The sequence below is a fragment of the Ochotona curzoniae genome, unplaced genomic scaffold (genome assembly GCF_017591425.1).
Source record: "Ochotona curzoniae isolate NIBS_2020 unplaced genomic scaffold, NIBS_Ocur_1.0 scaffold_4953, whole genome shotgun sequence".
Classification (NCBI taxonomy): domain Eukaryota; kingdom Metazoa; phylum Chordata; class Mammalia; order Lagomorpha; family Ochotonidae; genus Ochotona; species Ochotona curzoniae.
Genome location: NW_024467127.1, coordinates 4,364,368 through 4,417,238, shown reverse-complemented (window position 1 = coordinate 4,417,238; position 52,871 = coordinate 4,364,368). Strand labels below are relative to the sequence as shown.

The following is a 52,871-nucleotide window of genomic DNA, read 5'->3' as shown; positions in this document are numbered from 1 at the left end:
TGACTTCTCCCTTCAAAAGAAATTTAAAAGGTGCATTCACCCTTATATAATATATGTAAATGATTCAAAATTTAATGTACATGCTGAGATATAAAAGGGAAATTAAAACTGATTTCAAAATAAATTCCACATGAGAGACTTTTTATCTGATTTTTAACAAAAATTACATTACAATAAAAAGGTAAAACTCTTTCTTTAGAATAGCTTTCTGCTATTCTATCTCTTACATAGTTTGGGTTGTATTTCTGAAATCATGAGATATGTGAAGTGATAAGAAAATCAGATCTGGATAGCTTGGTTGGAAAACCAAGCTAGAAGCAGTCGCCTCGGCCCATGGCCGAGTTGTGTGCCAGGAATTTCATGTCAAGTCTGGGAATCATCAACTTGACATGAGACCCCCTGGTGTCAACCGAGTAGACATACCTGTCCACTCCTTAGAACTAGCGTAATTTTTTTTTTTTCATTTGCTTACTCAGTAATTGTGACTTGCTGTGTCAGATACTAAATTAATGTCCTTGAGGAGGCTCAGTGTAGGAGGAACAAGGGCTGAGAGTGTGTTTTATGGCATACCCTAACACTGGCCAGTCAGCAAAGTTTTCCAGTGTGAACAGTTAATTTTTAAGAAATAAGGGGAAAACAGTTGTGTGTTAACCAAAGGCTGTAATAAACTGAAACATCATGAACCGCAGGGATTCTGGGAGAAGTATCCTCCCATTGGAGGGACCTACCCACCCCCAGTTAGGTGGTCTGCCCCTCTGGACCTCCACGGACAGCCTCTACTCAGACAGTTCAATGATGGGGTATTCCATAACACAGGGCTGTTTGGTTTGGTTTTTCCCAGTTGTCTATTTTTAAATAAAAGCAGTCATTTGGTCTAAATTGGGAGAACATCCAGAACGTTTGATGGGAATTGAACGCCATCGAATGTTATTTAGTCACCATCAGGACAATTTATCGAGACCCTGTTATTTTCATCATTCAGTTTGTCCTTTGTAATAAACAAATGTAATGTTCATATTTATTTGAATTTTAAGATTGTTCACATGTTAATGAAAGTAATTTAATTGCTCATTTTAGTAGTGCCTTTTTCTCTGTATGCCTTATTTTGTATGACTAATTCAAGTTACCCACTGAAATGAAAAAATTTGTTTCCAAAATCAGCAGACTTCAAGAGTTCTTTTGGCCTTAGACTGTGTATTGGCCCTTACACATTTGTTAATGCCTGCCTCCTCCTCCTTCTACCTCCTTTTTATTGTTACTCTATTTAGGAGAGAAACATTAGTGTTTGTGTGTGTTAGGCACTGCATTTTCCACTAGGCATGGATTTCTAAACAAAGGTACAGTGTCATTCTAAAGAGATACATGAAGTGTCTTCTGGGTTGATTGCTTGATTTTCAATAACATTGACATCTCCATGTTCTTTATGTACCATGATTCAGTTACCATGTTCATAACAGAGCTAGAGTGGTGGTTTTGTCTCTTCCCCCTCCCCCCCAAGGAGATCATTTGATTGGTTTAGAACTAATACAGTATGAATTAGGGCAATGAGCAAGACATCCAGGGGTAATAATTTCCAATCCTTACATTATAACTAATATTTTGGCTAATATTCCAGTCGTTTTTGTGCGAGTGTGTGAGTGTGTGTGTTTGAAGTTGGGGCGAAGGTGGAAAGAAAGGGAAGAAAGCTAAGAGTGTTCAGTGAAATCACAATGAGTCTGTTCTTGGAAGAACAACCCCAAATATGTCGTGTTCCTGGAACAGCAGTATATTGCCCACTACCAGCTAGTGCAAGTAGCTGTTTAATAAAAGTATTCAGTGTAGATTGCCAAGCTCTTGGTTCCAAAAAGTATATTAAAATGTGTGTGTGTGTGTCTGTGTGTGTGAAATATGTAAACAGAATATAGCAGATCTTACATAGTTCATGAGATTCTTGGAGTAGAAGTTCTACAAGACCAGATTCCTTGGCTTACCAGTTACTCAAAAGCAACCTGTCTTATACCTCTTTTTGGTTGGCTGGGGAAGGCGTGCTGTGAAGTCACTGTTCCTACTTCCTAGTAATCTAACTTGACTTTGACTTCTGCCATGGTCTAGACAGAATGCCCTGACTGGCATGGGAAGTGCCAGGGCCACACAACTCTGTACTCACCTTCAGAGCTATAGGTGGTACTGAGCTCTCAAGCAGAGAGAGGAGTCGTAGCTATAACAAACATAAGAAAAAACAAACAAAAACAAATTTTCTCTTCCTGTAATTCTTACGTGTTTGTATCTTTCAAATTGTACATTTTTAATTGACGGTCATATGACATTTTTATGAATAGCAAAGGCGTCCAGTCAGCAAGTACTATTATCCCTTTGCCTGATGACTTCTTGTTTGTATCACAACCTGTACTATCAGAATCACTTTAAACCAAAGCTTTTATATTTCCTGCACACATAGCCAAAATGATGAGCACTGGTAGATGTGCCCATTTCTAAGCTGACATAGCAATGGTAAGGCAGGTACTAACAGAATTGTATCTGAATCTATCCTTCAAGGAAAGGACGGGTGCTCAGTATTTTCATGTAGACGTGCAGAATGCTTCTACTTAGAAACTACACAGACATCACAAGGTTAAGCTGTACACGTGCCAATGCATTAACGTCACCTAATCACAAGTGCGTTTAGATACACCTGGGCGGATGTTTGACGTCTCAGGTTGGTGGCGTGCTCTGTTCCTGGTGCTTGACTTGAGGGGCATTTCAGCAAAGCTGTGAAGGACGTAGGCTGTCGGCCAACATCTGCCTGTGCCACAGGTGTTTCAGAGCCTAGGGAAGTGTCTGCTCTCCAGCAGAGGTGCAGGATTGGTCTTCCAGTAAGGATTTCTGAATCCCTTAACGCTTGTTGAGAACAATTAAATTAATGATTATCCTGAAAGCACTTTTGTGTTCCTTTGTTTATATTTGTAAATGCATATAGGATTAGCGGTGATCCTAGGGGCAGCATTACTAAAGGGGAAGAAATCAAAAACAAGGTACGTGGTAAATTCTGTGAGGTACTTAGATTCCAAACTAGGCTTGATATTCTCATCTTCCAAAGGCTTTTCTTCCACCTGAAGTAAGAGAGCTGGAAAGGCTTATGGGCAAAAAGAAAGCCAAACCCTTGCAATATATATCCTTTTAAATGATAAGTGCAGTGTCTAAGAACAAGAATACTTCTTTAAAAACAAACAGTTGTTTTAATACAATCTTAATTAGTAAGTAAAAGGTTTACACTTTTTCTATTGCTGTTGGTTTTAAAGTTTGCTACCCTGCAAAGTTAATACCAAAAAATACTTTCTAATGTCTGCGACATCTCTTACATTTCACATTATTTTATTCATTGTAAATAAAAGCAAACTTGGATAAATTTGAAGATAAACTTTTAATTACTGCAACCATGTTTATCAATTTGTAAATTTACTCCTTGACTTTATGTACATTTTTAATGTAGCCATTAAATTCTCTATATTTAACCTATTGATTTCTCTGTATAAGTTTTTAATCTCAGTTGAACGCTGGGCAGTTTATAATTATGTACAAAGTTTTTTTTTTTTTTTTCTGTACTAAGGTTGACTTTTTGCACATTTTTGGAAACGTTTCATTTGTACACTGATTTCCTGTTCTGACCAATACTTGTTGCTGAGTGCATGAGCATCATGAATGCGTGCATTGAACTACTGTCTGTGTCTCTGTGTTTAACTTCTTTCAAGATGTAGCCATCAGTTATTGCACTGCTATTCCTGACTTACATGAACCTTCTTGTTTTTACAGAATATAATTATCTACAGTTCTGTATCTGTTGAAGAACTCAGGAGTTCAACATTTCTTTCTAATTTTATAATGTTTTCCAAATTCGGTACCAAGTTGAAAGTATGCTTTGTGTATCAGGGGATGCGTGTTTGTGTGGAGATGTTTTTTTTCTGTGAGTAGGCACATGTATATATCCCAGTAAGTTCTTACTTTCATTTTGTTTCTACATTTTTATGAACTTGTTTTATAAGGGTACTATTTAGTTAGGATAATTAAATATATATAAAAGCTTTCTGAGAGATTATTTACTATATGAATATATTTTCAGCTGGCTGATCCAAATATTTTTTTAGTTTTGTTTTTAGCCATTCAAAATGTATTTGTATTTCCAGAATTGGATGCATACTGTACTGAGATTCTAATTAAAATGCTTGCAAGGAGAAGCATTGGATTCTCCTGAGAATTCTGGAAAATGAAAACAAACCGGAAAAATAGATTTTGAGCAGTACAAAAACACACTGTCCATTAAAATGGCATTTGAATTTTCAGTGCTATCACAAATGTGAGAAACTAAATTGTCTTTTAAAAGATGTCAAGATTTGTATACCTCCAGTTGCTGTTGGCCTGTCCTGTTAGTTTGCGAATGTTCCTTTTATTCTGCTCCCGAAAAAGATTTCAGCTTTTAGTTTTCTCCCATGCTGGGCAAGGTCAAACTGGATTTATAAAACAACACAATGATATATTGTAATTCTCTGTAATTGACTATAAATTGGTTTAGAAATTCCAAACGTTGTTGTGTCTTTGTACTGTACTGTGTGTTTTAAGTTAACTGGCAGAAAACTAATTGGGAATTTTAATTTCCAGTTGATACTGTTATATTAAAAGAGAAAACACCTTGTTTTTTCATTTGCAGTGCCACATAAAGTTACTCGTGTTAGGAATAAAGTCCAATATTGAAGTTGAATGTCACTAAGCTTACTATGTCGAAAGGAACCAGTGTGATTAGAACCTACCAGAAGCCAGATATAGTGTGGTATGTGCCACATTTCATGCACATTTTAACTTTGTGTTCATTCAAAATTGTGCTTGTAAAAAATGTATAAAATTTCTGAGTTTTATAATTTCTGTGTATTTGTTTTTTTCTTTTTTCTTGCTGGTAAATAGCTTTTTAAGAAATCTAATATAAAAGAAACCATGTTTATATTTTGTTTAGTGATCAATGGCTTTGTTTATATGGAGATTTGTATATTGTTGGCACACATCTTTGTTTAGATTTTTTATGCATGAAGGCCTGCAATAATTAGCACAATGAAAATTGCTTTTTATTACATGTCAGTTTGTTTTTCTTTTTTTGAAAGATTGTGGTGCAAAGGCTTACTCTGAGTAACCTTCTGGACTATGGAATGAACATAAAAGAATGACACTTTGAGTGTTAATAAAACTGGTATTTATTCCACTGTGATTGGTTTGCCCAGATCTGTTGTTGGAGACTTTGTTCCCAAGTGTCCCCCTTGCTTGAGTTCATCCTATTCCAGACTAACCTAGAAACACTGAGTCTGGACTGAGCCACTCTTCAGGGGTTGGATATTCATAACACCATTTGCAGTTGATAGAAAATTGTCAGTTAAAAAATTAGCCTGCTGTAGATTCAGTGAATTTGGAGTCACACCTGTGGTTGCTTGGACAGGGCCAACAAATTATTTCACAGGGCCTTATGTTCCCCAGCCCTCTTCTATAATACCCTACACAGTTTGCTGGAGTACAACTGTATCTGGCGTCTTATGTATCCAAACAAGAATTTAGCAGTGACTGAAAACAAACTAGGTCTGCTCTCTTACCTAGCGAATGTTAAACAATGGTCTCTCTCTCACTGGTACTGGAAGTGAATACTTTCATATAAGGGGCAACTTAGTGTGTGTTAAGCTTCAGAAACTTGGTGTTGAATTCTCAGGCACAGCCCTGACTGTTGTGGTCATCTCTCCCACTCACTCTGTCTCTCCACCCCCACCCCTGCTTTTACCCCAACATCCTGCTGCTTCAGTACATTTGTTTTTACATTTTATTATTATTGCTATCATTTTATGATACAGTTCCATATTCCCTTATCCTCTCCCCAATTCCTCTCCCCACCACCTAGTTCCTTTATATCATTACTAACATTTAGTTCTTCATACTCAGTCATATGTCCATCATTGCGGGCATGGACAATGGCAGAGAGTCCAGAATCCTATTGTCAAGATATAGTAAAGTTTCACTGTTAAGTCCATCTTTGTCTGGAAACAGAGATGCCGACCACACTGCATCCTCACATCCGGATGTTAGTCTCCATTTCACAGTTATTGTACATCCCCTCAAATGAAAAGTCATGATACAAAATCAACAATAGAAAGAAAAATAGAAATTTACTTTTTTTTTTAAGATTTAATTATTTATTGGAAAGTCAGATATACAGAGAGGAAGATCTTCCGTCCAATGATTCACTCCCCAAGTGAGCGCAACGGCCGATGTTATGCCGATCCGAAGCCAGGAGCCAAGAACTTCTTCTGGGTATCCCACATGGGTGCAGGGTCCCAAAGCTTTGGGCCGTCCTAGACTGCTTTCCCAGGCCACAAGCAGGGAGCTGGATGGGAAGTGGAGCTGCCGGGATTAGAACCGGCGACCATATGGGATCCTGGTGCGTTCAAAGCAAGGACTTTAGCCACTAGGCCACGCCGTCAGGCCCGAAAAATAGAAATTTACAATGCCATGAAGTTAAATGACATGTTACTAGATATGACAGTCTCCATTACACAGCTACTATACATTCCCTTAAATGAAAAGCCACAAAACAAAATCAACATACAGGAGAAAAAAGAAATTAACAATACCAAGAAGTTAAACAACATGCTATTAAATGACTAGCGTGTAGCTGAAGAAGTGAAAATCAAGAACCTTCTTGAAGAAAATGATGCCACTGCATGATCTACGAGTCATTGAATGATTTAATCAGAAGAAAGTGTTTTGAAGAGGTGAAACTAACAGAAAACAACAAAATCCATGCAATATGGTTTCCGCTGATTTTTGTTGGTGCAGTGTGTCTCCTCCAGATAATAAACAGATGGGTTTTGTTTTTTTATCCAGTCTACTAACCTATGATGTTTGATTGAGCTTAAGCCATTTACATTCAGAGTTAAATACACATGGGTGGTACTTTGATCCTGTCATTTTAGGAATGGGTTGTTCGTTGGTTTAGTCTTCTGTTGTCATTTTACTGGGATGTTCTTCCCCTTTGCCTTTGGTTTTGGTAGTTGCTATTCCTCTTCTCTGTCAAGAGAACATCTTGAAGTATCCTTTGTAGGGCAGGTTTGAAAGAGGCAAATTCTTTTAACTTTTCTTTACTGCGGAAGAATTTCATTTCATTTTCAAAGACAAAGCTTTGCTGGGTATATTATCCTAGGCCGACAATTTTCTTTCTTCTGCTTGCTTCATTCTATTTTGGAGACTCTCCACTGTACTTTTAATTTGCTCTACTGTGTTCTTAATTTCTGATATACCAGTCTTGATTTGCTGCTTCCTTAAATTCTTTGAACTCTTGCATGAGCTTCTCATTTTTTATCAGAATCTTTAAAATGAGTCTTATGGATTCTGTGTCCCCCATTTTCTCGATGTCTTCCTCAGTTAACTCTGAGGTTGGCAAAGGGTTTTGCTCCTTTGCAGTGGAGTCTTCAGTAATATTCATTTTGCCTTTGTCTCTCCTTTTGCTCTTGATCATTGCCCTTCTGGTTAGCAGAGTCTTCTTCTTGGGGCAGGTTTCTAAGCTGTGTCACCCACAGGTCTACAATGCAATTTTACTTATTGCAGTTGGTACACAGTTCTTTGCTTGCAGCCACTTGTGCCACAACCTCCAGCGAGTTCCTGGTCTGGGTTCTTATGTCAGATTTCCACCGTGGTCTCCATAGCCCCAGCTCTTGGCTCACCACTCTCCACCTCCAATGATACTGTGCTGAGGCTGTACCGTTGTCTCTACAACCTTTCTCCCACTTCTGGTTGGAGCAGGTCCCAGGAATAGGGAGACACCAGGAGTCCTATATAGTTAAGTTGTTGGTGGCGCTGATCCTGTCGGAACCCTTTGGACGTTAGGTCTGGGTGCCACACAGACCTATTTTGACTGGTACGATGCCACAGTCAGTATTATTTTCCTGTGGGACTTCAGCGAGTTCTCGCGAGCTCAGCACATGTGCAGTTTACTTTTGTCCCCTGTAGTCCCAAAGCTATTGCCACAGTGCGCAAAATGGTGCCTGTTGTACCACCACTACCTGTAGAATGCTATGTTGTTGCAGTTCACTAAGTCAGAAATGAGCTCACTCCCAGTTCAGAGCCCGCTCCATCCTTTCGCTTGCCCTTTCCTCATGCAAAATGGCGCCCAATTCGGCTCTAGGGGGCTGACTGGGCTATGAAATCCATTCTGTTCTCGCACTGCCTGTCTGAGATTTGCTGCTCTGTCTCTGCTCCTGGTCAAATCAAACGGATTCGCAGGATGGACAGTTTGTCTGGATTCACCTCCCAAGCTCCCAGTGAAAGTCCCTTCCCATCTGGTTGCTGGTGGAGTTCTGGCTACTGGTGGAGTTCAGATCGCCATGCTGGAGTATCAGTCACTGCAACACCACACTGCTGTGCCCGCTGCTTTCCTGGGTCGGTCAGACTCCAGGTACCCCTCTGCTGTTGTTCTGTCCTTTCCTGTTTCCTGAAATATGTCCTCTCTGCTTCATCCTGATTGTTTCTCTGTCTGTTTAAACGTGTCCTTACCCTATTCTGCCATATTGATTCTCCTTGGGTACAATTTTTTTTTAATCAGGTTAAATTTTACCGTTGAATCATCAATTATAGGGGACCCTGTGATTCACGTTGGAGCAAAATTTCTTCTCAGCTGTAAGGCAAGCAAAGTTGTCTGCTTCCAACTTACAGTGACAGGAAAGGCAGAGGGTAGACATCCCAGGGGGTTAAGTGGGAATGAAAAAGGCATGGATGGATGTTCCCAAGGGAAACAAACATGGCAGGGCAAGGTACCTCTGAAGACTTCTGGCTCAGTCCCCCTGCAACCCACTGGAAGTGTTGTCCTACCCTTTCAGAACGGAAGGTGGAGGACAGCAAGGTGTTTCAAAAAGTTAATTCTCCAGGGCCCGGCGGGATAGCTTAGCGGTTAAAGTCCTCATCCTGCACAGGCCATAATCCCATATGGGCACTGGTTCTAATCCCGACAGCCCCACTTCCCATCCAGCTCCCTGCTTGTGGCCTGGGAGAGCAGTCAAGGACAGACAGCCCAAAGCCTTGGGACCCTGCCCCCGTGTGGGAGACCTGGAAGAGGCTCCAGGTTCCTAGTTTCAGATCGGCTCAGCTCCAGCTGTTGCGGCACTTGGGGAGTGAACAATCAGAAGGACAATCTTCTTCTATGTCTCTCCTCTCTGACTTTCCAAAGAAAAAAATAAATCTTAAAAAAAAAAAAGTTAATCCTCCACTTTCCATTGCTTGCATCCCAAAAGGGGGTGGGAGTGTGCTGTTCTAGCTGCTCCACTTCTTTTTTTTTTTTTTTTTAGATTTATTTATTTTTACTTGAAAATAAGCCAGGAGCCTAGAGCTTCTTCTGGGTCTCCCATGCAGGTGCGGGGTCCCAAGTCTTTGAGCCATCCTCGACTGCTTTCCCAGGCCACAAGCAGGGAGCTGGATGCGAAGTGGAGCTGCCAGGATTAGAACTGGCACCCATATGGGATCCTGGGCGCGTCAAGGCAAGGACTTTAGCTGCTAGGCGACTGCACTGGACCCGACTGCTCCACTTCTGATCGCATTTCCTGCTTATTGTCTGGGAAGGCAATAGGGGATGGCTCAAATCCTTGGGCAGCTGAATCCACTTGGGAGACCCAGAGGAAACTCCTGGCTCCTGGCTTTGGATCAGCACAGCTCTGGCCATTGCAGCCATTTGGGGAGTGAATCAATGGATGGAAGACTTCTCTGTCTCTGCTGTCTGTAAATCAGCCTTTCAAAATAATTATACACATACACACCACCTGGGCCTGGCATGGTAGCCTAGCAGCTAAAGTCCTCGTCTTAACACGTGCTGAGATCCCATATGGGTGCCAGTTCTAATCCCAGCGGCCCCACTTCCCATCCCTGTTATTTCCTGCTTGTAGCCTGAGAAAGCAGTGGGGTACGGTCCAAAACCTTGGGACTCTGCACCCATGTGGGAGACCCAGAAGAAGCTCCTGGCTTCCGATTGGCTCAGCTCTGGCCGTTGTAGCCACTTGGGCAGTGAATCAGCGGACGGACCTTTCCATCTCTCCTGCTCTCTGCATATCTGACTTTCCAATCAAAAAAATATAAATCTTAAAAAGAACAAAGCGGCTTCAAGAGGAAGTATGTCCATAGCCCAGGTCTGTCCCTCCAGCTTTTGAGGCGACTTCAGTTTTTCCCCTCCTTTCTTGAAGAATAAAAGGTGTTCACAACTTGTTCTCTCTCGCCCCTTCCTGCCTGCCTTCATCACCTCCCATCTTCACACCCTGCAGTGCGGACTTCTGAGGTTGATCAGATACTCGCTCTGATCAACCACACTCTCTCTCTTTTTTTTTTATTTAAGATTTTTTTTAAAGATTTATTTTTATTATTATTTTTTTTATTGGAAAGGCGGATATACAGAGAGGAGAGACAGAGAGGAAGATCTTCCGTCCGATGATTCACTCCCCAAGTGAGCGCAACGGCCAATGCTATGCCGATCCGAAGCCAGGAGCCTCTTCCGGGTCTCCCACGCGGGTGCAGGGTCCCAAAGCTTTGGGCCGACCTCGACTGCTTTCCCGGGCCACAGGCAGGGAGCTGGAAGGGAAGCGGGGCTGCTGGGATAGAACCGGCGCCCATATGGGATCCCGGGCGTGCAAGGCGAAGACCTTAACCACTGCGCCACCACGCCGGGCCCCACACTCTCTTGCAAATGGTTGTCCAGCCATCCTACACTTTCTAAATTTTTACAATATTGGTAGACTAAGAACTGTCCAGATCTTACATATCAGATTACTTCTAATGATTGTTCCTTAGGCAGTGAAGAGACCAAGCCACACTTTCAAGCTTTGCATGGAAACCAAGGAAATATCTAAATTTGGGGCCTGCAAGTATCCTCTCCTACTCAACAGCAACAGTTCTCTACTGCTTTATAACAAGGATTTCCTTTCCTCAGTTTGCAAGAACATAGTTCTCCTTTTCATCCGAGTCCTCAGTGGAATCGACTTTTATGTCCCAATTTCTACTAACAGACTCTTCCGGCGTTTCCCATCGTAAGCACCTCAACCCATGTCCACAGCCGGGTGTTTTTAACAGCAGCACCTGCTTTGCTTTCACCAAAACCTGCATCAGGGTTCTCCAGGGAAACAGGACCGAAAGGAGATGCTGCTTCCACTGAACCATGGTGTCAGGGAGAGTAAGTCATCTAAGCAACTGGCTCACATGGTTGTGGAGGCGAACAATTCAGGTCACAATTGATGTCAGTCTGGAGTTCAAAGGTCAGAAACTCAATTCCTGTGTGGAAATTGTACAAAGAAGTTGTATGTTGTTGCAATCTGAAGGCAGAATCCCCTTTTCCTTGGGAAATCAAGCTGGCATAATTGGATGAAGCTTGTGGGTTGTCTTTATTTAGGAATCAACTGATTAGGGCCAACATTGTAACACAGCAGGTTAAACCACCAGCTGACCTGTGATACCAACATCCCTTGTGAGCACTGGTTTGGTTCAGACTGCTCTGCTTCCGATCCAGCCCTCCGTAGGCTGCCCTTGTAGACCTGGATGTTGCTTCTGGATGGCCTGTTTCAGCCATTTGGGGAGTGAACCAGCTGACTGAAGATCTATCACTCTGCTTTTCAAATAAGCTACAATAAGAGACAACTAATTATAACTTTTGAACACATCTAAAAACCACCTTCAACAGCAACATATAAACTAATGTGTGACCAACTAGCCTAGGCTAGTTCAAACATAGAATTAATCACCACCAAGATTCATCAACTAGGGCCCAGCAGCGTGGCCTAGCGGCTAAAGTCCTCGCCTTGAACACCCTGGGATACCATATGGGTGCAGGTTCTAATCCCAGCAACTCCACTTCCCATCTTGCTCCCTGCTTGTGGCCTGGGAAAGCAGTCGAGGACGGCACAATGCCTTGGGACCCTGCACCCACGTGGGAAACCCAGAAGAAGTTCCTGGTTCCTGGCTTCGGACCAGCATAGCATCGGCCGTTGTGCTCACTTGGGGAGTGAATCATCGGATGGAAGATCTTCCTCTCTGTCTCTCCTCCTCTCTGTATATCTGACTTTCCAATAAATAAATAAATCTTAAAAAAAAAGAATACTTGGAAAAACTACTGCAAAAATGTATATTACTCCTGTGATTGTGATGAATAGATACTATTTTTGCTTATTTGTAATTTTTGTGTTTTTTTTCCCAAAGATTTATTTATTTTATTACAAAGTCAGATGTACAGAAAGGAGGAGAGACAGAGAGAAAGATCTTGTGTCTGATGATTCACTGATGATTCACTCCCCAAGTGACCGCAACAGCCGAAGCTGTGCTGATCCGAAGCCAGGAGCCAGGAACTTCCTCCAGGTCTTCCATGTGCGTACAGGGTCCCAAGGCTTTGGGCTGTCCTCGACTGCTTTCCCAGGCCACAAGCAGGGAGCTGGATGGAAAGTGGAGCTGCCGGGGTTAGAACATGTGCCCATATGGGATCCTGGCGCAATTAAGGCAAGGACTTTAGCCACTAGGCCACGGCGCTGGGCCCTATTTGTAATTTCTGAACTTGTGATTTGTGGGCGCTTTTACTTAGTCCAAAATCTTAATGGCAAAAATGTTAAATTATCGTTCTTCTTCATCACTCCTGCTAGTCAAGTTAATCAGGTTCGGCAACAAGAGCTTAAAAAGCACCTGCACTTAACCTGGTGTTTTTGCTTCTCAGAATTTGCCTTAAAATAATCCAGGATGCCGCTGAGTGATATTCATCATGGAACTACTTAAAACTGGATGCACTGGAACTATCCAATGTCCCCCATATTGGGGTTTGGCTCAGGCAGGTGTGATCTTGCCATATCATGGAATATAAATGCTTGTTACCCGCTTAGTGAAGAGTGAGCAGTGTAAGAACAACAGCCGCACGTTTTCCCGCAATTTTCAGTGGCATCCCTCTTGGGGCTAAGTCAGTCTCTGATGTGCTTCCCTGACAAGCAGCCTCGGACAGCTGGACCACATTCTCCACCCAGACGTGCTGGGAAATCAGGGCTTCCAGGACTGTAGGTTCCAGTCTCACAGACGGTTCCTCAGCCGCTGCTGCCCAGTTCTGTGTCTTCTAGCTTCTGCCCCGTGGCCCCTTTCTCTGCCTAGATCCATTCCCTGGATCATCTCAGATAGTTCTGTAACTCCAGGACTGCAGATGTTGACGATTCTCGAGTGTACACTTTTGGGTTCCTGAACTAAAACCACACCTGACACTCAACTGTCCGAAGAGCGCGCTGCTATGAATTGAACTGCATCCTCCCCTAATTTCCTTAGTGTCCACTTTTATTTGAAAGAGATTGTTTTTCAGATCCCACAACAGCTGTGGCTGGGCCAGGTGGAAGCCAGGAGCTTCTGGGTCCATCTGGGTCTCCCAAGTGGGTGGCCGAAACCAAGTACTCGAGCCACCAACTGCTACCTCCAACATGAAGCTGGGTTGGAAGCGAGGTGAGATTTTCCCGCAGGCTCTGGGGGTATTTGAAGACTGGGAGTGCCAGAGAGTAACCAAGAATAACACTGGTCACGAGGGTGGGAAGAGACGCAGTAACCCCCATTCTCTGCCATGAAAGGCTGCAGCAAGAAGGCAACGGTTGGCAAGCCACAAGTGGTCCTTGCCCAGGTGCATGAAACACAGGGCCCCCTCCATGTGAGGCACTTAGCTGTCAATGCAGGTTGTGATGTTTTGGGGCGTGGCCGGCTGAGCCGATCAATACCTCCACTCAACACCCCGTACCTTCAGCTCTAAAAAGCCTGGGGTTATCCTTTAACCCTGTCACACTCTGTCAGTAAACAGGGCTGAGCCAACAGCCACCTGCAGTGCGAGCGCTGCTTCAATTCCCACCCTGCTCCCTGTTCAGGGATCTGAGAACGCAGCAGAACATGGCCCGGCAACTTCGGCTCCTGCAACCTACGTGGCAGACCGAGTTCTTGAGATCAGACTGGACTTGCAGCCATCTGCAGAGTAAAACAGCGGAGGCACGATCTAACTCTAGGCTTTTCAACCAAATACGATATGTTTTAGAAGTTAGCAAGCAAATCCCCATCACGCCTTCTTTGAACTATATGCAGAATGGAGGCACTGGGCGGCTCCTGCTGCTCTCCCTCCCTGGGGAGCGGCGGCATCTCCTCCCAGGGCCGCGTGAAGGCTGCAGTCAGCACGGTGGCCCGGCCACAAGGCGAACCTCCACACTGACTGGGGCTCGTGCTTCTGCTTAGAACTTTCCAGCGGTTTCCCATCTCAGACTCCGGGGTTGTTGCCGTCACCTGCCCAGCCCCGCCGTAAGGGCTGTTCCGACCGTGGCCGGGCCCCACCTCCTCTGTCTCCATCTCAGTAAGGGCTGGGCTGGGGCGACGCTGTCTGCTTTGGGTTTTGCACCCAGCGTCCACCCAGCGCAGCCCCAGCAGCCGCAGCCACTCGGGCTCGGAGCGGCAGCCATTTCCCACGGCAGGGCGGAAGGCGCCTGCGCGGCGCCCGGGGGCGGGACTTCCCGTGCGCACTGGGGAGGAACCTCCGGCGAGAGCCGGAAGCACGGTCCTCCGTGGTCGGCGGAGGGCTCGGCTGATCCCCGGGTTCGTTTCCCGCGTTGCCATGGGCAAGAAGGACCGCGGAGACCGCGGTGAGACGGGGGGCGGCGTCGCCCGCCCGTGTGCCAGCTGACGGGGACGTCTCCGCGAACCCGCTGGGCAGGGCTGGGGGCGCTGGGCTGGCCCTCGGGGCGGGGGGACGCGGGCCGGGCGCCTTGCCGTGCTCACCCCCCCCCCGTGTGCATCCGCAGACAGGAAGAAATCCAAGAAGCGGCACTATGAGGAGGAAGAGGAGGAGGAAGATGACGGCCCTGGAAACGACCCTCAGGAGGCGGTGCCCTCCGCGGCCGGCAAGCAGGTGGACGAGTCGGGCACCAAAGTGGACGAGTATGGGGCCAAGGACTACCGGCTGCAGATGCCGCTCAAGGACGACCACGCTTCCCGGCCCCTGTGGGTGGTAAGCGGGCCTGGGACAGCGGTCCGGAGTGGAAGGACAGCATGCAGCCCCGCGCACCCACCCGGGCTTCCCCCCTGGCCGGACACCCGGTGCTAGGATGTGCAGGCAGCCGCAGGACAGACAGTGTCTGCTATTTAGCAGTCTGTGCACCTTCTTTCAGATGAGGGGAAACACTTGCTTAGCAGCCAGCTTGTGTGCCAAGTGAAAATAGTCAGATTTTTTTTTTTTTTTAATCTAGGGCAAGTGTTTCTTGTAGCTTGCTTGCATCTTTTTTTTTTTTTTTTTTAAGGTTTACATATTTTTGCTGAAAAGGCAGATTGACAGGGAGAAGGAGACAGAAAAAACCTCCCCAAATGGCCACAACGGCTGGACCTGAGCCAGTCCGAAGCCAGGAGCCAGCAGCTTCTTCCAGGTCTCCCATGTGGGTGCAGGGTCCCAAGGCTTTGTTTGGGCCGTCCTCGACTGCTTTCCCAGGCCACAAGCAGGGAGGTGGAAGGGAAGTGGAACAGCTAGGATGTAAACTGGTGCCCATCTGGGATTCCAGCACCTGCAGGCAGAGGATTGGCCAGTTGTGCTATCTCGCCACCGCAACAGTAGTCAGTGTTCTGCCTTGAGTTGAAATCTCATAGAGGATCTCCGAAGCTCGACAGCGACAGGGTCATTCCTTGGGCAGAATCTTCATTGTGGGAGGCAGCTGCTGACTGTGGCAATCTGCTTCGCTCCATTGCTGTGTATCTGCCCAGAGCCCCCTCCCCCCCGGCCCCACAGCTGTCAGCCTTTAACTCTGTGGGCTCAAGTCCAGCGGCTCCCGCAACTCACACGTGTCCTGTCTGCCGCTGTTTCTCAGGCTCCCGATGGCCACATCTTCCTGGAAGCCTTCTCACCGGTGTACAAATACGCGCAGGACTTCCTAGTGGCCATTGCAGAGCCAGTGTGCCGGCCCACCCACGTGCATGAGTACAAACTCACGGCCTACTCCCTGTATGCCGCCGTCAGCGTCGGGCTGCAGACCAGCGATATCACCGAGTACCTGCGCAAGCTCAGCAAGACCGGAGTCCCCGATGGGATTATTCAGTTTATTAAGGCAAGTCGGGGTCGCTGATGGTGGCCGTAGTGGGGGTCGGCGCCCCTGGCAGCCCGTCAGATCGGCAGTTGTGCTCGCCGCGGTTCTCCCACTGTCTGGCCCTAGCCCTGGGGACCTGCAGGGTGGGTCACGATTCAGGCTGTACTAGCAGAGACGCTGAGAGAGCTGCCCTGCTCAGTCATGTCACAAGTGCTGTCAGTGAGGAGGCAGCTGCCGACAGGGAGCAAGGCAACCAGGAACCGCTTCACCTGCTTCCCTCCGTCATAGGCGTCCATCCGTCAGAATTCTGAGAGCGTCAGAGTAGTGGCTGCGGCCACCCGGGCTGTGGCTTCTGGTTTTGTCAGCCATAGTTGCCCCAGGCAGGTGCTGAACTCTCTTCAAGGCTAGATGGCTTGCGTTGAGACCAAGGCTGAATGTGTTCCACCGGGGAGAGTCAAGAGGACCTTCACATGTTGAAGTGGGAATGGCAGGCGGCAGTTGTCGAGGCATGTGCCGTCCTGAGGATGTGGCTGGTGGGTTGTGTTGCTTTGGGCTGATCTGAAGGGGGTTTGAGTCACAGTTTGCCACTGCCTCCAAGCCCAGAGTAGCCACGCAAGCGGGGACCAGGAAGAGGGACTCTTGCTTCACTGGATTGAGCCTGCTTTAGTGTCATGGTGGGCCTCTACTCTTTTTTTATTTATTTAAATTTTATTTAAAAAAATTTTTTTTTTAAGATTTATTTTTATTTTTATTGGAAAGGTGGATATACAGAGAGGAGGAGAGACAGAGAGGAAGATCTTCCAGCTGCTGATTCACTCCCCAAGTGACCTCAGTGGCCAGAGCTGAGCCAATCTGAACCCAGCAGCCAGAAACCTCCTCTGGGTCTCCCAGGCAGGTACAGGTCCCAAGGCTTTGGGCTGTCCTCGACTGCTTTCCCAGGCCACAAGCAGGGAGCTGGATGAGAAGCAAAGCCGCCGGGATTAGAACCAGTGTCCATTTGGGATTCTGGCACGTTCAAGGCGAGGACTTTAGCCTCTAGGCTACTGTGTTGGGCCCGGGCTTCACTCTTGATTGGTAGTTGCTATTGGGGCACAGGTGTTGGTGTACGGTGGGATGGGGGTGGGGTAGGACAACAGCCAAGGGTTTGGGTAGTGTTGAGATTTTCATGGCCACCATGCCAGCTCTACAGCTGCCTTCCTAGAGCTGGCCTGTTTTCTCTGCCACCAAGATCCTTACTTTGAATTTTACGTTTGCGGCAAACAGCTCCTGTGCATCTGCTATGTGCGGGCTCTGATCAGGGGGCCACGGTAATGACCACTGTGGGCGTGGGGGGGATGGGGAAAGAGAGTGTGTGTCAGAGGGCAGTGAGAAGAGCAGTGTGCTCTCCGGAAGCAGGGGCTCGTGGGAAAAGCTCGGTGCAGACAGCCCTAGCTAGCTGTGTTGGGATTGATTGCACCCCGGTTTTGGAGGTCAGAAGCAACTAGGGGTGAGCATGATCTGGGTGAGCTGCTTGTTGTTAATTCGACTGCTGTTGTATCTTCATGCAGCTGTGCACTGTTAGCTACGGGAAGGTCAAGCTGGTCCTGAAGCACAACAGGTAAGAGACTGGAGGCTGCCCTCCCCGGGGCCTCTCACTGCAATACAGGGTGAGGGGCTATGGGAAGGAGCTGACCTCTTCTCTGCCAGTGTCTCGCAGAATTTATTCAGTGGTCACCATGTTGGCCACTGCAGCAGCAGTGCCGAGCCAGTCCCCTTCCTGTTGGACTCCCCAGGCTGGCCCTGCCTTTAGCACTGTACACCCTGTCCCATAGGGCAGCTGCTCTGAGCTCAGGTTGGGCAGAGGGTCGTGGGGAGGCAGAAAATGGGCCAAGTAAAGAATGAGGAAGCTACTAGTTCTAGCCCATCTGGGGAGGGCAGTGGTGGAATCTTCTGGAGGTGGGGGTGGTCCGTGGACGCTTTCTTGCTCGCCTGCCTGCAGGTACTTTGTTGAGAGCTCCCACCCCGATGTCATCCAGCATCTCCTTCAGGACCCGGTGATCCGGGAGTGCCGCCTGCGGAATGCCGAGGGGGAGGCTGCCGAGCTCATCACGGAGACATTTACCAGCAAGTCCGCTGTATGTGGGCTCCTGGCTGCCCCGAGGGGCTGGGCACTTGTCATCACAGATCCTGGTTGACTGCAGTCTGGCCCCTGTTGCCCAGCAGCCCTACCTTTTGCCCCCTGCCCACAGCTTCAACCCTTGCCACAGGGTTAAAGATGATGTGCCTCTGTCTCCCAGATCTCGAAGGCTGTTGAAGGTGGCGGCGGGCCCTCCACTTCCCGGGTGGGCGACGCACAGGGTAAATCGGACATCCCCACAGACCTGTTTGACTTCTATGAGCAAATGGACAAGGATGAGGAGGAAGAGGAGGAGACACAGACAGTGTCCTTTGAAGTCAAGCAGGTGAGTGTCTCGCTGGCCCTGAGGCCCAGCCCTGTGTGGGCTCCAGCTGTGGGCTCTGTGAGCTGCTGTCTGGTGTCTGGGGGCCCCAGCATCTACCCTCCTGATGGTAGGAGAGCCCAGGCAGCCCCTTGTTGGGCTCGGGGCCTGGGACTGCACCCTCCCCAAAGAGATGGGAGGGATAGCGCCTGACGCTCAGGTTGGCCGGCCAGTTGGGTTTAATTTTGCCAGTTTAGTTGGGGTGGCTTTTCTGTGCTTTACAATCTGAAATTGTACGAGGCTGAACAAGATGCGGAGTTTCAGCATTGGGCCCCTTAGCATGTGTGGTGTTGCGAGCCCATCCTGTCAGCTGACGAGCTTTGATGAAACCACCTTCCAGGAGATGATTGAAGAGCTGCAGAAGCGCTGCATCCACCTGGAGTACCCGCTGCTGGCGGAGTACGACTTCCGGAATGACTCGGTCAACCCCGATATCAACATCGACCTGAAACCCACGGCCGTGCTCAGACCCTATCAGGAGAAGAGCTTGCGGAAGATGTTTGGGAACGGGCGGGCACGCTCCGGGGTCATCGTTCTTCCGTGTGGTAAGGGGCTGGGCTGGCCAGCGTGTCCTCTCTGGGTCCGCTGGCCGCCTCCCTGACCGCAGGGTCTGCTGGGTGGGTGGTCCTGACCTCATTGTGCCTGCTAGGGCGAGGAGTCTTATGAAGTATGCACTGGGAGGCTTCTTCCTGGACAGTTTCTGGCAGCATTCAGTGCCAAGGAAAGGCACTGGCAGCTCGCTTGGCACCCGTCTGAGCTCTCTTGTCACTGGGGTTGAGTGTCCGTTCTTCAGGAGTGCTTTGGCTCTCAGGTCATTCTGTACGTACGTAGTGAGGTGTCTTGGACCTGGGACACAAGTCTAAACGTGAAATTCCTGTGTGTCTCATAATGACCTTGACGCACAGCCTGACAGTAATCTATGCGGCCTTGTCCTGCACCTGTGCTTTCAGTGGGACGCTCGCGTGAGGTCACTGTGTGGGGTTTGTTGTCCGTGCACGGAAGGACCATATTTTGGAGCGCTGTGGATTTTAGATTTTTATGTCAGGGTTTCTCAACCAGTCCTGTCATCCTGGCCAGAGGCTGCACAGACTCCCCCTAGGGGCTCTCCTTTGGACTCAGTGGAGGCATAGTTTCCAGGGAAGGGGCCTTTCTGCCTCCCATATATATATTTTAAAGATTTATGTATGTTTATTGGAAGATATACAGAGAGAAGGAGAGACTGAAAGATCCTCCATCTGCTGGCTTACTCCCTACATGGCTGCAATAGGCAGAGCTGAGCCGATCCAAAGCCAGGAGCCAGGAGGCTCCTTTGGGTGTCCCACGCAGGTGCAGGGTCCCAAGGCTTTGGGCTGTCCTTGACTGCTCTGCCAGGCCACTAGCAGGGAGCTGGAAGGGAAATGGACCAGCTGGGATATAAACCAGTGTCCATATGGCATCCTGGCGCATGTAAGGCAGGGACTTTAGCCACTAGGCTGCTGCACCAAGCCCCCATTATTTTTCTTAAGTCTGTTTACTTTAAAGGCAGAGCGGAACACACAGAGGAAGATGTAGGGAGATCCTCTATCAGCTGGTTACTCAAGTGCCCTTGCCAGCTGGAGCTGGGCCAGGCTGAAGCCACACGTCAGGGACTCTGTCTAGGTCTTCTCCATGTGTGGCAGGGATCCAAGTATTTGGGCTGTCATCTGCTTCCCAGGCTGCTGCTTAACAGGAAGCTGGATTGGAAGCAGAGGTGAGACGTGATCCCACGCACCCAGATGTGGGATGTGGACATTGCAAATGGCAGCCTAACATGCTGCACCACAGGTTCACTTCCAGGATGCTTTTTTAGTAAAGTTCTTTGGATTTTTTTGTTATTGTTGTTGTTTTAAAAGAGAACTCATTTTTTAAAAGTTTAATTATTTTTATTGGAAAGACAGATTTATAGAGAGAAGGAGAACAAGAGAAAGAAGGTCTTGCATCTACCTGTTCACTCCCCAAATGGCCGCAACTGCCAGGGCTGGGCTGTTCAGAAGCCAGGAGCCAGGAACCTATTCCAGGTTTCCCATGATGGTGCACGATCCCAAGGCTTTGGGCCATCCTGCACTATTTTCCCAGCCCACATGCAGGGAGCTGGATTGGGAAGTGGAGCAGCCAGGACAAGAATAGGCATACCCGTATGGGATGGCAGCACCCCAGGATGGGGACTTAGCCAGTTGAGCAACTGCACTGGCCCCTCCTTGTATTACTTTGACAGTGAAGGAAGGGTGACTGTTGAGAGGAGCAGACTACTTTCTGTCTTGGTCTTCAGATGCTTTGTGGTCTTATGCTCAGAAGCTGCTGTGATTTCTCCTCTGTCTGCGGTAATCCTGTGCACACTTGGTACTGTTCTTAGTCTTTGTTAGTACCATGTACACTTAGTACTCCCAAGTTCTTGGCCCTACCCACTCTGTGATGATACCAGGTGTTTCTTACTGGCTCCTTCCTTGGCAGATTGTGTGCTAGGCACCTTTGCCCAGCAGCACCACTATCTTGGGGTGACAGGCAAGGCATTAAAATGGGGATACCAGGCGTCGGTCCCCTCCCTGGTTTGTTTTGAGATTTCAACATTTAAACAAGAAGCATGTGAAAGCCACCAGAGGCCCTGGCTCCCCAAGATCCTCACATGTGTGAGGTGGGCGTGTCTCTCGTTTGTAGAAGGGGCTGAGGCCGGGGTCCTGAGTGCCTCACAGTAGGCTTGGCGGAGTCAGCCAGTGGTCCCTTGAGGCTGGCCCCGGGGTAGGATCACACCCTTTGGTTTGTCCTAGGTGCTGGGAAGTCGCTGGTGGGTGTGACGGCTGCGTGCACTGTCAGAAAGCGCTGCCTGGTGCTGGGAAACTCGGCTGTGTCCGTGGAACAATGGAAAGCCCAGTTCAAGATGTGGTCCACCATCGATGACAGCCAGATTTGCCGCTTCACCTCCGACGCCAAGGACAAGCCCATAGGCTGCTCCGTTGCCATCAGCACGTACTCCATGCTGGGCCACACCTCCAAAAGGTCTTGGGAGGCCGAGCGTGTCATGGAATGGCTGCGGACCCAGGAGTGGGGCCTCATGATCCTGGATGAGGTGCACACCATCCCAGGTGCGCCAGTGGGGGTGGGCTGGTATGGTGGCTAGCTGGGTAAAAAGCTTTTAGAACTTTCTGAAGGTTGGTAGGGTCAAGGTTTCTTTGGTCGATGGCCCACAGCAGCCAACGACCAGCTGCTTAGCAAGCGATACTTCCTTTCTTCCATCGTTCTTGCTGCAGTTCACTGTACCTTTGGCTGTTATGTGGTGCTGTGACAGGTAGGAGCCCTAGAAAGCCCTTGTAGTTGGGTAGCTATGTCATTTGAAGACTGAAGTATTGGTCCTTAAGGAATATGAGGTAGAAACCCTTCTCCAAGATTGCAAGCAAACCTTTTGCTCTTTCTTAATTATTTATTTTAAAAGCAGAGAGACAAAGACAGGTTTTTCATCTGCTATTTACCCCCCTCAGTTGCCTGCAACAACCCTAGGGTGGGCCAGGCTGCAGCCGGGAACCAGGAACGTATGCCCACATGAGCGGCAGGGACCCAAGTGCCCGAGCCATCACCCCTGCCCTGTAAGGTCCTCCTGAACTGGAAGCTGAGCCAGGGCTCACACCCCGGCACTCCTATAGGCGTGCACACCTCCAAGTGGCGACTCACCTGCTGTGCCGCAGATACAAGGTGATCGCTGGAAGAATTGCTGTGTGGCAGGGACTCTGGAAACCAGCTTGTGTTGACATTGGCAGGAGCCCCCAGTGCCACACCTAGCAGTCTCTCCTGGAGCAGTGATACACACAGAGCTGACCATGTGTGTCTGCAGCAGCCCCATCCATGACCTGCAAGGTCCAGTGGCCATCAGTGGGCACGTGGAAAACCATGCCAAGGGCCCCTGTGGGATGCAGGAGCATATGGGGAACCAAGTGGTGAGGTGGCACTTAAATGCTGAGGGCCCCACGGGACACCGGGGTGCTGCTGCTGCAAGGTCCTAGGTGTGGGGGGCTGTTGAGGAGGACATGTTGGGACGCTTTTGGAAGTGGGAGAAGAGAAGTTTATTTTGGTGCGAACATTTCTTGAATTGTGTTAAGAGACTCCAGAAAGTTCATGGAAGATGCATATTGTAAGGAAACCGTGAGTGCATTTCAAAGTTATCTTGCACAAAAAGTGAAGTTTTCTCATGTACTCCTTGAAGTATCCTGGCTTGTGGCTGCTTTGAAAAGGCAGTGACAGGTGGAGGGAAGATGTACACAGCAGTTGTTGCTTAGCAGCGGATGGGAAGGGAGGACCGTGCAGGGAGCACATCAGGCACTCAGAGGTGGCTCCCGCCGAGTCCTGCCGGTGGCTGGGCTCGGACAGCTGCACCTGTGCCACCGTCACAGCTCTCATACCCTGCCCCCGCCCCCTCCCTGTGTTGGTTTTGGCATACTAACAGTGTGATAGTTAAAGGAAAAGGAGAAATGGTTAGGGGGAAGGTTGGCATTGGGTTCACTCGGTGTGAACATGAGTGACCTAGAGAATCACTTCCTGCACATGAGTTTGGATCAGGTGCATTGGCGGCAGAGTCGGAAGCTGGAAGGGCCCAAGGCCTTCTGCCCTTGTGTGTGTGTGTATCTGTGTGTTTGTCTCTTTCTGGTCCTGTTCATTCTGTCGCTTTGGTTGACTCCAGAACATTCCAGGTCTTGTAAACTCAAGGCCAAGCAACTCCCCAGCCCAGGGAGCAGGCATTTGCTCAGGGGCTGCGTGCTGGGGAGTCAGTGACCGCTCAGCGTGTCCGTGTGGGGTTAGAATGATGCCCCTCTGAGAGCCAGGTGAAGGTGCCTGTGTCACTTGAGAGACCTTTTCAGAGAAGCCCTGTTGGCCACCATATCAGAAAAAAATGCGGATGAAAGTGTTTACCTCTGCTAAGTGTTTTCTCTTGCTGGGCCCTCCACGACTGTCCTTATTTCAGCAGGGATTTACTGAGAACCTGTCGGGGATGGGCACTGGAGATGAGGTGGGAAGGACAGGGCAGTGGTTATGCTAATGAATATCGAATCACAACCATGACTTAAGTGACACAAACCAATGCAAAAGAATGTATTCTTACTTGGTGACTGTCAGTTCAGAGGAGATGGACTTCTCTCCGATGATGGAGTCACACCTGTGGGTGCCGACAGGCTCCATCTTCCACAGGTGTGTGTCAAGCTGTCCACTGCACAGGGTGAGTGTGTGTGACACAACCTTCCCTGGGGTGGCTGTGGTGATTGTAGGAAGATGGAATCGTTGATCTGTCTGCTTTGCAGCCTAGATGCCACCATGTGCAGGCAGGGTCCCACCTCGCCATCTCTGTGGGTTGATGGAATTGCTAGGCTGTGCCTGGGGGTGGCCTCCCCAGGACCTGTGTTATCATTGCCTTGGCTGCTGTGTCCTTGTGACGGAGCGCGGTCTGCCATCCTCAGCTGCTGATTGTTGGAGCTGGTGCAGCCTTTCTTTACCTGGGGTCAGTCCTGATGCTGGTTGTTCATCTTCTGTGTGTCACTGATGTTTGCGTGTGGTGTGTGTGTACAGACCATGCTCCTGTTTGTCATTTCGCAGCTGTGAAAGTGGACAGAGACCTGGGTTGTCCATTCTGTCACATTACTGCTCTCGGATGACTGTTGTGTCTGTTTATTTGGGAAGTGTCTTTAGCCCCGCTCTAATCACGTTGTAAAGGTAATCCCGACTCAGACATTTGCACTTACTTCCAAGTATTGCAGCCCAGGGAAACCACAAGATAGATCTTTGAAATGAGTGTCTCACACACTTGCATATTTACCTGATATGCCAAATCAGAGTCACAACATTCGGAAGAGAGGAAGTTGTTTGGCCAAAGGAAATCTGATTGATACAGGGTTGGGAGTGGTGAAGCAGTTGAAGCCTAGGTTTAGTGGCCGTCTGGGCCCTCTTTTCTTCCTGGTTTGTGGAAATATGTAGGGAGCTGGGCAGAGCTGGCTTCTTGGATTCCTCTTTGCACTCATGTCCCCAGCTGACTGCCTCGGGAGCTGGAGACAAGTTTCAGGGGAAGCAGCTCCTTGAGTAATTTGTAGTTAGTGATATGTCAGCTTTGCAGGCCACATTCTCAGATGCCACCACATGCCTGCCCATAACTCAGCCTCTGGTTGTGCACTTCTCCTGTCTTGGGCAGATAGTAAAAGGGAGGGGAAGGGAGCTAGCTTTATGATTCTTACCTAGAGTCAGGTGCCTTTGGCTGGAGGTAGAGGCCAGAGCTAAGTCACAAGGCCACGTGTGCTTTGAGAGTGACCATGCGTGTGCTCCCTTGCTCCCCAGCCAAGATGTTCCGACGAGTGCTCACCATCGTGCAGGCACACTGCAAGCTGGGCTTGACCGCAACCCTCGTCCGGGAGGATGACAAGATCGTTGACTTGAATTTTCTGATTGGGCCTAAGCTCTATGAGGCTAACTGGATGGAGCTGGAGAACAATGGTTACATCGCCAAAGTCCAGTGTGCCGAGGTAGCTGGGCCTGGGGGGTGGGTGGGCATTCAGGGTGGGCTCCCCCAAGTCCCCTGTGGGCTGGCCCGGGTTGTTGCCACTTCACAGAGGGATGGAACAGGATTCCTGTCTGTGAGTCACACAGCATGAGGAGAAGTGGACCCGGCATAATAGCCTCCTAGCGAGGATCCTCGCTTTGCACGCCCTAGGATCCCATGTGGGCTGCAGTTCATGCTCCAGCTGCTCCACTTCCCATCCAGCTTCCTGCTTGTGGCCTGGGAAAGCAGTGGAGGATGATCCAAGGCCAGTGGCTGTGTGCCTCTGTGGGAGACCCCAGGAGACTTCTGGCTCCTGGCTCCAGATCAGCTCAGCTCTGGCCATTGTGGCCGCTTGGGGAGTGAACCAGAGGATGGAATCTGTATCTCCTTCTCTCTGTATATCTGTCTTTCCAATGAAAAAATCAATCTTAAAAAAAAAAAAAGAAAAAGAATGCAGACCCCAGGCACCTAGTTCCTGGGCTCATGCTCCTTCTCTGTGTGAGCAAGCTCCTGGGGGTTCCCTTCCCAGCCCCCCCGGGAACCCTGGGAAATCTGTGTATGTAACCATCCAGCATCAACAACCTTAACAGTCTGTGGCCTCAACTGTTTTTTTCGTAAAAACCCATTTGCCTGGTATAATCTATGATTCGTACCTGTCGAGGTGTATGTTAAAATTGTGTCCAGAGGTAAGACATCAAGAAGAAACAATAAGAACTCTGCCTAGCATCTTTTTTTAAATGTTTTTGAATCCTTTTTTATCTTTTATTATCATCATCATTACCATTTTTTGATACAATTCCGTAGACCCCCTGAGATTTTCCTTATCCCCTCTCCAATTCTCCCCCTCCCCAAGTTCCCCTATATTTTTCCTAAAGCATAGTTCTTCATACACAGTCATATGCCCATTATTGTGGGCATGGACAGTGGCAGAGAGTCCAGCATCCTACTGTCATATAGTAAACAGTTTCATTGGAAATCCATCTTTAGTCTGAAAGTAGTGACACGTACTGTGTTGTATCCTCACATCTGGATATGATAGTCTCCATTTCATAGTTCCTGTACATTCCCTTAAATGAAAAGCCACAAAACAAAATCAACAACAGGAAGAAAAAAGAGATTAACAACACCATTAAGTTAAGTAACATGCTACTGAATGACTAATGTATTGCTGAAGAAATGAAAAAGAAAATCAAAAACCTTCTTGAAGAAAATGATGCTACCGTATGATGAGTCATTAAAGAATGTAATGAGAAAAAAAGTGTTTTGAAGAGATGAAACTAACAACAAAAAAATCAAAATGCGTGAGATATAGTTTCTGCTGCTCTTTGTCAGTGAAATGTGTCTCCTGTAGGCAACAAATAGATGGGTTTTGTTTTTTAATCCAGTCTACTAGTCTATGATGTTTGATTGAGCTTAAGTCATTTACATTCAGGGTTAATATGTGTGGGTGGTATAATTTGGTCCTGTCATTTTAGTAATGGGTTGTTCATTGATTAAGTCTTCTGTTGTCATTTTACTGGGATGTTCTTCCCCTTTGCCTTTGGTTTTGGTGGGTGCTATTCCTCTTCTTTGTCAAGAGAATATCTTTAGGTATCCTTTGTAGGGCAGGTTTGGAAGAGGTATATTCTTTTAACTTTTCTTGACTGTGGAAGAATTTTATTTCACTTTCAAAGACAAAAGAAAGCTTTGCTGGATATGTTATCCTGGGCTGACAATTTCTTTTAGAATCTGGAATATGTTACTGCATCCTCTTCCGGTCTAGTTTTCTGTTAGAGGTCTCCTGTGAATTTAATTAGTATTCCTTTATATGTCAATTGATTTTTTTCATGTGCATACTTGACAATCTTTTCCTTATATTGGGTTGAAGAGAGCTTGATTATCATGTGTCTTGGTGAAGATCGCTTTTGATCAAGCCTGTTGGGAGTTCTGTATCCCTCCTGGATCTTGTTTCCCAATTCTTTCTCCAGATTAGGGAAATTTTCCTTGATTATTTCATTAAATACATTTGCAAACTCAGCTTCTCTTTCTGCACCTTCTGGGACTCCCAGAACTCTTATATTTGGCCTCTTAATAGTGTCTTTCAATTCTTGAATACTTTTTTTGGCCTGATCCAGCTCTTTTTCCAGCTTTTGGTTTGTTTCCCCCTGATAACAGGAAATATCTTCCAATTTTGAGATTCTTCCTTCTACTTCCTTCATTCTATTTTGGAGACTCTCCACTGTACTTTTAATTTGCTACACTGTATTCTTCATTTCTAACATATTGTCTTTCTTTTGACTCATTTCCAGTGTGACATATTCCTTAAATTCCTTGAATGCCTGCTTTACGTGCTTCTTGTTGTTGATAAGAAGCTTTATAAGAAGTGTTTTGAATTCTTTATCCTCCATTTTCTCACTGTCTTCCTCAGTTGTCTCTGAGGTTGGCAAAGGCTTTTGCTCCTTTGCCGGGGAGTCTTCAGTAACATTAATGTGCCTTTGTCTCTTCTTTTGCTCTTGGTCATTGTACTTTTGGTTAGCAGAATCTTATCCTTGGGGCAGGTTTCTAAGCCGTGTCACCCACAGGTCTGCAGTTCAATTTTACTTATTGCAGTTGGCACACGGCTCTTTGTTTTTAGCCAATTGTGCCACTCCCTCCAGCAAGTTCTAGGTCTGGGTTCTTATGTTAGATTTCCACCATGGTCTCCATAGCCCCAGCTCCTGGCTCACCAGTCTCCACCTCCTGTGATCCCATGATGAGACTGAACTGTTTTTTCTACAGCCTTTCTCCCACTTCTGGTTGGAGCAGGTCCCAGGAGTCTTATATAGCTAGATTGTTGGTGGTAATAATCTTGCTGGAACTTGTTGGCCATTAGGTCTGGGTGCCATACGGACCTATTTTGACCCGTATGATGGCAATGTTGATATTTTCCTGTGCAACCAGTGCTGTGCCCTGTCTAGCAATTTAAAATGGCTTGAGGATGGTGGTCTCTGTCCTGCGGGAGTGGAGAGGGGCTTCCTCACCCCTCAGTCATGCTGTCATCCCGCCACATTAAGAAATTGTTGCTGGAGGCCCGAGGCCACCATTCCTCTCCGTTGTCTCCTCTGCCCATCAGGTGACCATGTTGTGGAGCTTGTATTTGCCTTGATCTATTGTTTTCTGTCAAGGGGCTGATCCCATTGAGGTTGGTGTTTTTCTTTGGTGTGCCTTTCCTCGTTTTCTTTGACTCATGTTAGTTATGACTCATCCCTTGAATCTGGGATTAACACGATGTGATCTATGTTGGAATACTATCCAGCAAGAGAAATGAATCTTTCCCAGTCTCTTCCACCCTGCCCTCTTTATTGGCTCTAATGATTACCCCCATCTGCTGGTTCTGTCTGTGTTTTCTCTGTGGCCGTCAGGGGCTTGATCACTGGACCCTTGCTGCTGCCCCCAGCTTGGGTCTGCGTCATCGAGACACTGCAGGTGTTCTGATGTGGGGCCGCTGGCCTGCGTGCCTCCCCTCAAGTTGTTTTTAAACAGATGTGTTGGAGTATTATTTATGCACCCTGAGATTCACTTTTGAGTGAATTTGTGATTTTTAGTGAATTTGAAGAGTTATTCAGATACCTCCATGATCTCATTTCGGAACATTTTCACTGCCTGATAAAGGGCCCTTGGGCCTGTTTTCATCTGATTTGTTTTCTGTCTCTATAGTTTAGTAGTTGTTGTGTTTTTTTTTTTTTTTTTGCTGTTATGACAACGTTGCTGCATTTATTTTTATGCTTTTCCTAGTACCCTGTATAAGCTTTTCTTTCTCTCTTTTAAAATCTCTCTTTTTTTAAAATCTGTGTTTACTTGAAAGTCAAAGTGACAGAACGAGAAGACTTCATCTACCCGTTCTCTCCCTTAGTGACTGTAGCAGCCAGAGCTGAGCCAGGCCAGGCCAAAGCCAAGAGCCTGAAAGTCCATCTGTCCCCCGCGTGGGTTGCAGGACCCAAGCACTTGTCATCGTCTGTTTTCTAGGCGTGTTAGCAGGAGTCTGGTTCAGAAGCTGAGCAGCCAGGACTGGAACTACCACTCTGCTGTGGGACGTTGGCATTGCAAGCCATGGTTTAAGTCACCTGGGCCACTGCCCTGACCGCAAGTGTTTTGAGTTTTTGTTTTGTTTCATTGAGATTTATTTTTATGTGAAAGGTGGTGTTACAGAGAGAGGAGGATAGATAGGTAGAGATAGCTTCTATCCACTGGCTTACTTTTTCGGTTGTCAAAATGGCCAGAGCTAGGCAAGTCCAAAGCCAGGAACCAAGAGGTCCTTCCAGGTCTCCCACGTGGATGCAGGAGCCCAAGGGTTTGGGCCATCCTCCACTGCTTTCCCAGGCAGTGGGCAGAGAGCTGGATCAGAAGTGGAACAGCCAGGACTTGAACTCGTGCCCATATGGATGCTGGTGCCACACGTGGACACTTAACCTACTATGCCATAATGCTGGTCGCCTGAAGGTTTTTCTGAAGTGAAACTGTTGACACTGGACTGTGACTCCTCTCCTCCCCCGACTATGATAGGGTGGAGAAGTCGCAGAGGTATAAGTACTGAAGTTGTGTGTGTGTGTGTGTTTGTGTGAAGTACAAAGTGGCCCCAGTGGAAAGCTGCTACCTGGCAGAAACGTGAGAGTGTCAGGGTATTCCAGAGTGTGCCAGGGTGAGTAGGGATGCTTCCTGTTTCCTCTGACTCCTTAAGAATGACTTTTTTTTTTTTTTTCATTTAAATTTTTGCTGACCTGGTTGGTGTGAGGTGGTATCCCTTTATGGTCTGAAATTGTGCTATCCTGTTTACCAGTGACATATATTTATGGGTTAATGGTTCAAATGCTGGGAAATATGTGACTGTAAAGATGTCATTCTGGACAAAACACGGCTTTGACCTTGAAGAATCAGAAAGTCTCATGTGGTCTCACGATAGAATGTGACCCTGAAGGAAGCAGACACTTAGCATCCTGCCACCGGTGGGGCTGAGATCCCTTGGGTGCTGTTGGGTGCCGCACGGCTGGCACAGGTCCCGATGTGTCAGCAGAGGCCGTGTGGACTCTGGCATGCACAGCTCCCGAGAGTCCTTTGTGTCTGTACACAGCCCGGAGTCCTCAGACCTCACAGCGCGGGGTGCACTGATGTGCGGGCCACGAGCTCTTGGTGCAGAGCACCCTCTGCAGTGTGACCGACTCTCACCTGCGTGTCCACGTTGTCCCAGCATTGACGCGTGGGACCCTGTTCCCTCTGGCTCCTGTGTCCGCTGGACATGTCTCTGTCTTTGAGCTCATTCCTGTCCTCCAGCACAGCGAGATACTCGATCTCCTCTGGTTCCTTCCCTCCCCCAGGCCTGGACTCAGCATTTCCCCAGGCAGTCCTGGATCTGATAGGTAGATGATAGATGTCAGAATTTTTTTTTTTAATTCATTTTAGAAGTTGTTGCTTTATTCTCATGAAACATTTTCACAGTAACTTCAGACTCTTCCTGCCCATGGGCCTTTGCCAGCACAGCTTTGACTCTTACCGTGAGCTTTTTCACCTCTCCTTGCATTTCTTTTGCTGTTTGCATAAGGTCTGTTTCTTCCATTCAGGCCATGTGTTGCAAGTCTGTATTTGGGTTCATTTTTCCTTGCCTAATGGATGTAGCTGTAAATCCTGCCAATGCGTTACTGCACTGCTACTGAAGCGGGTTCTGGATGCAAATGGTATGGCACATCATAGCTGGTTCTTCTCGAGTTGCTGTCGTGGGCACTGCTGCCTTTCCAGGGTGGAGGACACCAATGACCGTCTCCTCTGTAGTCATCAGCTGGTCAGGAACTGCCAGGCCCCGCGGTTTCTGAGATTCCTATTGGTGACAGGTCTTCCGGCACTCAGGGTCAAAGGGAGCAAGGATGGAATTTTAAAACCCAGGTCCGTCGAGGCATGCTGTGCAGTGTCAGGATGTCACAGCTAGGCTGGCTGAGCGGACAGAAAGGCGAGTGTGTACGCATGTTGGAAACCCCGAACTCCACAGATTGGAGCCTGATGTTCCCTCTTTCCATGTTTGCAGATCCTTTCTCAGACATTGTGAGAAACTTGGCCATACGTATTCGTTCAGCCCTAGGGTGTACACACAAGAATTTTAGACTTGCTAACCAATACCACTAATAAAAGCAAAGCTGCAGCTGAGCATCTGGTTATAATTCGTTCTGTCTGTGGCCTGAGGGTGTAGAGTCCAAATACCACGAAGAATCTTCAGAAAGTTCATGGAGTATTGTTTGTGAAAAAAAATTGCACCGAAGTTAACTTTTCATTTCATTTCCCATGAACTTTTTCAAGTACCCTCGTATGCTTCAGCTGTTTAGTTTTTCGGTCTCCCTGTTTTCTCCTCCTGTGGGCTTTAGGAGAGAAACGTGTGTGGTCTGCTCCATCTGTTTGTGTCATGTTCCCTCTTGGCTGTCCCTGCACCCTTGTCCCGTGGCTGTCATTAGTGGATAGTTCGGTTCAGTTCAGACCATGCTGTGTTGTCCTCCATTACCTTACCCTACCTGCCTCTGACTTTGAAACCATTGTTTGTGCCAGCTAAAAGGCTGGCTAGATGAAGGTTTGTGTGGGTGAGGGCTGGGATCCCAAACACAGGAAGAGAAGGCCCCACAGCGCTTCATGGGAACCTGTTCCTGTGAAGTGTGTGCTGGTATGGGGGCTGAGTAGGGGATTGCTGGTGCCCCTGATTGTGAATGTGGCTGCCCTGGCTCGCAGTTGGTGTGAAAGTGATTCCACAGGCATGACTGTCTAAAACCCTTAAATGGGGCCCAGTGCGATATCATAGTGGCTAAAGTCTTCACCTTGCATGTACCGGCATCCCATATGGGCGCCAGTTCATGTCCTGGCTGCTCCACTTCCCATCCAGCTCCCTGCTTGTGGCCTGAGAAAGCAGTTGAGGATGGCCCAATGCCTAGAGCCCCTGCACCCACGTTGGAGATCCCGAAGAAGCTGCAGGTTCCTGGCTTTGGATCCACTCAGCTCTGGCCATTGCAACCACTTGGGGAGTGAACCAGCAGATGGAAGATCTTTCTCTCTGTTTCACCTTCTCTGTAAATCTACCTTTTCAATAAAAATAAATAAATCTTAAAAAAAAAAAAAGAAAGAAAAACTGTTAAATGATGGGCTTGCAGGAGTATTCTGGTTCAGTATTGGCTTCTAGGTTTGGATTCACTTTGTTGTGTGTGTGTGTGTTCTCATGGTTGTGTTAAAAGCATGGTCTTCATAGCATTGATTTTGTGTTTGGAGTGTGAAGAGCTCCCGGTCGAGATACTTCAGCCTGCCCATTGATCCCTGGTTCTGTCTCCCTTGCAGGTTTGGTGCCCGATGTCTCCTGAATTTTACCGCGAGTATGTTGCGATTAAGACCAAGAAGCGGATCTTGCTGTACACCATGAACCCCAACAAGTTCCGGGCTTGCCAATTTCTGATCAAGTTTCACGAAAGGAGGAATGACAAGATTATTGTGTTTGCGGACAATGTGTTTGCCCTCAAGGAGTACGCCATCCGGCTGAACAAGTGAGTACTGAAAACTTGGTTTTCCTCGTCGAGGGGGCACAGGGAGCCTGGCTGCGGCCTCCTGGGACCTCAGGCTGTACCGCCGCTGTCAGAACCCAGGCCAGACAAGAAGGTGATGGGAGAGGGAGCAGAGACAGGAGGGGCGAGTCTCCTTTGGCCCAGAGAGCTGGGCAGGAGCAGTTCCTCGTGGAAGTGCTGCACGGGGGTCAGCATCGGGAGTTCCAGGTGGGTGGTGAAGAGCCGCTCTGTCAGTGCCAGCACGGAAGGTGTGGGCACACACCTGGAGAGAACTCAGGAGTCCCACAGCCCCTTGCAGATGTGTCCCCATCCCTGCCAGGGGGAGAGGAAGCAGCCTGGGCTTCCCTAGACCTCACGTGCTGTGTCCCACAGGGTAGGGTGCTTGGTGAACGCAGGTCGTAATCCTTTTTGTGAGGATGGCGAGTAGAGATTGACCAGCTTCTCTGTAGCAAGGCAGATGCTAGGTGCTAGAAATACTTATGTATATTTTGTTTAATTCTCATCTCAGCCATGTGAGACTTTACTCCCATTTTATATGAAGGAAAAAGGTTGACTTTCTGGAGTGGGCCTGGTAGGTTAGATCCTATTTGGGATTGTTGTGTCCCGTATTGAACAGAGAGCGCCCGTCTACTAGTTCACTATCCAAGTGCCCCAGATAACAGCCAGCATAGCCCAGGTCCCCCTTGATGTGAGTTACAGGAACTCAGGCAGCTCATCAGCCGCTGCCTCCCAGGGTGCACAGTAGCAGGACACTGGAAATGGAAGCGGAGCTGGGCCTTGAGCTCAGGCACTCTGAGAACGGAGCAGCACCTTAGCAATAAGGCCAAATGCCTGTCACCAACTCCTTTTGCTGGGTTTGCATATACAATGATGAGCCCTCCAGGCAGGATCCATGAACCTCTCAGTTCTAATGTTCTGTTTGTCCAAGGGGATCCCCACCCGGCCACATCAGCCTGCTCTGCTCCAAGTGGCTGTCATCTGGGCTTCCCATGGATGTCACCCTGTGAGTTGTGTGGGCCTCTTGTGTGGCAGCCCCCATTTCCTGACTGTGGCTCACTCGTTTGATGGCGCACGTGCCCCAGGAGATCCCTGAGAGAAGGGATGGAGGGAAAGTTTGTTGCTCGGCTGTGTACTTGAGCAGCAGCTGGGCTCGAGTCTGATGCTCTCCGCTGTGATGCTTGTGTGCTTTCCTTACAGAAGTCCCTAGGATCTCCTCTTTTTTTTTTTTTTTTTAATTTGGAGTAAGTCTAGGATGGCCTGTTTTTCTTTGATTGTGCTAAGATTCAGGCCCTTCTTTCTCTCCTTTCTAAAAATGTTTTTATTTGAAAGGCAGATTGGTAGTAAAAGAAGGAGACAAAACTTGCATCTTCACTCCTCAAGTGCCTACAACACCCAGGGCTGGGCCAGGCTGAAGCCAGGAGCCAGGAAACCCACGCAGATCTCCCTCATGGGTGGCAGGAAGCCACGTCCTCGAACCGTCACTCTTGCCTCTGAGGGTGCACATTAGCAAGGATGCTGACTTGGAAGCGAAGCCCTCAGGCCTGGCAGGTGAACCTGGGCTGCAGGCATCCAGTAACCAGATGCCGCCCCGCTCAGGCCCCTTCTTTCTGGAAACGCGTGTCTCTCTCCTGAGAATTGCTGTTTTTCCTTCGTTTATCATCTTGTGTATCTTTTCTCTATTCTCTCTCTCTAGAATCTCTTCTGAGCAACATGTTCTGTTTTTTTATACATTTTTCTCCTTTTTTTTTTTTAAAGATTTATTTTATTTTTATTGGAAAGGCGGATATAAAGAGAGGAGAGACAGAGAGGAAGATCTTCCGTCCGATGATTCACTCCCCAAGTGAGCACAACGGTCGATGCTATGCCGATCCGAAGCCAGGAGCCTCTTCCGGGTCTCCCACGCGGGTGCAGGGTCCCAAAGCTTTGGGCCGTCCTCGACTGCTTTCCCAGGCCACAGGCAGGGAGCTGGAAGGGAAGCGGGGCTGCTGGGATTAGAACCGGCGCCCATATGGGATCCCGGGCGTGCAAGGCGAGGACCTTAACCACTGCGCCACCGCGCCGGGTCCACCTTTCTTTTTTTTGAAGATTTATTTATTTGAGGGCCCCGTGCAGTAGTCTGGTGGCTGGAGTCCTCACCTTGCACATGCCAGGATCCCATGTGGGCACAGGTTCTAATCCAGTAGTCCCTGCTTCCCATCCACTCTCTGCTTGTGGCCTAGGAAGGCAGTGGAGGGCAGCCCAAACAAAGCCCTGGGACCTTGCACCCGCGTGGAAGACCTGGAAGAAGCTCCTGACTGCTGGCTTTGGTTCGGTGCAGCTCCGGCTGTTGCGGCCTCTTGGGGAGTGAATCAGCAGATGGAGGATTTTCTTTCTTTCTCTCCTTCTCTCAGTACATTTGCCCTTCCAATAAAAAAATTTTTTAAATAATAATAATAAATCTTTAAAAAAAAAGATGTGTGACTTTAAAAAAAAGGCTTAATTATTTGAAAGACAGAGTTGCAGGGAAAGAAGCGGATCTTTCATCCACTGCAGTTGGCTGCAGTGCCCTCCCCTGTGGGTGCAGGGGCCCAAGCACTTGGGTCCCGTTCCGCTGCCTTCCCAGGCACATTAGCAGGAAGCTGGATGGGAGACGGATCAGCTGGGTCTTGGATCAGTGCTTGTGCAGGATGTGGGCCTCGTGCACTGCATAGCAACACTGGCACTGCATAGCAACACTGGCACTTACCTGGCTAGCTTCTCAGCCTTCTCTTGAAACTTGCTTTCCTTGAGTTGTTTCTTGCAGTGTCAGCAGGGTCTTCTCAGAGGCTCTGAATGAGTTCGAAGCTCCCCATGGTGCCCTACGCTGACTCTTTCAAGTTTTCTTTTGCTTGTTTGTTTGAGCTTTATTTCGTTTATTTGAAAGAGTGATATGTCGAGAGATTTTTCATCTACCGTGTCACTCCCCAGGTATCCACAATGGGCAGGGCTGGACCAGGAGCCAGGAGGTCCATCCAGGTCTCTCTCATGGGTGATATGGCCCCTCACTTGGGTCATTGCTGTTGCTTTGTTGGGGGCATTAGCCAGGATCTCGATCAGAAGCAGAGCAGCCAAGACTCCCAGCAATGTTCTGATGTGGGATGCCAGCGTAACAGACAGCGTTGCAGGCTCAGCGTGCTACACCACCACCACCACACCAGTCCCTTCAAGTTCTTGTTTCCACGTTTTCTCCGGACCTTGTCACAGAATGACCAGGCCGGCCAGGCTGTTGGAGCAAGAGCGTAGTGGCTGCTGCTAACTCTAGGCTGGCTGGTTTCTCTTGTCTTCTGGATGTCAGTATGTGCTGAGGGGAGAGAGGGCTGGGGAATTTGAGCAGGGAGGGTATGCTTCACTTTCAGTCTCACCTTTGTGCCCAGCTCTGCCCACTGCCCTCGTTGCTCAGCAGCCAGAGAGTGAGGCTGTAGTGTCCCGCCAGGGGCTGGGAGGCATTCCTGCTGCTGGAGCCAGGACCCTGCCCCTTGTGCACTCCGAGGCCACTGGGCACAGTCTCCACCTGGCTGCGTTCTGCATGGCAAGTTGCCTTGTTTTGTCATAGGTTCCCCTCCCACCCACTCTAACTTAGGCTCCCTCCAGTCTCTTAGCTCAGTTATGTGCCTGCATGTGTGTGTCCATGTTACAGCTTCCGGAATGCTTCCCACCACTCACCTGGGATTTCTCCTTTTGTCTGTGTGGATCTGGGTCCTCTTTAGTCTTGTGTGATCACATTAGTGCCGGTTCTGGCAGGGTGGTGTCCCAGCTGACCACTGTTTTCTTCTTCACCCCCTCTTCTGCTTTAGACTCCTTCCAGAACCTTCTTGGAGCCTCTTCAGGCCATCATCCCTATCCACATTTGAAATAGCAGAGGCCAGGTCCTTGGCTGTGGAGATGCTGATGTCCCCGGCGGTGTGGACTCTGAATCAGCCTGGCAACATGAAGGGCCCCAGACCGTGGTGCTCTCATGGGCCAACATGAGAATTACAGCATTTTACTTAACACCTTTTTCTATACCTCTAGCTTGCTTCAAAAAAAAAAAAAAAATATTTACTCAATGTTTATTTGAAAGGTGGAGTGACAGAGGGAGAGACGCAGAGAGAGATCTTCCATCTGTTGGTACTTCCTGTATGGCCCTAGCAGCCAGTGCTGGGCCAGGCTGAAGGCAGGAATCAGGAACTCCATCTGGGTCTCCAGGGTACGTGGCAGGGACCACCAGGCAGGGCCTGGCACTCCCATGTGGCATGTGAGCACATGGCTCCCCCTGCTGTGCCATAGCACTGGCCTCCATGCCTGACTCCTGTGGAGGCCATTCAGGTGTAACAGAGCCCTTGTTTATCTTGCTTCTTACCTTCAGGTGGTTCTGTGTGTCGTGAACCTGCTGCTTTCTTAGCCTGTGACAAGTGCTCTGATGTGCATAGGGGGCCAGTCTCAGCAGCTGGCTCTTGCCGGCCTCACTGAGGCAGGAGAGGCTGTCAAGGTCCCTGGCAGTGTGGGGGAACTGGGCAGGGATCTCTCTCCCTCACCTTGAGGGCTCTATGGCCCTGGGGTGTCATTGACCTCTGACAGAGCTGCCACTACCTGGTGTGGCATCTTGTGCCTACCCGTCATAGAGGACTGCTGAGTGTTCGGTTCCTAGAGGATGGTTATTCTGGTAATGTGTGCTGTCTGGGGCCCTTTTCTAATAATGGAGAAAGAAAGAACCATCTAGAAACCTAGGATCAAAAGAGAGGCTGTTACACTGAGTGACAGCGTGCCGCTTATAGAAAATGGTGAGTTGTGTGGTGTCCTGGATGCCCAGTACCAAAAAGGGCTGCCCACAGCTGGGCTGCCCAGAGCCAGTCAGCCTGGGTAACTTTGAGGAGCAAGAAAAGCAGTGGTCCCGGGCCCCTCACTGACACTGCCTAAGGCCTCAGTGGCCATGCAGGCTCTGTGCCCTCGAGTTGTACGCCCTGGATGGAGCGCGAGGCGGTGGTGAGCGGGGGAATATGTGCTCTCTGCCCCGGAACTCTAGGTGTGGGCTGGTGCCACACAGACTCTGCCCTGGAGATCTGGACCTTAGTTCCCTAGGAGCAAACTGGGGAACATGAAGCCCGCTATTTTACAGTTTTTGTTTCTTTTCTTTTTTTTTTTACGGTTTGTCTATTTATTTGAAAGGTACGGTGAAGGGGGTGGAGTAGAGAGAAAGATCTTGTATCTGCTGTTTCATTCTCCCAGATGAGCTCAGCAGCCAGAGTAAGCCGAGATCCGTCAGGCCGAAGCTGACAGGGAGCCAGGAATTCCTGCAAGTCTCCCAAGTCCTTGGGCTGTGCTCCCCTGCTTCCCCAGCTCCATGAACAGCCAGGACAGGGACCACTGCTCTGATGCAGATTCTGGAACAGAGGCAGCAGCTGAGTGCACTCAGCCCCAACGCCAGCCCCCTCTTACACTCCTGAGGCATACTGATGGGTATGGAAGGAATTTACTTACTTAGCATCATGCCAAGCCTGGTACCTGTCCTGTGTGCATCATTGCCGTTACACTGGCTAGCCGGGGACACCAAGCCTAGCATGTGCCAGGACAGGAGAAAGGGCTATGGTCTTCCCAAGGGCCATGGTGTGATTGTTGTGTCCCAAACAGGGAGCCTGTGCTGTGTTGGCAGAAGCCTTGCAGATAGGTGATAGGCTGAGGGTTCCTGTCCACTTTCTGCCCACTACTCCCTGGAGACCACTGCTTGTCATCCTTCAGCTTGGACATGGAAGGGGGCAGTGTGTTCTCCACTGCTCCCGTTGGTCTTCCTGAAGTCTGGCAGTTCTTGTACGGATACAGGCGCGTCGCAGGGAACAGTGCAGTTGAAAGGAAGACGTACAGGAAGGAATCCTGGCAAGGGGAGGAGCTGCAGCCATGGTCCATGGCCTGTGACTTTGTGGCGTCTGGTGTGCGGGGTGGCCGAGGGCATCTTGAGGGAGCCTTGCCGAGCACTGCTCCGCTCTGCCGCGGGGCTGTGACTGTCCTAACCTTAGTCTCACTCTCTCTCAGGCCCTATATTTACGGACCCACCTCCCAGGGGGAAAGGATGCAGATTCTGCAGAACTTCAAGCACAATCCCAAAATCAACACCATCTTCATATCCAAGGTCTGTGTGGCACACAGGTTGGGGGAAGCCTGGGGGCTGTGTTGGCATTCCCACCTGCCTGTCATCCGGGGTGGAGGAGTGGGGTGGGGCGAGGATCTGCCGCTGAGTAGTAGAAGCAGATGATTTAGGATTTGTGTGTCTGCTAAAGTTCTTTGCCTGGCTTGGGTTTTCCCCACTTATTTTAGAGATTGAGGAATTTTAAGTTGTATTTTCTTTCTTAAAAGATCAGAAGTTAGACACTGGACTGAGATTGTCTGTGTGGCATTGGCCGTGTCCACCCCAGCCCCTGAGGTGTCCGGGAGTGGGTGGCAGCATCAGCACACACTGCTGTAGACCTGGCTTAGGGTGGCACTGCCCTACCTGCAGTAGTGCTGGGCCTGGAGCTTGAGAGCAGTCTCCAGATTGAGATAGCCCTGAGCTGAGACAGCCAGGCAGCTAGAGCCGGACACTCCCTCCCCTGGCAGGGTTGCTGGGCGCTGGCCACTGCCAGGGTCCACTTGTCCCACAGGGGCCACTGCTGCTCTCTGCTCTCGGGTCTGACCGTGGAGTACTCTGTGCGCACCTGTTTCCATGTGTAGCCCTATCCACCAGCATGGGAGGCTTCGCTGAGACAAGAAGTACTGGGTCAGTGGTACCAGAGCTGCTTCCTGGTGGCTCCTCCCGAGGCCCCGTGCCTACCCTTGGCCTGCAGCAAAAGGCCCCGGGCCATGACAGGAGTGGTGCTGTAACTGTACCTGCAGGCCAGGTCTCCTTCAGGCCTGGGCCAGCTGTGTCCTGTGTGAACGCCTGCCCACACTCACTGCTTCGTGCTCTCTCTAGGTGGGTGACACATCATTTGACCTGCCGGAAGCCAACGTCCTCATCCAGATTTCCTCCCACGGGGGCTCCAGGCGGCAGGAGGCCCAGAGGCTTGGGAGGGTGCTCCGAGCTAAAAAAGGTAAAGGCAGCTAGCTGCGGGTGGGCCAGCCGAGCCAACCGATCCTCTGGGTGAGGAAGAGGGCTGAGCCTGGGTGGGCCTGGCTGAGGAGACATAGAAGAGAAGATAGGAGCACCCAGCCCTCTGTGTGTCTCACGCGTGGGGAGTTCACACGTGAGTGTCTCCCTTGACTGTGCTCTCAGCTGAATGGTGATGCTGGGAGGAAGGGGCGGAGCTTGATAGTGTAGACATGGGAGGGCTACCTGTGGAAGCAGGGTGGCTAGGAGCACCCGTAGAGGTGGGGTCAGGAGGAAGGAAAGGTTGACAGGAGTAGCCTGGGCAATAAGACAGGTAACAGAGCACCTCTCCTCTGTGGTGCCCCTGGTGGAGCTGGCAGGCGGGAAGCAGGGCTCCCAAGGCTTGGGCTGAGGAGAGTCAGGCTTCCTGCCATCAGTAACTATGGTAACAGGGCCTCAAGTGCCATTGTGGGGTACTCCAAGGACCAGGACTAATGTCGATGCCAGGGAGTGATAGGACAGGGATGCAGGCTTATCCAGGACATCTGGATTGCGGGTGGTTGGACATGGCGAGGCTAGTGGACCCCACCTTACTGAGGCGTGTCCAGGAAGCAGTGGCAAGGCTGTCTGTGAAGCGGAGCAGGGCTTGGGTTTCAATCAACTGCGCGGCCTAGACAAGTTGTTTGTTCCTCCAAACCTCGATTTTCACATTGAAGTGGGGGTGACCATGTTATCAGCCTCAGAGGACTGTTGGAGGGTGAGCTGTGTGGACCACAGCACGCTGCTGCTGTTAGCACTTGCAGAGTGATTCACTGCTTATTCCTTAGCCTTCACAAGAAAGAAGCAAATCTGGGAAACTCTTGACTGTGGTGAAAATTACATTTTCTCACTCAGATGTCTTTGAGATCAGTTGCCTGGTCCCTTCCTTTGCTGCTGTTAGCTCTGGGAAGCAGTTGAATCTAACCACAGTGGCACCTGTCTTGTCTGCTGACGTCTGAACCGGGACAACACAAAGGCTTCAGGTTTTCCTGAAGGACTCATTCGTATGTTCCGCCCTGGTTTCTGTGATAGCTCTCCCTGTTATGGAGGTTTTTTTCCCCCAGCAGTTTTGTTGAGATAAAATTCAGATAGTATACACTATACACCTGCTTTGCTTCCAGTGTGCAGCTCGGTGGCTTTTAGAATATTGACAAAGTGGAACCATTATCCCAAGCATCAGGATTTTCCCATCAGCCCCAGAGAGGAATCCTGCCCATCAGCAGTCGTGTCCAGCTTCCCTTGCTCCCACCCGCAGGCCAAGAGGCCCACCCCCTGCTTTCCTGGCTACCTGCCTGCTCTGGACCTGTCCTGAGGGGAGGCCCTCTGTGACTGGCTGCTCTGTCCAGCATCATGTCTTCAAAAGGACTCTCCATTTTGTGTCAGTATCTCTTATTTATTTGAGGGAAGGACAAAGAGAGAGAGCGCCCGTCTGCTGGTTCACTCCCCAATGCCTGTGAAGGCTGGAGCTGGGCTAGGGCTGAACCCGGAAATGCAGATGGCAGGAAGGATAGGTGCCACACCCCTCAGGGCGCGCAAGACAGAGGTCAGCCTCGGGCATGGAGCCGGGCACCCTGCCGGGGGACACAGCATCAGAGCTGGCAGGTTCAACACCTGTAACAGACCACTGCATGGACCTACCACATTTTACCCCTTCATTTGTTGGTAAAGAGCTAGTTTGTTTGTACTTCTTGCTCTTAGAGTAATGCAAATCCCTGTATGGATTTGTTTGTAGTTCTCATGGTTTTGCTTGAGTGAGTATGCCTGGACTGGGCTTGCGAAGCACTTGAGGGCTCCCGGTGCGTGTTGGTCCACTTCCTTGGGGGCCGAGTAGATGGCAGCCCGTGTGGGTCTGTGTCTGCCTGCTGACATGGTGATGAGCGCCCTCCGCTGACTGTCATCTGGAGAAATGTCTGCTCATGCGCTCTTCCTGTTTCGTTGCTGAGTCATGGTCTAGACTCAGGCTCTGCCTTGGATGGCAACTTGGCAAATACATCCTCATTCTGAGATTGTCTCTTTTCTGCCTTTACTATGTCCTTAGAAGAATGCAGGGTGATGATGAGCCATTGCCCATAGAACAGCCCGTGGCAGCACCGACCCCTGCATCTCAGGGCACCTGGCACTCGTGACTGCCCCCCATGGCAGTGCTGGGCCCTGAACCTTGGGGCTCTCAGCCTTTTTGGCTGCCGCTGTTGCCCTGATTCCTCTCCCCTCCCGCACAGGTATGGTCGCAGAGGAATACAATGCTTTCTTCTACTCGCTGGTGTCTCAGGACACACAGGAAATGGCATATTCGACCAAGCGGCAGAGGTTCCTGGTGGACCAAGGATATAGCTTCAAGGTTGGTCAAGCTAGGAACAGGTCTTTTTTGGTGCCCAGGAGCGGGGACCATCAGCACTGGCCTGGTTCCCTAGAAAGCTCATGGGACACATGGGCTCCCAGGCCCCGGAGTTTGTGACCCTCTGTAGGCTGCTGCCTTGCCTGGTGCTGCCTTTGTATCTCTGTGGCTAGCCCTACACAGAGGCACGGTTGAAGCCTCTCATGCGGGTGGAGGCCAGGACACCTGGGTTCTGAGCTTGTCTTGAAGGATATGCACCGTGTAAAGCTGGGCTGGTCTCCATCAGACCTTCCTCTGGGTGTTGTCCCTTCCCTAACATTCAGAGGGAGGCAGCTGAATGGCAGGGGCAGGGTGCGAGTGTCATCAACCCAACTCTCTGCAGGAAGGCGGGTCTGACATTGAGTTATTCTGCCGCAGTGAAAGCCCAGTCCCCAGCATTCTGCCCCCATGCCCTTTTGGAGAATACCTGGTCAAAGCATTCTGACATGCAGATGCTGCCAGTCCTGGGTGCCCTCCAGTCCCTGCTGCCTTCGCCTGATGCAAGGTGGGGGCCTTGAGAACCCCAGGACTCCTTCTGCTTGGCTGTGTGTAACCATCAGGGGCTACATACTGGAGCAGGGTGCCTTGCACAGCTGCCCTAGCACTGTCGGCCACCTGCCTGCACACCTGCAGGGGCCGAGGGACACAGGAAAGGAACACCTGTTGGCTTGGGCTTCACAGGTGATCACGAAGCTGGCAGGCATGGAAGAGGAGGAGTTGGCATTTTCCACCAAGGAGGAGCAGCAGCAGCTCTTACAGAAGGTCCTGGCTGCCAGTGACCTGGACGCCGAGGAGGAGGTAGTGGCGGGAGAGTTCGGAACCAAGTCCAGCCAGGTGAGTAAGGAGGAGGCCCCAATGGCCAGCTCCTGGGGCAGGCTTTTCCCACTCACATGTGCACACAAATGGAGGCTGGGGAGCCTGGTGGGGCAGGAAGTAAGATGTGGACACCCAGCGAGGGGCTGTTGTCCCTTCAGCTTGGAGGCCTGGTCTGCAGTGACACCCAGGGCGGCTTCATGCTCTGACAGGTCCTGGGATGATGGGTAGGCCCCTGCTTGGTGGCTGAGAAAGGCTTCATTTCAGCTGTCCCTGTGTAAGGGACCCTGGCCATGCCCTGGGCTCAGCGGTGTGACCTTGAGGAGCATCTAACAATCCACCTTGATCTCCTGGGGAGGGCCTGAGTGCTCCCCAGGACTTTACTGAGGTGCTCTACAATGACCATGGAGGGACAAAATCTCCCTGGGTCGGCTGAGCTGCCTGAGGTGCAGGTGCTGGGTGCTGCTTAGGACTTTCTGGAAATTGCTGAGAGAGGCAGGGTGGCATACGGTCACACCAAGGCTATCTTTGTCCTATGTCCCACAGAGCAGGGGTCTGGGGCAACCTCCTCTTGGCCATGAGCCACAGCCCCTCTGGCAGATGATGCTGGAGGAGGTCGTACTGGTGCTTGGCGCTCTTGGACAGGCAGCGTGGCTGTGAGTCACGGAACCTGTTGAGTCCCCAAGGGTTTCCCAGACACTGCTGATCACCGCCCTTCCCACAGGCGTCTCGCCGTGTCGGCAGCATGAGCTCCATGTCCGGGGCGGATGACACCATCTACATGGAGTACCAATCCTCGCGCAGCAAGGCCACCACCAAGCATGTGCACCCACTCTTCAAGCGTTTCCGGAAGTGATCAGCGTGGCCCGAGCCTTTGGGGTTAACGCAGTGGCAGGAACTCTGGTGTATGTACAGATATTTGGTATGTGAGGGATGATATTTATCTCCGTGTCCTGCGGAAGCATAAACAGTGTTTTTCCATGCTTGTCTCTGGCCTGGCTCGTGTCCTGGTAACACTCACCCGGAGCTTCTGGGCGGACATGCCCCAAGGTGGAAGAGCTTAGCTGGGACAGCTGAGATCCTGAAGGGCCGCCCAGTGATTCAGCCCAGCCCAGGCGGTGCCCTGTGCCCACTCAGTGCTGCCCAGTTCAGGCCAGGCGTCTAGCCTCTGCTCTGTGGAAGACACCATGCCCTGCGTGGTATCCAGCAGCCCCAAGAGCATCCTCCCTTGAGAAGTTGCTTTGCTCCGGGTCCCGGAGGGTCCTCCCCCAATCCTGCTCCCAACACAGTGTAGACACTGACAGGTGGCTGACCCTGTGTCCACCAGCAGAGTTCCTGGCTGGTCACTCTGTTGCACCCCTCCTTTTTCCTTTCTCTCCCTTTCTTGCTAAGAGTTCCCACAGGTACACCGTGGCCTCGAAGTGGGCTGATGTGTGTCTCCTATAGGTGGCAGGAACCCAGGGTTTTTTTTGTTGTCACTCTGTCCCCAGAGGAGGCATCAGCAGGGAGCCGGAGCTGGACACAACCTGGGCTGTCAGACTGCATGGCCTGGGACAACAGGCAGGTCTCCTGTGTGGGTGACGAGAACCCCGTCACTTGAGCCATCACTGCTGCCCCCCAGGTCTGCACTGGCAGGCTGTCGGTGTCGGGTGCCAGAGCTGAGAACAGCCCAGGCACCCGATACAGACTGCGGGGTCCTCACCACTAGACTCAGTGCCCATCCCTCCTTTACACTTCAAGATGCTTTGGGACTGGGGCCAGTGTTGTGGCACAGTGAGTTCAGCCACCACTTGTGATTTCAGCATTGCACTTGAGTATGAGTTCGAATCCCAGCTGCTCCACTGGTAATGTGTCTAGCTCCCTGGTAATGTGTCTGGGAAAGCAGTGGAAGATGACCAAAGTGGGTCCCTGCACCCACATAGGAGACCTGGCCAGGTCATTGTTGGCAGTTACAGCCATTTGAGAAGTGAACCAGAAGGTGGAAGATCTCATTCTCTCTTTTACTCTTTTTTTTTTAAAACTTTATTTATTTTATTGCAAAGTCAGATATACACACAGAGGAGGAGAGACAGAGAGGAAGATCTTCTGTCCGATGATTCACTCGCCAAGTGAGCTCAACAGCTGGTTCTGCACTGATCCAAAGCCAGGAGCCAGGTCTCCCACGCAGATGCAGGGTCCCAAGGCTTTGGGCCATTCTCGACTGCTTTCCCAGGCCACAAGCAGGAAGCTGGATGGGAAGTTGAGCTGCTGGGATTAGAACCAGTGCCCATGTGGGATCCCGGGCATTCAAGGCAAGGACTTCAGCTGCTAGGCCACGGCGCCAGGCCTTCTTTCTGTTACTCTTGACTTTCAGATTTGGTTTGGGGTTTTTTTCTGTTGAGGACAAAATGGACGAAGGGAGATTGCTCCTTTAAATTGGAGTATGCCTGAGGCCCAGACCTGGGGGAATGTGTACTCTGAGGAGCGGCTTGTTGCAATGGCATATTGTCACTCCGTGGGCTCCAGATGGCCCTGGCCACCACGAGGCCGCAGTGTCCTCTGTTGCCACACTGATTCCTGGCCCATGAGGCAGCCGTATACCCTGCCCGGGAAGGCCAGAGCTTCTCTGCAGGAGGCAGCAAGAGCCACCCTGGCCATGTCCTCCTCTGAGCTGGCTGCTGGGGACAAGCCGCCACAGTCTGGGTGGCAACTGATGGCACAGCACACCCAGGAGGTGGCCTTGAGAGCCATGCCCAAGGCTGCACCAAGACCTGCAGGAGCCCCCTTCCCTGAGCTCCACGTGGCCCCTGGCTGTTCCGCCTGGAGGGCAGCCACCCCAGTGTTCAGTGCCACACACTTCCAGCCCCTTGTCTGCCATCCTACAAAACGAGGGCATTTAAGGAACCCATCCCCCTTACTGCAAATTCCTCCCTCCCTGTGCAAGACTTGCCATCATCCTGTCACCCCACAAGCCCGATAGGTCTGCGCAGACCCGTTCTGTGTTTCCAACCCTGTGGCTCCATTGCTTCTCCCTGAAAGCAAATGCTTATGAGCCCAGCACTGGCTGAGACCCTTTTCCTGGGCTGGTCTCATGGCATAGCAGGTTAGCCTGCTACCTGGGACACCCACATCCCTGCTTCCAAGTGCCAGTTTGAATTCTGGCTACTTGCTTACAATCCAGCTTCCTGCTCATGTGCCTGGAAAGCAGCAGATGCCAGCTGACCAACCCCATTGTACATCTGGATATCTGCCCTCTTGGTTCTGTTTCTGGGGAGCACTAGTACAGAAGTTAGCAAAGGGAAAAGAGAAATAAGGAAATATTTTGGGTTGATTGAACTAAATTGTCAATTTTTTTAAAAATTATCTCTATCTTTTAAGTTTTGGCTCCTTAAACTCTTGTTTGACACCAGACTTCCCCTCCTGAATCTAGTCAAGGACCCTACTTTTGGTCCACACAGCAGTGTGTATGTTACCCAAAGCACCCCAGGAAGTAGAATTCCCCTGCCTTAATCATGCCAGAGGCACCTTTGTCGTGACACAGTGTGTTAAACCGTTGCCTGTGAAAATACCAGCATCCTGTAAGGGCACTGGTTCAAGTCCTGGTTCCTCCACTTTAGATCCAGCTCCCTGCAAATGTGCTTGGGAAAGCAGTGGAAGATGGAGCAAGTGCTTGGGCACCTGCGCCCATGTGGGAGACCTGGAAGAAGCTCCTGGCTCCTGGCTTTAGCCTGGCCCATCCCTGGCCATCGTGCCCATTAATGGATGGAAGATCTCTCTCTCTCCGTAAACTCTGCTTTTCAAATTAATAAATATTTAAGATATATGTTTGTACAGAAAAAAAAATTCCATGCCAGGGCCAGGTGTCAGCCAACTGGGGCCATCTACAGCTGGCAGCCTGGTGACACTTTTCAAAGCAGCCAATCCTGACATGTTTGCCCTGGCCTGCCTTACTGTTTCCCAGGAAACTGCATGCTCTCCTGGACTATCTCGCTTGTTCCTGCTTCTGTCTCCTGACCTCCCAGAAGTGGCCTCTTGTGGGCCCCTCTCTCTGCCTGGTGGGCAATGCCCTCTGTTTCTAAAATCCTGAGAATCACACATGTGTTTCACTGAGCCTCTCCCATGTGGCCACATGTGACACGATCACACAAAACAAAACCCACATGTCAACATTTGAAAGATGTGGGCCTGGTGCAGTGGCCTAGTAGCTGAAGTCCTCACCTTGAACGCACTGGGATCCCAAATGGACACTGGTTCTAATCCTGGCGGCCACACTTCCCATGCAGCTCCCTGCTTGTGGCCTGGGAAAGCAGTCAAGGACGGCCCAAAGCCTTGGGACCCTGCGCCCACGTGGGAGACCTGGAGAAAGTTTCTGGCTCCTGGCTTCAGATTGGCTCAGCACTGGCCATTGTGCTCACTTGGGGAGTGAATCATCAGACAGAAGATCTTCCTCTCTGTCTCTCTTCCTCTCTGTATATCTGACTTTGCAATAAAAATAAATAAATCTTTAAAAAAAACATTTGAGAGATGTGACCAGTGGGATAGAGAAATGTGTAGTCTTAAGCTCTGTTAGATGACGGATCTGAATGACTTCGGTTCTGTAGCTTGACAGAGAACACAAACAGCAAGTGAAGAGAAAAGGTGATCAAAAAAAGCAGGACAGAAATCCGGTGAGACTGAAAACCTAGCCGCTTAAACAATAAATTAAATTGATAAACATTTAGCTATGAACAGACGAAAGAGGCAGAATGCAGATGGCCCGTTTCAGGATGGACAGGAGTGGCATTACTGCAGATCCAGCAGATACTGAAAAGGTGAGTGAACATTAGGAATGCCAGACAAGATGCTGATGGAAGGCCTGGAGGCGAAACAACAAAAGAGCAAAAGTCCTTGCAGCACTGGGGCCTTTTTTTAAAAAAATATATATATTTTGTTTATTTGAAAGGAAGAGTTGCAGAGAGAGATTACCCATATGCCAACTCACTCCTAGGCCAAAGCCAGAAACCAGAAAGGCATCTGGGTGCCCAGGCCCAAGCACTTGGGTTATCCTTCACTGCATCCCTTGCTACACTAGCAGGGAGCTGGACCAGAAATGGAGCAGCCAGGACTCGAACCAGCATTCACCGATGCCAGCATCATAGCTAGCTGGTTAACCTACTTCCCAACACATTAGCTTGATTATTGCAGCTGTGAGGTGAGGTCTGAACACGCATGAGTCCTTCAACCTTGCTCATTTCCAGGGCTGTTTTTGTCTATTCTGGATCCCATGTAGGTTTTAGCATCAGGTTGTCAATTTCTGAAGAAAGCGCAGCTGGATCTCCGCTCGGATTTATGTTGAGTCAGTAGATCAATGTAGTGAGTCCTGCTGTTGGAATCATGCTGCGTCTCCCAAAGCATATAGACAGGATGCCTTTCCAGTAATGTCATGGTTGATCAGGGTGGGAAGGATCGAGGCTTAGGGAAGTTTGGGTGAATTCATTGCTTCCATATTTCCTATTTCTTCTTGTTGTTCCTGGGAGAAGGGGAGAGACAAAGGGGGAAAGCACTCAGAACGTTCCACACGTCCCAGCGCCCAGGGATGAGGGACTGCCACCTCGTGTCAACCCAGAGTCTCAGTGGGTACGTATTCTGAGGGTTCTGTCCAAGTGGTTTGGATAGTTCTGAACTGCTGTGAATTTCACTGGTCCAAGGATGATGTCACTCTTCCAATGTCCATTGGTTCACCTAGATTTTTTGCTGTTACTGTTTGTTTGGGGTAGTTGTCCAGTTAGTTCTGTTCTTCTGCTACAGCACCAAATATGCTGCCATATTCTTTTACAACAGGGCCTGTGTCCACTGCCCCTCCTTTTTCATTAAGTAGGGCATGTACTTACAGGTGAGTCTAAGGACCTAGGCCAGGTGCCCCAAACATCACCACATCCTCAACCCCTGGGGCTCATGAACCCGACATCCACCTGGTAGGTGGGCCCCAGGGCCCAGGACAGGAGACCCAAGGCCCACTGAATACCCCATTCTTGGGGTTCATGAACCTGGTACCCACCTAGGAGGTGGGCCCTGGGACCTGGGCTGGGAGACCCAAGTCCCGCCAGGTCCCCAATCCCTGGGGTTCACAAAACCAACACACACATACCTAGAAAGCAGACCCCAGGATCTGGGCCAATCAACCCACACCCCGCTGGTTCCCCTGTGCCCAGAGTTCAGGAACTCATCCCTCACCACACAGGTGAGTCCCATAGCCTGAGCCAAACTACCCGAGCCTGTCAGATACCCCATCCATGGGATTCATGTACCCGGTCCCCTCTGAGCCCAGGTTGTCACGACTCACCTCACCTCACCATCCGCGGTCTTATTGCATAGGCTGGCCTAGACTAGTCTGCCCCCTGTTCCAGCTCCTACTGGTGGGTGCTGCAGCCTATCCCAGCCCAGTCTGATTGCTGTCCTGGCCCTAATGTGAACTGGCTGGTGTTGTGGCCTGATCTGGCTCTTCCTGTCCCCTGCCCTGGTTCTCAGATCTGCCAGTGGGTTTTATGTGCTGGCCCAGACTGGCCTGTCCCCAGACCTGACTCCACATGTATGCCAGCTGGTACCGTAACCTGGCGTGGTCTGGGCTGCTCCTTGCCTAGCTTCTTGCGCTCACCTGCAGGGACTGCGTCCTGATGAAGGAGTTTCCCAAACTCCTCCATCGAGTCTCCTCCCAGTGACAGTTCTCGCGCACACCAGTGGGGTCATTGGCCCCGGTTGACTTTGTCCACCTGTCCTGACAAGAACAGTGGCCTTGCTCAACTGGCCACACCCATTCTGGTTCTTGTTGTTGGGTGTTGCAGCCCAGTGATGCCTGATCTGTGCCCAGACAGTTTTCACGTAATTCAGCGGGAGTCAAGACCTGATCTGGCTTGTTCTACACCCAAACTGGCTCTCATGAGTTACCAGTGGGGACAGGAGTCAAGCCCAATCTGTCACTTCACCGTCCCAGTGCACACCCGTGCCGGTGCAGTCTAGCCATGTACAGCCGCGCCTGCTGGCTTCAATCCTACTCTAATTCTCACCAGTGGGAACCCCAACCCAGCTGGAGTGCCCCCTTAGCTCCCCAGCAAGGCCTGACCTCATCTGCAGTTCTTGGGCAAGCCAGCAGACTGCGGTTCCACAGGGGTGAGCCCACATTGCCCCCACAGATTCTGCAATCAGACCCACTTCTCTCACTCTTGTTCTCCCCTCCAGACCACGTTGGTCTCGGTTCCCTACGTGTATATACATGTCGTGGACTTACCAGTGCAAGTCCCTCAGCTGTAATTCCTAACCTGGGCATGAAAACCACAGGTCATCTCCCACTGCCGCCTGTGTGATCCCAGCATCCCTCTGTACCCTCTAACCGGGAGGGTGTGCCCCCCGGGCAGCCTGAGGGGCTTTGTCCAGCACCTGTGGCACCTAGGCCACCCAGCTACAGACACCCCTGCAGGTCAAAAAAACCCAACCTCCGGGATGGGGTGGTCCAGGAGGCCTGCTGGCCTTCCCTCCTCCCCGGGATCCAGTGTGCTCAGCTGTGCATACCTGTGCCGGGTTCAAAAAAAGCCTCCAAGCAGAGGGTCTTGAAGGCCCGCCCACAGGGCAGCACGCAGCCTGCTACAGGCACCTGAGCGGGTCAAAGAAACCCAACCTCCAGGATGGGGTGGTTCTGGAGGCCTGCCGAGCTCCTCTCCCCACAGAGATCCAGTTCATGTACTTAGTCTTGTGAAACTTCTTTCAACATTTATTTAGAAATGAATTTTCAGGGCCCGGCACAGTAGCCTAGTGGCTAAAGTCTTTGCCTTGCATGCTCAAGATCCCATACAGGTACCAGTTTGTATCCTAGCTACTACACTTCCCATCCAGCTCCCTGCCTGTGGCCTGGGAAAGCAGTCAAGGACGGCCCAAAGCCTTGGGACCCTGCTCCCGCGTGAGAGACCCGGGAGAAGCTCCCGGTTTTAGATCAGCGCAGCTCTAGCCGTTGCGGTCACTTGGGGAGTGAATCATTGGACGGAAGATCTTCCTCTGCCTTTCCTCCTCTCTGTATATCTGCCTTTGCAATAAAAATAAACAAATCTTTTTTTTTAAGTAAATAAACTTTTAAAAAGTAAAAAGAAATGAAATTTCATCCCATCCTATAACTTCTCGAGATGATGCTCTTAAAATAAGAAGCCCTGAATGAATGATTAAACAACATAGAAACCATTAAATGGGAAATTTATAAGTTACTTAACCTGTGGAGGACTTTATTCCCTGTCTGTCTCAAAGGAATTAATTTGATCCATCAAAATATGTTGCTGTATAAACAGCCTGTGTCCTGCTGGCTATGGCATGGGAGCCGTGTGGATCCCTCTGGGCAGCTGGGCGCTGGCCAGCCGGGCTCTCCAGGCCTGGGGTTGGGCAGGAGTCCTCTTGGCTTCTGGCTGCACCTAGAGGAAGAAATAAAGATGCACATAACCTTGGCGAAACCCACATCACATCTGTCACAGCTGGAACATCTGTGTCCTGAGAAAATTCACACTCAGGGAAACCCTCAAGCCCAAGGTGGCCTCTTCATTGGCAGGTGGGCCCTTTGGGGGTGATTAGATGGGGAGGGTGGGACCTCAGCTTGCTTGGCAGCCCCCCCACACGAGGACACAGCCAGAGGGCGGGCGGCAGTGGCCGCTTAGAAGCGTTCATTCCCTCTCCCGAACCCAGCCACGCTGGCATCCAGACCAAGCCCACGCTTCCAAGCTGCAGAGCTGGGAGGATGTTTCTGTGGTGGGGTAGCCATGGAGAGCACGCCCACACTTGTGTTGCGGAGGACCGTGAAGTCACAAGTGAGCGTAAAGCACCAGGAAGAGATTTGGCCGAAGTCCAAGCCGGCGTAGAAAACTTTCCGCTTAGCAAGCAGGCGCTCTGTGACTTACTGCTCTAGGTGGGGGAGCCTGGCTTGCTTTACTTTGCTGACTGAAGCAAAAAATCACTCTTAAATATTTTTGAGAATCTCTGCGTGCCAGGTCGGTGTGAGTCAGACACAGTCCCAGCCCCTCCCAAGGCTGGTTCTTCTAAGCTCGGGCTGAAGGGCTACTCCATCAACCTAAACAGATCCTGGCCCGCAGGCAGCCTCACAGTGTCCCTGGAAGGGCAACCGGCAGGGCCACGTCGAGCTGCATAGGGTCAGAGCCCTTCATGCAGACCATACAAGGCACCAAACATGCAACGGCCAGAGTTGATTGTTCAGAACGAAATCTGTGGGGCTGCATTTACCTAGATCCATGCCAGACACCCGGACGGGAAGTGTGGCTGAACTCCTGTAGGTACCACAGGATAAGCCCGGGGTGAGGGCTCTGGGTGTGGCAGGGTCCCCTGGATCACAGTTCTCACTGATCACTGGTCACCCTGGCACAAGTCCCCAGGAGGATGCTGACTACGTATGGGTCAGATGTCCCTGGCAGCCAGTGCCCTGCAGAGCACTGGGGCCATGCAGCTAGCGAGGGAATGGGGGAGCCTGGTAAGCACATAGGACCTGGTGCCGTGCACACCTTCATTCAGAATCCACTGCAACATCCCCGTCTTTGTCACATTGTTCAGTGCTTGGAGATGTCAAATTCCGGCAAGTGCATATCTGCTTATGGCCACAGAAGTTGGTCATGTCTTACGCTGAGCAGGTGCATTGCGTGCCCCGCCCAACTTGGACTGACACATTAACTTTGCCTCTCTTAACCTGAGTTGTTCCAGCAAGACTCTAACTTGTTTTCACAAATGAGGGAGGAATAGGGTTTGCCCAGGTCACAGGGGAGTTGGGGGTAGAGGGGCAGAAGTGGGATGGAGAAGGGCCCAGGGCAGTGCCTGGCACTTAGAAAGTTGTTAAATGGTCAACCATGAGTGCAGGAAATTACTCAAAGAGATCAGCATTGTGGCACACAGGGTTAACCTGCTGCCTGCAGTGGTTCAAGTCCCGTTGCTTCACATCTGCTCCAGCTCCCTAGAAAAGCAGCAGA

At 50.1% G+C, this 52,871-nt stretch overlaps 1 protein-coding gene across 1 annotated transcript; it reads left to right on the top strand.

The window, feature by feature from the left end:
- Positions 1-14,558: 14,558 nt before the first annotated feature.
- ERCC3 (ERCC excision repair 3, TFIIH core complex helicase subunit) lies at positions 14,559-43,887 on the top strand. The gene is made up of 15 exons (XM_040971172.1): positions 14,559-14,660; positions 14,820-15,025; positions 15,873-16,109; positions 17,636-17,685; positions 18,067-18,202; positions 18,365-18,529; positions 18,906-19,110; positions 21,349-21,663; positions 24,890-25,074; positions 32,409-32,611; positions 38,654-38,750; positions 39,570-39,687; positions 41,942-42,060; positions 42,778-42,930; positions 43,634-43,887. Exons 1-15 carry the CDS (start codon positions 14,633-14,635, stop codon positions 43,763-43,765), a joined length of 2,349 nt encoding a protein of 782 aa, XP_040827106.1. The 5' UTR covers positions 14,559-14,632; the 3' UTR covers positions 43,766-43,887.
- The last annotated feature ends 8,984 nt before the right edge of the window (positions 43,888-52,871 follow it).

Excerpts from the sequence above, each read along its gene's own strand:
- ERCC3 (XM_040971172.1), top strand. The coding sequence starts at position 14,633 with ATGGGCAAGAAGGACCGCGGAGACCGCG. Across the intron at positions 17,686-18,066 it reads CTGGTCCTGAAGCACAACAG|GTACTTTGTTGAGAGCTCCC; the intron begins GTAAGAGACTGG and ends GCCTGCCTGCAG. Across the intron at positions 18,203-18,364 it reads CATTTACCAGCAAGTCCGCT|ATCTCGAAGGCTGTTGAAGG; the intron begins GTATGTGGGCTC and ends TCTGTCTCCCAG.